Raw genomic sequence first — 72,089 nt, forward strand, 5'->3', positions numbered from 1 at the left:
TGAGAAATCTGCTAAGAAGAGCTGCATACAAGGAGGGGAACCGGTTCAAGGTATGTCGTAGAAAGCAAGGCTGGGGATGTTTTATCATGGCAACAGAAAAGTCGCTAATACAGAGTAAGAATGAAATGAAGGGGCTGGAATGATGGCTCAGTGGTTAAGATGCTGGCCGCTCTTCCAAAGGACTAAGATTTGATTCCCAGCACTCACATGGTGGCTCACCACCATCTACTCATAGGGAATCTAGTGTCCTCTTCTGCACTCCAAGGGCACCAAGAATACATGTGGTACATAGACAGAGAGACAGACAAACACTCATATATATATATATATATACATATATATATATATATATAATAAACAAGCATTGCTTTAAAGAATGAAGTTAAGTTGTTAAACGAAAGAAGTTGGAATGACGTGATCTGACCTCCATCTTTTGACAAGGAAGGGAAAGCAAGAAGTCATTTGTCATCAAAGATGAATGCTTGTGACAACAGTGTTCCCAACAGGCAAAAGGTAGAACAACCTAAAGGTCCATCAATGGATGAAGGAAGGAAGGAAGGTACACGTAGGCTCCATTATGTAATGGTTAGCAGGCTGGACCGAAAACATGGTCTGTTCATATAATGGTTTACTCTCCAGCTATAACAGGAATAAAATCCGTGCCAGCAGGAGTGAACCTTGAAAGCATTATTCTCAATGAAAGACGCTGAACACAAAGGTTAGAGAGCGCATGACCCATTGATAAGAAACATGCGGAAGAAGGAAACTGAAGGATGATGGGCAGCTTCAATGGATGGAGGAAAGGCGGGCAGGGAGTAGCTCACATCACGAGCAGTTATAGGGTTTATTTTAGTTCTACTCTATAGAACTGGCTACACAAAACTGTGAATGAACTCACACCACTGAATTATTCACTTAAAGTTCGAACATTATGACTGACCGCAGACAAATGTGTATGCTAGGAAAATTACAGTAAATGTGATTCCTGGTCCTGACATATTGAAAGCTAGCGTTCCTTAAAATGACACCAACTTGGCAACATAGACTGAGTGACCACTTACAAAAAAAGCAGAAAATGAAGTCCAACAAAGAACTTTTTATGACTTGTAATTTTTTCTTATGAGACATAAAAGCATAATTATATGTATTTATACATAGAAGTGGGGGTTTTATTGCAAATGAAAACGGACATGAAATAGGAATTATTCAGGAAGTTCTGGGTACTATGCTCTCTGTGAGGTGTTCATAGCCCCCATGGCTCCCTACTTAAAGGTCTCTGCTTCCCCCACCATTGGGGTTTGAATAAGAATGACTCCCACAGGCTCATTCATTTGAATGCTCTGTTCTTAGTGGATGAACTTGTTTGGGAAAGATTAGGAGGTGTGGCCTTGTTAGAAGACATGTACCACCAAGAGTGGGCTTTGAAGTTTCGAAAACCCATACCAGGCCCGGTTTCTCTCTTTCTTGCTGCCTACAACCTGTGGATTAGATGTGAGATCTTAGCTACTGCTCCAGTGCCATGCTTGCCTACCTGCTGCCATGTTCTCATCATAATGGTCATGGACTAAGTCTGAAACTATAAGCAAGCTTCAGGTTAAATGCTTTCTTTCATAAGTTGCCTTGGTCACGGTGTCTCTTCACAGCAACAGAACAGGGACTAAAGACCTTTTCCACTCTGTAGCTCCCTTCTGCTCTCCAACCCCACCAGGTGCTTGATCATCCCTATAACTCCTGAACCAGTCTTTTCCCAGTCAGTCATGTGGGGCTTCCATTTATTGGGCGGTCAACCTCTCAGGCTCTCACCAGGTACACACTTGGATTTTTACTAACCTCGCTACACTTTCCTTACACGGTATCAATTCAGGATCCCCCTTCACTCCTCCCCAAACACACTGTGCAAGGATCTGAAATAACACACACACTTCTGGAAAAAGCATCCACTCATTTCATGAAGTCTATGGTTCTCAAATTTGGGTTGAATAAGAATCAACCAAGGAACTTAATAAAAGTTCACAGCTCGCAGCTCAGATTATCTTAGACTTCTGGAGCTCCTTGGTGATGTTGGTGCTGCTGATTGGAACCATACCACATTCTCCAGGTATCCTGGGGTCCAGCACTCTAAGGCCCTGTCTGATGGTCTGGTCCAAATTATATGGTCTCTGTATTGGTTCTGAATTATACTGTAGTTCCTTCCTAGGTTGTCAACCCTATTGCCCATCACACCACCATCAGGATTTACCTAACCCTTGGCAGATCCTTATCTTTAATAAGATACTTCTATAAGATGCAATCTTTAATAAGATTGACTTCTATGAAAAGTAATATATTTGCTTTATACACTAACTTGAAAATATTTATAGAAACTTTATACCTGCATAAGTCTTATAACTCAGTAGCTATGACACTATTCCTAGGCAGATACATCTCCCACACATTGGGCAAACCAAGATGACTTGACCACACATACTACAAACATAACCAAAGAGTAGAGTTGCCTGGTTCTTCAGACTGAGAAACCATAGCTACAGCCAATCTAAGGATGAGTTTCCCTAAGCCAATACAGTAGTGTGCATGCATGCATATGTGCGTGAGCATGTGTGTGTGTGTGTGTGTGTGTGTGTGTGTGTATGTGTGTGTGTGTATGTGTGCATGTGCATGTGTGTGTATACACATGCACTGGGGACTAAACCCTGGAGCCTTGCTTACAGTAGGCAAGTTCTTTGCCACTGAGCTACAAACCAGCCCCAGTTATCCTCAACTTTCTCCCCCTTTCTAAGTTCCAAATTGCACATTATAATTCATTAGTCAAGTGCATCAGTGAACTGCAACCAGCACTTATTTTTTAATGAAACAGTGCAGAGAACAGAATCAGAAAGATCCCAAGTCCCTGTGTGCATGACTGTGTGTACATGGTTAAGCAGCATAGTACAAAGTTCAAGTCGTTTTGTGCATCTCCACAAAGAACATTCTACCTGCTTATTAGTCTTCAGAGACAGAGCAGCCTGCTTCAACACCATTTCCCATTAGGTAAGATCATTTGCCTGAAGAATCTAAAATAGTCAACTGAAGCCTGGAGACATCAGCCAGCATATTTGGGGGCTTCTCAGCTTATCAGTACATATGGCTAATAGCTTACTTTGCTTCTCATTCCAAATTGCCATTCGCTCATAGATTACAGACTGCCCTTCCAGCCTGAAAGCAGGCCAAGTCTTAACTAATTGTAAAAGGGAATATAAAATATAAAAATTGACAGCTATAGCTGACCTAAAATCTTCTTGTGCTGGTGGTTTTCTATGTCTGTCAAAAAACTTAAGTTTGAGCAAACACATAGCATGGCCATAATATCTGTTTGCATCGTCTCTCCTGTGTACTCCACTTTGTTCTGCAGGGAACCCCACTGAAGGAGAACATGGCAGACAATCTTCATCATGTCAGATCTGCTAAATGCTAAGGGCTAAGCAATCGAGCTGTCTCGCTCTGCTGTGGTCTGCTCCACCTTTAGTGAACCACTCTTTAGCAAGGACAGGTTAAATTTGACCCCAGGCCACCCTGAGTCTGATCCAGTAGTCTGGGAAGTGAGGTAGTTGTGATTGTTAACCCTGTTGTTGCCATTTGTAACTGCTGTGTAATTTTCTATGCAATAAACTGGTTTCTAGAGGAAGGCCTCAAGAGAGCTTCAGATCCTAATTCATGAGTACTATGTTCCATTGAATAGTCACTGGTTTGGATGATGTGTGTGTGCTAAGCAAGGCAGTCTGATCATGGCACTAGAAACCACGGAAGAAAGCTTCGAGGATAGGAAAATTCATGGCACATCCCGAGTCACCTCAGAATCTAAAGCTGCACTCAGATCGGGTCAGGATGAGCTTCCCTAACGGACCAGAAAACCTGTGCAGAAAGGTGTGTGTACAAAAAGAAGAGCTGTGTGGACATAACAAAACTCTTACCTGAAAATTCATGCAAATGATATTTCTACATCTGCTGGCATTTTCCCATATTCTCTTGCCTGAGAATGAAAGACCCCTGGGGGAGACCCCCACTCAAATCTCGGGAGGACGTGCACCCAAGGAATCACGAGAAAACGTCTTGATGTAATTACAAGAGGTATTTTTAATTTCGGGGCGCTCCGGTTCGGCACCACACCTATCTCTCTCAGGAGATAGTGGAGCCGACCACGAGGCTCAAAAATTAGGGGTTTATATAGGGAAAAGGTCTGGGTGAACAAAGAAATCAATGTGGCCATACATGATTGGCTAGTTCAAATATTAACTATTACGTGCAGAACAGAGTGGAAAATTCCTAAAGTTGGTGCTAATCTGAGTCAACAGAGCATCTTGACCTTCTTCTATATCTTTTTGGCCTGTTAGTACCCATAATGTCTTAACAGCTTACTTATTTTTGCCCAGGCTTATTTGGACATATTTGACCTTGGTCCACTGTGTTTTTCTCAAACCTGCAATTTTCTTATTAGACAGCACAAGTTTTAAATTTAACTCTTTCAAGAACATCATGAAGTAGAAATAATAATAATTTTGTATAATAGCACACACATTTCTTTTCAAAATTAAACTGTTTCTTGTCTCTTAATTCTACTTCTTCCTAGAGCAAGTAAGAATATCCTATTATAATCTGAACTGTTAGTGGTTCTTATTATATGTCGTGGGATTCCTCTTCTTAACCGCACTTGAGAGAGAGGAGCAGAGGAAGAACCACATACGTCAACCATGCCAGTAGGCACAGCTGAGGTATCCAGTAAGCCCTGCTTATTACCAGGCAACACATTTTTCTCAGCTTTCTTATGCTTCAGAGACAGAGAGAGATCAAAAATTCTGGAACTATTTTCAACCTATAGGCACCTTTTGAAAAAAATTAATCTAATTAAAAAATTTTAATTTAAAATAGATTTTTAAATACAATATATTCTAACACAAATCCACACCCTGTCTTTCTCTTTCTTGTTAGGCTACCAACAGGTATCTAAAAATGTTATAATAATCATAAAATAAAATAAGATAAAATAAAAATGAACAAACTAGAATAGGACAGAACAAACAAACAGAGGAACAAAAAGAGGCGAAGAAAAAGCTCAAGAAACACATGTAAGTCACAGGGGCACACACATTCACACACACAGAAATCCCATTAAAAACACAAAACCAGAAAACCATCCGGGTAAATGCAAAGATCCTGTATGTAAAACAAAACAAAAAAACAACCACAAAAACATGACAAAGCATTAAGAGACTTTTAATGGCTGTTACCAGAGCTGGAATTCCTATCCAGCAAGGAGAATAACTGGAAGTGTGGTTAGGAGAGTGTAGGTCATTACTCATCAAGAAGAGGAGGTGTCTGAGTCTTAGGCCCTCCCCACCCCCACCGCCAGCTGCGCACAGCTTCACAGCTGGAAAGAGCAGTTAGCGGATCCTGCTCCTCTGAGAACTGGCTGCTGGACCTTCCCTTTGTACAGACTGCTGGAGTCCTTCCAACGTTTACTAGATGGTCTAACAGTCTACCACCACAAATAGCCCACAATCACTCTACAATGTATATCTGAAAACCAGCCACACATTTTTACTGAAAGTTTCACATTGCTGCAAACAGTCAAAACCAACTGTCTTACTAATAGAGTGACGTGACAGTGGCCGAGTTCCAGTGAAGGTGGACAGGTCCTAAGGAGGCAGTCTATAAGCAAAGTGGCATTTGCATGCAAGGCTGAGGTCGGAGAAGGAAAGGAAGAAGTCTCTAGGGGAATAACTTCCAAGTCAGAATAAAAAAAAATACTTTCCTGATTCGTGAATTTATTTACATGAAATAATTTGAAAGGCATGAGTTGCTTCCCACCTCACTGAAATTACGGTTGTCACAGAAACACTACACTCTTAGATCACTGTACTAAGTAACACTGGAACATTTTGTTTTGAATACGTTTTTCTAGGGGAGAGGAAGTTCAGTTTAACACATGTATTCTCTGCTTTAGACAGAGGAAAAATATTTGACATTCATTCTCTGATTAAGCCACTTGCTTTTGTTTGAAATCACAAACACATACATAATAATAATAAAAAACCACTCAGGCCTGGCAGTGGTGGCGCACACCTTTAATCCCAGCACTTGGGAGGCAGAGGCAGGCGGATTTCTGAGTTTAAGGCCAGCCTGGTCTACAGAGTGAGTTCTAGGACAGCCAGGGCTATACAGAGAAATCCTGTCTCGAAAAACCAAAAAAAAAAAAAAAAGAAAGAAAAAAAGATTACACACTAAGAAGCTGTTGACTTTCGGCTCAATTCTGACCCCTTACCAGCACATCCTTTGTAAGGAGACACTGGCACTCCGTGGAAACCAAAGCACCATCCCCTCTTGATGTTTTAGGGGCAGGATTGTTGACACACAGTCAGTGGGTGGGTCAGTCTTAGTTGTGTGAGCCCTGGGGGGCCTCTCGGGAAGGGGCGGGGCTAAGGAAACAGCTGCCCTGTGTTAATGAGACCTCAGAGTGGCCGAGTTACCAGGTAACGTAGAATTCTTATGGTCAATATTTTTAGATGGGCGTAGGTAATATCCAGAGTACAAATTCAGGCAAAGGAGTAAGTAACCTAAAGCAAACTCAGACTCGGTGGAGCAGGAGACAGAACGGTGAAGGTAATGGAGAAAGTCCAAGTAGGGGATAGACTTAAAACGGGAAACCAGGAAATTTCTGAAGGGCAATGTAGCCGCTAAGCTAAATAAATCTATTTTTATCTAAATGGCTATTTTTTGTGCTACTCTAAGTTAAACCTATAGTATCTATACGTGTAAATTTATTCCTCTAGGTAAGTTTGGACAACCCAAGGTAATGTTAGGTTTTATAATGACCTTTAAACACAGCATCTCAAGTAGAGTGTAAGAAAAACCCTGATAAACTGGATTTATTAATTGGATGGGTGGTGGTGGTGGTGGTGTATGTCTGTGTGTGTGACAAAACACATGTGTGGAAGTCAGATAACAACTCTTGGAATTTGGTTCTCGCCTTCCATCTTCTCTAAGCGAGGTCTGTTGGTACTGCTGCATGTTTTCCAGGCTAGTGTCCCTGCTGCCCATCTGGAGTGCTGGAACTGCAGAGATGTGTCACTGACTTGTCTGTTGTTGCTGTTGTTACTACTGTTGTTGTTATTTTAATGTGTATGTATTCGTGTGTGTGTGTGTGTGTGTGTGTGTGTGTGTGTGTGTGTGTGTCCCCTCACCCACATGTGGATGGATGTCAGAGACAACTTATGGAAATCAGTTCAGTTCTTTCCTTCCTTCTACCACGAGGGTTCCTGTGATCAAACTCAGTTTAGTGGGTTTGCTTAGAAATCGAGCCATTCTGCCAGCCCAATAAACTAGACTTAACTTTTTAAAAAGCTCTACAAGGCTCTGACATGTTCGAGTGCAAACACACACACACACACACACACACACACTCTAACAATTTTTTTTCATCTTCAAAAAAAAATCCAGTGTTCTACATGGCTGGCAGGTGGTGGGGTCACTACATAAACACTTGCTCACAGTGAGGTCTGGCGTTTGGATTCCCAGCATGCATATTGAAACCAGGCTGATATGATAGCTACCAGGATTCCAGAGCTCTGAAGGCAGAGACAGGATGTCCTGGGCCAGCTTGCCAACGACACCAGCCAAACACATAGCTCTTGGTTCACTATGAAGCCCTCACTCTACAAAGTCAAGTGAAGAACAGTTAAGGAAGACATCCACCCCTGGCCTTCAATGCCTATGTCCTCACATGTGGTCACACACACCCACACACCCCACACTTGCCATGTACACATACTAGAGGAAAAAAAAAAGTACTCTACAAGTAATACTGAAGGACCAGAGGCAGATCATGCTGGGAAAATGGGTCCCTAATGAAGAGTGTATACAACATCATACAAACTGTGCGATTCAACGTTGAAAGAAAATAATTCAACTAGGCCCTGGTTGGCACAAGCAGATGGATCTCTGTGACTTTGAGGCCAATCTGGTCTACAGAGCAAGTTCTGGGCCAGCCAAGGCTACATAAAGAAATGTTGTCTTGAAAACAATAATAATAATTCAATTAAAAAGTGGGTAGAAGCCGGGCAGTGGTGGCACGCCTTTAATCCCAGCAACTTGAGAGGCAGAGGCAGGCAGATTTCTGAGTTTGAGGCCAGCCTGGTCTACAGTGAGTTCCAGGGCACCCAGGGCTATACAGAGAAACTCTGTCTCGAAAAACTAAAAACAAAACAAAACAAAACAAATTGGCAGAAGATTGAACAGAGCCGCACCGACTGAAGGCCATTGGGCATCTTAGTCACTAGAGATTCACTCATTGGAATAGCAAGGAGACACCACTCACCCGTCAGAGCAGTGAAGAACCAAAACACTGACAACAAGCAGCACTGACAACAATGGAAAGCAAGAAGAACTCTGACTCACTGTTGTGGGTAGGCACAAAACCATACAGACTCTCTGGAAGGCGTCTCTTGGAAGTTTCTTACAAAGCTAAATATGATCTTCCCATATGACTCAACAACCACACTTCTTGGTATTTACTCAAACAAACTGAAAACTTATCTCTACCCCTAAAAACTGTACTAGAGTATTTACAGCAGTTTTACTGACAAAACTTGGCAACCACGGAGCTGTCCTTCAGCCTGGGAAAGGACAGACAGTACTACGATCCAAACAACTGACAACTGAGCATCATCTGGTGCTGAAAGAGGACAGAAGGTCAAGCCTCGAAAAGATGGGAAGGGACTTGAATGTGCTTGTAAAAGACGGCAATCTGACAACCACTGCTGGCGAGCAAGGGGGGGGCATCTGACGACCACTGTGGGCAAGCATGGGGGGGCAGGGGGGCGATCTGACGACCACTGCTGGGGAAAAAGAGGAAACACATTCAGGGCTGGAGGGAACACAAAGTAGTGAGACGCTATGCAAATCAGTGTGAAGGTGCCTCGTAGAACTGAAAATAGAGTTACCACATGGCCCAACTATAGGAACGTACTATATTAGGACATTGCACAACATTACAGAAACCATTACAACTCGATGTTAAAATAATTACAGAATGATCACATGACCCGGCTACACTGCTCACTCTTTTGAGTCACCATGCCACAGAAATGCTTGCTCAACCATGTTCATGGCTGTGGTGTTCACAAGAGACTGGAAATGAAACCAGCCTAGATGTCCTTCTGCAGATGAATAGAAAATGTGGTCCATACGCACAGTGGAATTTTATGCAGCCACAAATTAAAATAAAATAATGACATTTGCAAGAAAATGGAGGCAGCTGGAAATCATCACATTAATTGAAATAAGCCGAGCTCGGAAAGACAGACGCTGGATTTATTCTCTCGTGCGGAACCTGGTTTTAAAACATGTGCGCGTCATCTATATGGGGGACATGAAACTGCTTCAAGGAGGTAGGCCACAGGGAGAGTCGTGGAATCTATCTGACAAGCTGGAACCGTGAGTTAACTGTAAAGGAAGGGAGCCAGCCGGAGCAAGGAAGGGGTGGTTGAAGACAGGGCGGGAAGGCGGAGAGAGAATGAAAAGAAAAGGTGTATCATTTCATGTGTATGAGGGCACATTGACGAAATGCATCATTTCATCTTCTAAACCAAAAAGTTAACAGGAGAAGAGAGAGAAAGAAAATGAGGGTGTGGGGATGTTGGGGGTGGAGATCTAATAGGTCCAAAGAAAAAGGGATGCTAAGATTGGTGCCTGTCAAGAGCTACAGGATGGGAGGGACAAATGGGAGGAAGGCATATATCAACAATGTTATCTGTATTGTATTTTGAAGTGTGTGTGTGTGTGTGTGTGTGTGTGTGTGTGTGTGTGTGTGTATCTGTATGGTTGTACACTCACACATCAAGGGCATTGCCATAAGTGGCCAGAAGAGGGTGTCAGAACTAGAGTTAACTGGCAGTTTTGAACTGCCCCCATGTAGGTGCTGGGAACTGAATTCTGATCCTCTGCAAGATCAGGAAACTTTCTTTCTTTCTTTCTTTTTCTTTTTCTTTTTGGTTTTTCCAGACAGAGTTTTTTCTGTGTTGTCCTGGCTGTCCTGGAACTCACTCTGTAGACCAGACTGGCCTTGAACTCAGAAATCTGCCTGCCTCTGCCTCCTAAGTGCTGGGATTAAAGGCGTGCACCACCACTGCCCTGCATCAGTAAACTTTCTAACTGCTGCTATTAGGACAGTGAGACTCCAGGATAAAGTAATGATAGACATTGGACATTGTGTATTCGTGAAAACCCACAGAACTGTACAGCACAAAAATATAAACCCTGACATAAACAATTAATTTTTAATCAGTAATAAATTCTCAATATTGCCTCAGAGGTTGTAAAAATAGCTACCATGCTATTTACAAGATGTTAATAGTGGAGGAGATTATAAAGGAGTGGGGAGGATGCGTATCTCTGTGAATTTATCAACTTTATCTGTACATATAAAACTGCTGTAGAAAAATTAAGTCAACTAAAAAAAAAGAAATGGCAAGGCTTCATTCGGGACATAGGAGCATACAGCAGATGCCCTAAATCTGGCCCTCTTCAATCAGGGAAGGCTTCCTGGAGAAGGTGAACTCTACTTCAGGCTGGAGGGGGAAGAGAAAGGGAAAGAAGATGAAGAAGAGGTGGGCAGAGAAGGGGAAGAAACATAAAGTAGAGGGGAGGAGAAAAAGGTGAGGAGAGGAGAAGGGAAATGGGGGAGGGGGAGAGAGGAAAAAAAAACCAGGTACTACAGGAAAACAGGGTAATGTAAGGCTGAGTAATGCTTCCCACGAATGGCAAGTTTTAATTCCCAGACCTGCAAAAGTCTTCAGAGAAAAATAACAAAATAAAAATATAAAAGGAGATCCTTGCAGATGTAATAAAGCTTGGGCTCTTGACATGAGTAGAGTACCCTGGACCATGCAGGTGAGCCCTAACCCCAATCACAGGCGTCTTACAAACGAGAAGCAGAGGGAGTTAGACATACCACACCATGTAACAAAACACTTGCATCAGGTTAAGCTTATAAAGAAAAGAAGTTCATTTGGACTTACAGACTCAAAAGTGTAGGTCTGAGAACTCGAAATTGGAGATGGATTTCTTGCTGGCAGAATCCAGAGATGGCAGAGGATGTTGCAGGGCAAGAGACTGGGTGCTCACCAGTCTGTGTGTCTGATCTCTTTCTCTTTCCCTGGAAACCCACCAAGGCTCAACCATAGGGCTCTGTCTTGATGACTTCTTCCTGATCAAAGGCCCCCACTAGCAGGCACTGGAGTTGGCGTGTGCTTTTTGGGTTTGCTTGTTTGTTTGTTTTGGTCAATTTGACACAAGATATAGTCACCCAGGACAGAGGAACCTCATCTGAGAAAATGCCTCCATCAGACTGGCCTGTAAGCAAGTTTGAGGGAACATTTTCTTAATTCATGATTGACATGGGGTGGGCCAGCCTACTGTGAGTGCTACTACCCTGAATAGGTAGTCCTGAGTTGTAAAAAAAATAAAATAAAAGTGAACAGAAGCCAGGCACAGTGGCACATCCCTTTAATCCCAACACTTGGAGACAGAGGCAGGTGGACCTTTATGACTTCAAGACCAGTCTGGTCTATGTAGAGGTCCAGGCCAATAATTTAAGGCTACATAGTGAGATCATGTCTCAAAATCAAAACACAACAAGAAGAACAAAACCAAAACCACCACCAACAACAACGAAGCAAACTGAGCTAACCATGGATAACAGGTCAGGAAACAGTGTTCCTCCATGGCCTCTGCTTAGTTCCTGCTTCCAGATCCCTACCTAAAATTCCTACATCGTGGACTGAACCTGTAAGCTACAATACAATAAACCTTTTCCTCCCCAAGTTGCTTTTGGTCATGGGTTTTATTGCAAAATAGACAAACCTAATTTAGACACGGCCTAAGTTGCCCTTATTTTAGCTCTACTATATAACACTTAGGAATTAAACTTCTGTGTGAGTACAAGAGAGCAAATCATATTGAAATTGTATCACACACAGAGAAGATAAAGGTAAGTGTGAAAATGGAGACATACTAGCATGATACCACCCCAAACCAAGGAGTGTTGGCTACCACCAAAAGCTGCCAGAGTGGGTGTTGCCCTGCTCACACCCCTGCTCACACCCCTGTCCACACCCCTGTCCATACCCTGCTCACACCCCTTTCCATACCCCTGTCCACACCCCTGTCCACACCTGCTCACACACCTGTTTACACCCCTGCTCACACCCCTGCTCACACACCTGTTCATACCCCTGTTCACACCCCTGTCCACACCTGCTTACACTCCTGCTCACACCCCTGCTCACACTCCCACTTACACCCCCACTCACACATACCCCCTGTTCACACCCCTGCTCACATACCTGCTCACAACCCTGCTCACATACCTGCTCACACCCCTTTCCACACCCCTGTCCACACCCCTGTCCACACCTGCTCACACACCTGTTTACACTCCTGCTCACACCCCTGCTCACACACCTGTTCATACCCCTGTTCACACCCCTGTCCACACCCCTGTCTACACATGCTCACACACCTGTTCACACTCCTGCTCACACCCCTGCTCACACTCCCACTTACACCCCCACTCACACCCCTGTTCACACCCCTGCTCACACACTTGCTCACACACCTGCTCACACCCCTGCTCACACCCCTGCTCACCTGTTCACACACCTATTCACATGCCTGCTCACACCCCTGCTCACATGCCTGCTCACATCTTCATTTCTTTTGACTTAATGACACTGAAAGTGACATTCTAGCTTCCAGGATGACACCTGCTAAATCCTTATTATTCCATCAAGTCTGTGGCAATTTATTATGGAAATTAGTAGGAACTCATAGAAAAACCAAAGATAAATAATGCACTGCCAAAGTACCTCCTAGTGCGTGCCTCATGCATTGATTCATGTAATCCTTACAAACCCTTATACTGCTTACACTCTTCGTATTGTCCCAATATACATTACATTTGTTTATTTAATCCTCACAACTACAAATTAAGTCAAATTTACCTTCATTCTGAACTGAGGTCACAATCGATAAATGACAGAAGCAGTATTGAAGGCTGGCAGTTTGACCCCAGAACTTTTGTCTTTGGACAGAAGTGGCTTGGTCTACACTGGACATCCACACAGGGGTCGATGAGCAGAGCTGTGAGCAGCAGCAGCAAAGGACTCTGGGTAAGCAGGAGTCAGACATTGGGTCTCGAGGTCATCTGATGTCTAGTGTGCAGCATTAGGACAACTCTCCACGCCTGTGTTGTTTCATTTTAAAATTAGAAATAGAATTCTGAGCAGAGAATAAGTTAGATCATAACACTTGCTGTGTATTAACCACCAAACACGAGGAACATGCTTCATATGCAGTGTAATCAGGAGGGGTAGTGAGAGCTGTATCCCAGAAGGGCACATATTCCCAGGGCTTGCTGGTTCCCCCAATTCCTTCTTTTACTTTTAACTTATTTATTTCAATATAACTATACTTAAGTAAATATCCTTACATTGGTTAGTACAGTGAAATTTAATAGTTCAACTTATCCAAGTTAAACCAAAAAGGCTGTACGTGGTATTAATTTTAAACAGAAAAAAAATAAGACTTGAAATGCATATTATTTTTGGTTTGTGTTGAAAATGAATATGTGGTATAGTATAATAGCTTAAATCTGAGGGCAAGAAAGCTTTTTGTGATGTTTTAATGTTAGTTGAATGAATCCCATGACTGTAATACAGCCATGGAGGTGGGTAAAGGACCCACGCAACTGCTCAGTGGCTGTGCAGATCTAGTGAGGCCTGTATGATGCCTTGGTCTGCACGCTCCAGGATTCAGGCAGTTCCCTAAGTCTGCAGAAACATGATAAGGGACGCTCTGAAAAGCATGGAACTGGATCTTTTATACATTAAGTCTAAAACTCCATAGTTTTTAAGGAAGTGTTTTTCTTGAGTTAAGTGGATTACCTGATTTTACATATGGTATTGATTTTCTTTCTTCAAGGTGATAGGAACATTTCTACATAAGGCCATTAATACTTTTTAAATTTAAAAAGATGTGGTCTTTTATGTGTATTGGTGTTTTTCCTGTGTGTATGTTGGTGTACCACGTGAGTGCCTGATGATCATGGAGTCGAGAAGAGGGCATTAGATCCTGTGGAACTGGAGGTACAGACCATTGTGAGCTTCCTGTAGCTGCTAATAATTGAACCCAGTTCTATGGAAGAGCAATCAGTGCTCTTAGCCACTGAACCATTTCTCCAGTTCCTGGGCGTTAATCTTGATAGAAAAAGTTGATCTTATCATCTTTAAGTTCTACATGCATAGTATCTTAGTTGCTATTGCTGTGAAGAGACACCATGACCATGGGAACTCTTATAAAGGAAAACATTTATTGGGGCTTACAGTTCAGCAGTCTAGTCTATTATCACTGTGGTGGTGAAGCATGGTGGCATGCAGGCAGACATGATGCTGGAGAAGGAGCTGAGAGTTCTACATTGGGATTTACAGGCGGCAAGATGAGAATGAGACCCACTAGGCCTGGCTTGAGCTGAGACCTCAGAAGCCTCAGAGGCATGCTCACAGTGACACTTCCTCCAACACAACTACTCTATCTAACCAGGCCACACCTCCCAATAGCGCCAGGGTCTGTGAGCCAATGGTCCATTTTTATTCAAACTTTTGTCTATACCCAAGGTCACTGAAGAACTCTGGTTTTTCAGAGCAGCTACTAAATTCTGAGCTTCCCTCAACCTCCCTGGAGGACTTCCTTATAATTTCCACTGATGCTCTTAACTAAGATAACTCTCATGGATTTTCAAACCATCTTGTCAAACAGTGTCTTAGTTAGGGTTTTATTACTGTGAACAGACACCATGACCAAGGCAACTCTTCTAAGAACAACATTTAATTGGAGCTGGCTTACAAGTTCAGAGGTTCAGTCCATTAGCATCAAGGCAGGAGCATGGCAGCATCAGGGCAGGCATGGCATGGAAGGAGCTGAGAGGTCCACATCTTCATCTGAAGGCCATTAGAAGACTAACTTTCAGGCAGCTAAGAGGAAGGTCCCCACAATGATACCCTTCCTCCAACAAGGCCACACCTCCAAATAGTGCCACTCCCTGGGTGAAGCATATTCAAACCACCGCATTCCACTCCCTGGCCCCCGAAGGGTTATTCAAACACAGGAGTCCATGAGGGCCATACCTAGACATAACATAATGCAAAATACATTTAGTCTGACTTCAAAGTTCCATAGTCTATAAATGTCTCTACAATATTAAAAATCCAAAGCTCAAAGTCTCTTCTGAGATTTATACAATCTCTTAACTAAATCCCCCTAATAAATCAAAATCAAAAAGCAGATCACATACCTCCAACATCACAGGATATACATTACCATTCAAAAACATCGAGGTAAGGAAATACTGGACTAAAGAAAGACAGAAAATCAGCTGGGCAAACTCAAAACTGCATCTCCATATCTGAGGTCAAAGCGCTCTTCAGACCTCCAAATTCTTTCAGTTCTGTTGACTGCAACAAACTTCTTTCTCCTGGTCTGGTCCCACTCCCTGTTAGCAGCTTTTTTTGTCTGGTATCCGTCAGCTCTGGAGTCTTGAACATCTCAACTTCAGCTTCACAGCTTCTCTTTCCAATGTCTGGGATCCACACATGATCTGGGCTTCTCAAAAGGGCACTTCTCCAGCTCTGCCCTCTGTGACACTCTAGGCTCTGGTTGACTCAACTCCACTGTTGCTGCTGTTCTTGGTGGTCATCCCATGGGACTGGCATTTCTAATACACTGAGGTCATCTGCTGCAACTAGAGGTCACCAATAGCCTCTCATAGGATCTCTTCATACTGCCAAGCCTCAATTTCTTTGCATGACCCCTTCAGTCCTGCGCCATCAACTGCAACTGAGGCTGCACCTTCACCAATGGCCTTCCCTGGCCTCTCACAGTGCCAAGTCTCAGAGGCCTTCCATGATCCCTTCCTACCTTCAAAACAGCTATTTACCTGGGTGGTTCTTACACATTACCACGTCCAGCTGCAGCATGAGGTACAAGATTGGCTATCTCTGGACCGTAGCTTCTTTGTGCTCTCAGAAAACACTTCCCAGAAGATTTCACCTCAGTGATGCTGGTCTCTATAATTACCACTAATTTCATAGTTCCAGCTAACCAGCATCAATTGTCTCAGCAGTCACTTCTATTCTTAACTCTAAAGCCAGAACCACAGTGCCAAAGCTGTGGAGCTCTGCTGCTTGCTGGGCTAGAGCATGCCCCGCTTTTCCATTACATTATCATCAGCTTTCTGTTTTCCAACTCCTTCATTGCCTAAGCTTGGCTGTCCCAGAACCTGCTCTTTAGATTGTCCTTGAACTCAGAGATCTGCATGGCTCTGTCTCTTGAATGCTGGGATTAAAGGCATGTACCGCTATGCCTGGACTTAAGCTTTTCTCTTTCTAGAACTTGCTCTGTCCTAGGCTGGCCTTGAACTCAGAGATCTGTTTGCCTTTGTATCCTAGGATCCCAGGCCATGCCTGGGCCTAAGCTTTTCATGGTCACTATGCCTCAAGATCTCTGGATCATCAAAAGCCCGTGTTCTCCTTTTCTGGATTGTAGTTAATTCTAAATTGAAAGTCCAAGTGAAACAATAACCAAGTAATAATACCTAATATGATATAACTATCCCTTGTTCAACTATAAACACACAAACAATAAGGTTAGCTGGGTGGGATCTTGCCCTGAGATCACCACCTCCTTAATCTGTTTATCTCCTTGAACACAGGATTCAGCTCCATTTCACTTCCTGGTGCTCCTTTATTACTTGAACCAAACATTTTGTACTTTTCCTTTCTAAACTTGCTATGCTCGATCAAAACACTCCTCATAGAACTGAACCACAGGAAAAAGGTCTAAACTAGGCTTTTTTTTTTTTTTTTTTTTTGAGACTTCTTTTGTCAATGCACTTAACCTGACTCTCTTCACCTTAACCTCAGGCAGACGCTTCAGACCAGGGGAAAGAGCAGCCACAGTCTTCACCAAAATATCACAAATACAATCTCTAGGAAACATAGTAACACTTTTTTCCCACGGAAACCTCTTGGGCCAGGTCTGCCCAGTTCCAATCCCCCTCAGCACCACTGTCTTCCATATTCCTACTAGGATCGTCCATTAAGTTCTACTTAAAGCATTTCATGGCTTTTCAAACCCGACATCCCCAAATCCACATTCTTCCAGACCAAAACATGGTCAGGCCCTATCACAGCAATGCTCTAATCCCTAATCCCAATCCCCAGTCGTTAGCTCTTCTATTGCTTTAAAGACACACCACGACCAAGGCAACATTTCATTGGGGCTGGCTTTTAAGTTCAGAGGTTCAGTCCTTTATCACCATGGCAGGAGCATGGCAGCATCCAGGCAGACATGGTATAGGAGGGACTGAGAGCTCAACATCTCCGTCTGAAGACCAGTAGGAGAAGACTGACTTGCAGGCAGCTCGGAAGAAGGTCTGTCAAAGTCTACCCCCACAGAGACACACTTCCTCCAACAAGGCCACACCTTCCAATAGTGCCCCTCTCTGGGCCAAGTATCTTCAAACCACCACACAGAGTATTGAATTATTTCAGCAAAGAGCACAGCCTTTTGTTGTTGGTCAAGATTCTTAGCGGCTAAGCCGTGTCTCCAGCCTCTCAATCCTTTCAACACTTATTCTGCTTGGTAGTTCTGTTCTTGCTTTGTCCACATCCTTTGCACTGCTCTAATGCAAATGGAGCCTCGAGGAATAGAGTGAACATTTGTACTTAATTCAATAAGAGAAACTCATTTTTATCTCTTAACTCCCTAGACCTGTGGGTCTGCTGAAAGTGTACGTTTGCTTTCTGGCACTAAACAGAGTTATCTATAAATGATGGACCAATAAAGATAGAGGAAGAGGTAGTTCCCCCCCTCTGTGGAGAATGACGTGTCTCTGACTGCATCTCAATTTTTCTGTTTGTTTTCAATTGGGTCTCATTCTATAAACTTCTTGAACTCCCAGCAAGACTCCTACCTTAGCCGCCTAATTATCTCCATGCAATCTACCCAACATTTCCACGGATATGTCTTAGAGAATGTTAGCACGCAGTATGTCTTTTCAGTAGTAGCAATTTCAAGAGCTGAGCTGTAGAAGACATTGGGAACCTCTGACTGCCCTGAGAATCACTCAGCCTGCAGGGTGTCCCTTCCTGGGGGTTGGGGGGCCATCAGGGAGGCAACTGCCCACAGGAAACGGCACACCCCTCAGAACTGACTTCCTTGTCCAAGTAACATCTGAAGGTCAGAATCTCATCTTCCAGATGCTTCTGTGACCTAAAAGCCCGAGACCACACAATGGGAGTCCTTTCCTTGCCAGTGTCAAACATCTCTTGCCCTGCATCAAGTCTTCCTTCCTGAAGCCGATGTTGAACCAGGCTCCCTCTAAACTGGTAGTAACTCTACTCCATGCACTTAATTCTAGGAAAAATACTTCTATTTCTAAAATGAGGGTAAAAATAGATTCCATTTTAAAAACAAGAGTGGAAATAAACTAGGGCCAATGTATTTGAAAAGCAGTCTTGGGCTGGTGAGATGGCTCAGAGGGTAAGAGCACAGTCTGCTCTTCCGAAGGTCATGAGTTCAAATCCCAGCAACCACATGGTGGCTCACAACCACCCATAATAAAATCTGATGCCCTCTTCTGGTGTCTGAAGACAGCTACAGTGTACTCATTTATAATAATAAATAAATCTTAAAAAAAAAAGCAATCTTTCTGTTTCCCATCTTTCTTGAAAAATATAGAGCAACTGTGTAAAGCGCTTATCAGCAGCAAATACATTTTCCTCACCTTAGATCACTGTGATTATTTATGCTCCTGTATACGTGGATTCATCCTTTTCAAATGAAATCCTCACAGCAATCCTGTAAGCTTGAGTCTATCCTGCATATCGCATAGATAGGACAACTGAAGGTCAGATCTGCTCACTGAGTTATAAGCTCTAAGACTCCGGCTTCCACCTGATACAAAGCGCTTTTCCTCACAGCAGGCTCCCAAGCTGTTATCAAATGAAGGCAGAAAATTAGGAGCACTGTTTTCATAAACCTTTATGGCACGGTTACTTTAAGCACCTATTTCACTGAATCCTTATAACAATCCTGTGCAGAAGATAGTACTGTTACTTTTGTGGGGGAAGAACTTTAGGCAGCTAACCTGTGGGACTCTGGGGCTCACTGGTACAGTGGCAAGATTGCCTTCATCACTCTATAGCTATCTTATTTTGAAATGGACTGGCAAAAACTAACATGTGTTGTTGTTAAATAAAATGTAAAAATCACTCTCATTGTATAAGAACAGCTAAAATATCCAAATAAAGTTTTCAAGTCATTAGTTAACAAGATAGGAAAAAAAAAGATTGCTACGGTAGAAGTAAAGATTAGAAAGATTTGGCAAAGGAGAGAGAGAGAGAGACAGATGGAGAGAGAGAGAGAGAGAGACACAGAGATGACAGAGAGACGGAGAGACAGAGAAACAGAGAGACAGAGAAAAACATAACTTAGGAAACTGATTGAGGCCATTACCAGCAATGGCATACCAAAAGATTACATACCAGAAGAAGAATCTAGAAACAGACCAAAGCCCATTGTTCTACCAAGTCAGTCCCAACCAAACAGGAAGAGGAAATAGAGGAAGTTCTCTGGGTGGGTCTGAAGTGACAGTGAGACAGAGGCCTGTCAACAGAGAAGAAACTGACTCTGAAGGAAGCCATGGCTCCCCGGGAAGACTATTAGTCAATTCCTTCCCTATTGCTTTTCAAATATTTGCTGGGTTTTTATTTTTGTTTTTCCTACTGAAGAAATTAGTACATACTCATTGTCAATTAATTTAACAACAGAGATGAATACAAGAAGCAAAATTAGTGCTTTCATGGAGATTCCCTGAGCACCTAGGAAAGTGGACATTCTTGACATCATCAATACCTTTTGCCTGGGAAAAGATGCTCTGTGTCTGGAAAGACACAGCTGAGAGTGTGGCATTGCAGGGAGGCCATTTCTACTGGACTCAGAGAGTCCACTGTCCTGGGCACGTTCACAGGGCAACACCCAGATGGCTCTCACATCTTTGTAATAACAGAGTTGCCTCATGTTCTCCAGAAGCAAGAGGGGAAAGTTATAGACCGAAATCCTTTTTTCTCTTAACTCAAAGTGAAAATGTCAGGTGTTGGGCACTCACTTGTGAGTTCTAAGCTATCCTCATGTGATGAGGCCGAGTACACTTAGCGGACTGTTCATGAGCATGCTGTTGGACAGACTGGAAGACCTTAGCTCAGAGAGAACAAAACGTCACTGTTTCCAATAACTATTTCTATATGGTAAGGTGTGGGATATATTTCTTTCATCTTTTAGCATATATATATATATATATTCAGTATTGCCCTTTCATCAACAAGCATCATAATTATAATATCTTTTGCTTGTCTTTTTTTAAATTTGCATATCATGTAATGGGTGTAATTACTGTACTTGCATACATACTTTGTATTTACTATCTCTTCCCAATTCTCTACCTCCAGCCCCTCTTCTCGTCCCAGGAGGGCCCACCACCACCTCATCTCTCCTTTGCTTTTAACATAATGGTTTTTAAGAACATAAATAATTTTGCATTGAAATATTTCTCTTTTTTCAACATGATACAATTTATTCTAGCCAGTAAGTATTAATAAGTATGTTATTGATGCTTTGTCAACATGTAAATCATTATTTCTCGGGTGAATAAATCCATACATAATCTATGTAAATATCTATATGCCATTTTTGAGTAGAACTTTTATCAAATAAGTTAACTTTGTATTGGGCCATTGACAAGCTGCTTTCTTCAGCTGAAACCGAGGAAGCACCAACTGATAATTGCCTATTCACAAAGAACAACAGTTCTTTATAGACGGCTTTGTGTTTGCAGCCTTGTGGGCAGAGTTCACTGCGCTATTCATAGCTGTCTGTACAAACTGGTCATGAAAGAATGGGATTGGGGTTTGTTTAGTCAGTTCCCTGCAGAATTCAGTAGTAAACTTGAAGCTGAACTTTAAAGTGCTACTTTATTATTTATGTAGAATGGTCTTTTTTTCTATTTAAGGTATATCTATTGATTCAAATAAATTTTTTTTGTTCAAGAGTACAACCTAAGTGAAAAAAAAAAGACATAGAATCAAAACACACTGATAAAGTTTCTACCAAGTTCTGAATCCCAAGGAATTAAGAAATAGATCTGTCGGGGGCTGGAGAGATAGACGGCTCAGAGGGGAAGAGTACTGGGTTAGACTCCCAGCCCCCATACAGTGCACCCTCACTGCCACCTGTAACTCCTGTTCCAGGGGATCTGATACCCTCTTCTGACCTCTTTAGCATCATGCATACACATATCAAACAGACATATATGCAGGCAAAACATTCATACAGTAACACATGAATAAATAAACATTTTAAAAAAGAAATAGACCTGTCAAAACTCATGCTGGATGTGGAATTGCTGAAGGAGTCTGCTGGCAATAGTCAGTTATTACTACAGTTGTAATCAACCCTCAAAGGCTTGGTGGAGAAGAGGGCACGCAGAGCCATCGGTATCATAACCAAGTCAAAAGACATCGCCTGCTCCCACGAGTCTCCACACCTGATGAGGCAATAATCAGACAGCATATGAATGTAGCACCACAGCGATGAGGCAAGACAGATGAAGCAAATAGTTACGACTAAAGTTGTACGAGAGAAGTCACCAGAACATTTGCAGGATCTCAAGTTCTCTGAAGCCCCAAGGCATTACGTGTTCCGTGTCGCTCCTCGCGGCCCCCTCCCCCCTCATGCCACTCCTCGCGGCCCCCCTCCCCTACCCCCTCCCCTGCTGTCCAACAGGGGCAATACTAAGAAAATGCCCTCACTGCTCCATGCCTCCCCTCAGCCCTCTCTCCTGAGGACAACAGTCAAACTTCCTGATGACTTCCTGGTATGTTCCTCTCTCGTCTTCAATGGAGTCAGTGTAGTCACAACTAAGAATTTCTACCACCTCCTCAGAAAAGGAAGAAAAAAAAGTCCACAAGCATTTCAACGCCTCCAGGTAGAGCTTGATTCAGTCCTGCCTGCGTGGGTCTGCCGTGGGAGCCACTACGGTGCCAAGTTCTTAAATGTTGAGCAAGCCTAGAAAGCGATCCCAGTAGGGCCTCCTCAAACTCCAGCAAGAAGAATGGAGAGATGATTTAAAACAAAGGCAAACAAACAAAACAGCAGAAATCCCCCCGAGACAAAAACAGTGGTAAACAGTGTGTGTGAAAGATTGAAAATCAAATATATAAAATGAGGATACTCATTAATCTCAGCCAAAATGGAGGCTGTGTTCCAGGGAAGACAAAGTCAATAGGGAAAAGAAAGAAGAAAGAATATTCCAGACAAAAGGAAAGACTGAGAGACTGGAGACTCGAGAGAACCAAATAACCCTATCAAAAAATGGGTAAGAGAATTAAACAGAGATTTCTTAACTGAAGAAACTCAAATGGCTGAGGAACACCTAAAGAAATGTTTAACATCCTTAGTCATCAGGGAAATTCAAATCAAAACAGCCTTGAGATTCCACCTCACACCAGTTAGAATGGCTAAGATCAAAAGCTCAGGTGACAGCAGATGCTGGTGAGGATGTGGAGAAAGAGGAACACTTCTCCACTGCTGGTGGGATTGCAAGCTGGTACAATCACTCTGGAAATCAGTTTAGCGGAAATTGGACATAGTACTACCTGAGGACCCAGCTATTCCACTCCTGGGCATATACCCAGAAGATGCTTCAACATGAAGTAAGGATACATGCTCCACTGTGTTCATAGCAGCCTTATTTATAACAGTCAGAAGCTGGAAACAACCCAGATGTCCCTCAACAGAGGAATGGATACAGAAAATGTGGTACATTTATACAAGGGACTACTACTCAGCTATTAAAAACAATGACTTCACGAAATTCGCAGGAAAATGGATTGATCAGAGAAAATATAATTCTGAGTGAGGTAACCCCGTCACAAAAGGACACATGTGGTATGTCCTCACTGATAAGTGAATATTAGGCAAAGAGCGTGGAATACCCACAATACAACTCACAGACCACATGAAGCTCAAGAGGAAGGAAGACCAAAGAGTGGATGCTTCAGTCCTACTTAGAAGGGAGTACAATATAATCAAGGGAAGTAGAGGGTGGGAGGGACTTGGAAGGAAGAGAGGAGGGGAGGGGAAAAAGAGGGGCAGAATCAGGTATGGGAGGAGATGGAGGAGATGTGCAGAGGGTCAGGAAATTGAAAAGAAGTGTGTAGCAATGGGAGATGGGGAACTGGGGGTAGCAACCAGAAAGTCCCAGATGCAAGGAAAGCAAGAGCCTCCCAGGACCCCACGGGGATGACATTAGCTGAACTACTCTACAAGGGGGAGGGAGAACCTGTTGAGACCGTATCTGGAGGTTAGGCATGCCCCACCCACACAGCCATTGAGGGCCACCTACCCATCTCCAAAATTTTAACCCAGAATTGCTCCTGTCTAAAGGAAATATGGGGACAAAGAGCGGAACAGAGACTGAAAGAAAGGGCATCCAGGGACTATTCCACCTGGGGATCCATCCCCCATGCAGACACCAAACCCTGACACTATTGCTGATGCCAAGAAGTGCTTGCTGACAGGAGCCTGATACAGCTGTCCCCTAAGAGACTTGGCCAGATCCTGAACAATACAGATGCAGATGCTCAGCACAGGGACCCCAATAGAGGAGTTAGGAAAAGGACTGAAGGAGCTGAAGGGGACTTATCTGACACCAATGGGAGGGGAGGGCCTTGGTCCTGTGAAGGCTTATGCTCCAGTGTAGAGGAATGCTAGGGCAGTGAGATGGGAGTGGGTAGGTGGGGGAGCACCCTCATAGAAGCAGGGTAAGGGGGGATGGGATAGGGGAAACCAGGAAAGGGGATAACATTTGAAATGTAAGCAAATAAAATATACGATTTAAAAAAAAAAGGAAGAGTATACGCGAGTTTTATGGCATATTCAGTGAATGGAAAGGGAAGTTAAATCAGTTTGGTTGGGTATTAAGAAACATCTAAAGACTCTGGCTAAGAAGTCCAGGGCCAGCAGCTCAGCACCCTGCCCTATTCCCAGGTGGCTCACGCAGGCCTGGAGCAAACAGCTAATAATATGTTCCAGCTTTTTCTTTTCCAAGAATCTTGGGAAGCTTTACTGCAGAAGGTGTAGGACCAAAGCCAGCCAGGACTATGAGTACACAGTGTTCCTTGTACTGACCCAGCATGTATGTCGTATACAGCTTCAGAGACTGCAATGTGGGAGCAGCAAGGGTCCTAGCAGCAGGCTGTGGTGAACTAGTCCAGGCAGGCCGGAGAGAGGGAGGGAAGGAGAGAGAGAGAGAGAGAGAGAGAGAGAGAGAGAGAGAGAGAGAGAGAGAGAGAGAGAGAGAGAGAGAGAGAGGGAGAAGGGGAGAGAGGAGAGGGGAGAGGGGAGGGGGGAAAGATGGGGAGAGGGAAACACTGTGATAGGTCACCTGTCTGAAGGTGACACCAGATGAGAAGCATCTCCCTTGCTAAAGGCATGAGCTCTGACCTGATTCCTCAGGGAATGGTCGTTCATTATGTAAACGTACCACATTTACATTATCAGCTGATGCTCATCAGCTGTTTCTATTTCCTGGTTACTGTGAGTAGAGCAACAATAGATAAATAAGTATCTCTGTAGAAAGATACAGAGCCCTTTTGATATATCCTTAGGAGTGCCTTGGCTGGATCTTAGGTCGATCTGTTTTCAGCTCCAGTGGTTGCACAACTTTGCGCTCCCAGTAGTAGAGGAGAAGAGTGTCCCTTTCCCCACATCTCCACCAGCATCTGTTGTCATTTGTTTCATTTTGTTTTGTTTGTTGTTCTGGGTTTTTTTTTTTTTTTTTTTTTTTTTTTTGGTCTTGGTTGTCCTGATTGCTCAACATTTTCCCAAGTGCTTCTTCTGTCATTTGTGTTTTGCCTTTGAGAACTGTTTGGTCCCATGCCCCATATCTTTGTAAATTGGGATATGTATTTTTTGCTTAGTTCTTTGAGTTCTTTGTATGGTCTAGACATTAACCCTCTGTCAGATGTACAACTGGTAAAGTTGGGGTGTTCCCCCATTCTGCAGGCTGCCTCTGTTTCAGTGATGGCATCCTTCGCAGTTCAGGTTTTGTGTTCCCATCCATCAGTTTTTGGTCTTAATGTTTGTGCTACCAGAGTCCTGTTCAGAGATTCTTTGCTGTCCCTAAGTTCAAGCCTATTCCCTACTTCCTCTACTATTGGATTTAGGGTATTTGGCCTTATGCTGATGTCCATGATCCATTTGTAGTTGAGTTTTGGGCAATGTGATAAAAATGAGTCTTTTCTCATTCTTCTGTTCACAGGTACTCAGTTTGACCAGCACCATTTTTTTTTTTTTTGAAGATACCTGTCCTTTTTTTTTTTTTTTCAGTGTGAATTTTTGGGTTCTTCATGAAAAACCAGGTCTCTTCAAGTGTGTGGACTTACATCTGGGTTCTTAGTTCCACTCCATTGACCAGTGCCAGTTTTTATGCCAATATCATGCTATTATTTATTACTATAGCTCCACAGCATAGGTAGAATAGGGAACGGTCGTACCTCCAGAGCTCTTTATCGTTTAGGATCGTCTTAGGCATCTTGAATTTTCAGTGTTTCAATATGAAGCTTAAGCTTATTATTTCTGAGGCAAATTATATTGGAATGTTGGTGAGGATTGTGCTGAATCTTCAGATTGCTTTTGGTGGGATGGCCATTTTCACAATATTAATCTATCAATCCATGAGAAGGGGAATTCTTCCCATCTTCGGCTATCTTCTTAAATTCTATCTTCAGTGTCTTAAAGCTTTTATTATACACACGTTTCACTTCCTTACACTTATTCTGAGATGCTTTTTGAAGCTACTGTGAATGGTATTGGGCTTTTTGTTGTTGCTGTTGGGGGTGGTTTTATGTTTTGGTTTTTTCCTTTCCTTGTGTGTTTGTTGACTGGCTATAGGAAGCTACTGATTTTTGTGCGATTTTGTATCCTGTTATTTTGCCGAATGTCTGTATTAGCTTTAGAAATTTCTTGGTAGGGTGTTAGGGATAAAATCATGTCATCTGCACATGGGTATTTTGACTTCCTAGTTGTATTCCCCTGTTCTCCTTCAGTTGTCTTATTACTCTAGCCAAGACTCCAAGAACTATACAGAACAGGGATAGAGAGAGTGGACATCCTTGTCTTGTTATTGATTTTAGTGGAAATGCTTTGAGTCTCCCTGGGTTTAGAATGGTGTTAGCTTCAGGCTTGTTGCAAATTGCCTTTATTATGCAGAGATATGGCCCTCATGAAGGGATGTTGGATTTCTTCAAAGGCCTTTTCTGTGTCCAATGGGATGATTTCTGCCCTTTAACCTATGTGCTGGGTTATGTTTATTGATTTATATATTTTGAACCATCATTGTTTCTCTGTGATGAAGCTGATTTTATTATGGTATGTAATCTTTTTGATGTGTTGTCAAATTCAGTTTCCAAGTTTTTTTCCCCCCAGAATATTTGCACATCTATTCCTCAGAGATTCCGGCCTGTGGCTTTGTGCTTTTGTTTAGTCCTCGTCTGGTTTTGGTGTTAGGATAATACTGGCTTTGTAAAGTGAATTTGGAAATACTCCTTCAGTGTCAATTTTTATGGAACAATTTGAGGAGTATTAGTGTTAGTTATAGTAGAAGGTCTGGTAGAATTCTGCACTGAATTCATCTGGTCCACTACTTCTATTTAATTGGGTGTTATAAACCTATATAAATTATTTACTTCATTTTGATTTTACTTCAGGAGGTCATGTATTCATCCATTTTTGTAAAATTTTCAGTTTAGTAGAATACAATTTTTTTTTAAAAAAAAAATGACCTTATGATTCTTTGAATTTCCCTGGTATCTGTTCTAACATCTTCCCCTTCATTTCTAATTTTATTAACTTGCATCGTCTTTCTTTGACATAATTTGGCTAAATGTCAATCTTGTTAATCTTTTCAAAGAACAAATTCTCCCTCTTATTGATTCTTTGTGCTGCCTTTTCATTTCTATTTATTAATTTCATCCCTGACTTTATTTATTTCAGTTGTATGTTCTTGTTCTCCCTCTGCTTTCAACTCAATGGCGTTGGGTAATGGGGAAGGGAGGGGCTGGTTCTAGAAGTCTCTAGGCTTTTGGTTTGATAGATATCTATAACTGCTTTATAGCCAGATACCCATTGTCCAAACCCAAAGATGAAATTATTTTTGTCACAGTTAGCAAAGGCTCACTAAATGATCATGGCATTTCAGTTTTAGCTCATGGATAACACCACAGCCTTACAAGGAAGGTACTACAGTTTAAAGTTTACACATGAATAAGGCTTAAATGGTTTAAATACCTAATAAATGTACAAGCAAAGATACTGGTAAAAAAGATCAACAATGGCTCAGAGGCTCATCTCTCGGGTTAAAATCTAGGATGAACAAATCGGGCTGGCAGGAACTCTGCTCCATAGGGTCCAGGACTCTCAGCATCTTCTAGTGTACCGCCCTCGTTTGCATGGTCAAAACTGACTTGTGGTGAGGAGTAAGAGCCTGCAGAAGGCAGGCTACAAGAGGTTGAAGGTTTTAGCACAGGGGAATGTCTATCTTTTACTCTAATTCCACATGCCCACTACCAAGGGATTCTGCAAAGTGGAGTACCTGAATCTAATTCCATTACTATGGGAGAGGTAGAGAAGTGACTTTGATGGCCGATCTGGTACAAGTAATATTAAAAAGCTGTCCCTGTGTTGTAATATACCATCAGCTCTTACCTTAACCATGCACCTGACCTTATGGGTCTCCAAGCTCAATCTCAGTAGTGCAAACTCCCCACAACATTCAAAGTAAGTCAGTATAATAGAAGCCAGGCTGTGTTATTCTTCTGCTCAAATTCCTGCAGTGGCCTCCCTCCTCACCAAGAACACAAGCAGAAATCTTTACCATTATCACCTGGTCCCATCTTTAACTACAGCTAAGGCCACATTTTCCTCTTCTGCCTGTTGTTCACCTTTCTCCAAACATGCTGGCCAGTTTGCTTTTTCTTAAGGAGGTGAAGCCAGCAGCTTTTGTAGTTGATGGGACCAAGAGAAGGCACTCAAAAGAGCATCATAGGCAGATGAAAGGGTCATCTCTGGACATTCCAGGGGAACTATGGGAGAGCTATGGGGTGTTGTAGATGACAGCATCAAATCACAATGTGAAACGGTTGAACATGCGTGGCTTAGCATGAAAGGGAGGCTAACGGGGGATGAACGAAACATACCATGTGGGGCAGAATAAATGAAGCACAGTGGGGAGGTGATGAGGGTACAGAGACAAGGAGGGGGCATTCTTTTAAAGCAAGGCCTTTGTAAGACACTGCCAGGACCTTGGATTTCCCCAGAGTTCAATGCCCAGAAGCCACTGGAACTCTGAGAGTTCTATCTGATCTCAGCTGTAAGGGATCTATAGACAATGAACTGTAGACCCAAACCTGGAGGCAAGAATATAAATTAAGATGTCTTGCTCTATCCCACTTCATTGTCTCTACTTGATTTGATGACTTTCAATTTGTCTTCTTGCTTGTTCTCAGATGTCACCTATTCCATGAATAAATTATTAAATGAATGATGTATATTTTAACATATTTTAGTTTGTCATTTCAATCAGCGTTAGTGAGCACTGAGCAAAGCCTTTGCAAGGTGCCACATGACATTTAACTCAAATGTTGCTGAGGCATTCTCCCTATCTTTAAAAAGTTATTAGCAGTTCACTGAAGGAGAGGTTACACCTGTACCTAAGACCCAACAGAAAGTGCCAGGCTCTATAAAGGAGTTACAATAAAGTCCTGTCTGTGAGAAGTTCAAAAGAATGAATAATAAACAACTCCCAGGTGGAAAAACTATATATGAATATTTTGGTCTGTCTTGGTTGTTGCCTCTAGATGGATTTATGAGGACATTTCCAGGAAAAATCTCCCAAGAATGGATGGTACCTTCTGTTAGTAGTCCAGATATAAAGAGGTCCAGTAATGGCTGCCAGCACATTGGAAATGCTGAGAACCATAAGTAGCCATTCATAAAAAAAGGCTCCAGCCACTTTGGAAATTCGGTCAACAAGGCTCTCTGCCTCCACAGTCCCAATCTGACATGAGGATCTGCAGGACTCTTGGACATCCACTGGTGGCCAGCAGTCTTCCCAAAGAGTCCTTTACATCATCCATGTAGCTTTAATATAAATCTTGTATAGCACTTAGCCCTTTCTTGCCAGGGTCTGGCCTAGTTCAGCTTCCTGGGATAAGTAGAATTGACCTTTTTCATCTCTCTCTCCACTATCATAAGGGTAAATCGCATCTTTGTATCAGGAAGAATAGATACTGCCAATACTGGGGTTGAGACCAGAAGATTATGAGAGAAACAGCAGATAAGACTTTACCAGATAATACGTATAAGAGGCAGGTACAAGTGAGGGTAACAGACAATTTGCTTTTTCTTCCCAGTCTCATTGTTCTGTATTTCATTTACATCTGGGCTGATCACCGTCCCGGAGGCGTGTGCAGGGATGGTGCGACTCTTTGGTGATTATGAATCTGCATCTCAAATTTAAAAGCAAAGTGTGGAGCTGAAATGAAACTTGTCCGGCTGTAAGAGAAGCTGTTTCGTCCATGGAGATTTTGAATTAAATGAGCTCTCATAGTTGCCTTTCAGCTCTAACAGTCTGAATCACGTTGTTCTCACCAGGCTAAATTCCCTTCCTGAGTATTTTTTACATTCATGCCTGTGTGAGCATCATCTGAAAGCACAGGGTGAATATTATAAATGGATGTATTAGATGGGCTTGCATGACTTACTCAGTGCTGGCATCTAATCCCCCTGATTCAAATATGCAATCCATCCTTAGGATAGTGATGACATCACCTGTAAAATAGAGAGGACAAAGCTTGAGTCCACTCACCTTAGGAAGTTGAGATAGGCCCGTGGTGAATGGATACTGTGGAACTTCAACTGTTTGAATGTTTATAACCTACCAGCAGCTTTAAAAATATCTGACTACAGAATACAAAGCAGAAATATTTGATTTTTGTTTTTGCTGTTTGTTTTTCAAGACAGGGTTTCTCGGTGTACCCCTGGCTGTCCTAGAAACTAGCTCTGTAGATCAGGCTGGCCTCAGACTCAGGTATCTACCACTCTCTGCCTCCCAAGTGCTAGGATTAAAGGTGTGTGCCACCATTGCCAGGCTGAAATATTTTATTTTAAACAAGGAGCTGAAGAACTATATAGCGTATGTTCAAAGAAAAATGTGGGGTTGGTCCAGCCACAACTCAGTAACAGACTGGAACACCTATTGATAGAGTTCACCCCTAGAATTCATGTGGAGGTGATGTCCACACACTCCAGCAGCTCCATGCTACTGCCAGGAAAAGAGTTTAAGCCAGACATGTGAGGCATGCCTGTAATCCTAGCACTGTGGGAGACTGAGGGAGGAGGACCATGAGATGTAGGCTGCCTAGGCTATGTGATGAGTTTTAGGCTAGCCTGTGCTACAGAGTTAAATGCTGTTTCAAAGGAACTAAATGATGTTTTAAGTTACTTCTCTACTTTCAACAGAATAGGCATATTTTACTCTTTTTTAAAGTTGGGTGTGCATACATTTCCATTACGCTAAGGATCAAGTAGAAAAATCCAGGCAGTGGTGGTGCACACCTTTGATCCCAGCACTTGGGAGGCAGAGACAGGTGGATTTCTGAGTTTGAGGCCAGCCTGGTCTACAGAGTGAGTTCCAGGACAGCCAGGGCTACACAGAGAAACCCTGTCTCAAAAAAAAAAAAAAAAAAAAAAAAAAAAAAAAAAAAAAAAAAAAAAGAAAGAAAGAAAGAAAGAGAGAAAGAAAGAAAGAAAGAAAGAAAAGAAAAGAAAAAAGAAGGGAGAAAAGAAAATCATTACAATCCTGTCTCCTTTGACTTGACAAGAAATCTTGCACTTTTTGTTTGAGGAAGTCAAGTTGACTAGCATGTCAAGGGCAGCGCTTTACGCCATTAGACTGTGGTGCTTAGCTGTCACTGCCATTCAGACTTGATTAGAAACTCCTAAGTTATACCCCTCTGGGCAGATCTATGAGGTATTATCAGAAAGGCTCAACTAGGGAGTGGTTGGGACCACCTCATAGATACGAGTGCCAGGCCAAATAGATAGAAAGTGGAGAAAAGCAAGATGTGGCCAGCATTCATCTCTCTCTGCTTCGTGATTCTCTTCTAGGTGGGCAACTCCATGTCCCTGCCACCACAGCTGAGCACAGCTCCTGCTACCATGACTTCTCTACCTGGTGGGCTGCATCTCTTTAAACCACGAGTCCACAGAAATCATTCTTCCCTTAAGTTACTGCTACAAAGGGTTCTGCCCCAAGGAGAAAAGTAACACACCATGAATTTGGAGGGCAAAACACGAAGCTTTTCTCACATTTAGGAAATGTGGGTCCTTGTTTGGGAACAATACATGGGCATTTCTGTTTCAATTCAGTATGCAGATGGAATTACTATATAGTATAGAGTGGAATAACGTAGACATGGAGGCGAAATAGTAGGCAGTGCATAAATCCAACTGCATAGATCGTAGAATTAGAAAGGGAACAGCTGACTCTAGGCAAGAACTAGAGACGAAGGAGGCATTTCCAAATGCCATGTGTTCTAGATGAGGAGAACCACAGTGGCAAGGGCACTGAGACATGCCTTTCATCATTCATTATTCAACAACTGTTGAATAAACAGCTCACCTGGGGCTCAAAGCCAGTTACTGCTGAGATAAACTGAAGGATACGGATCATGCTCCCCACCTTCAGGGGACTGACTTAGGCTGGAGTTCAGTCTGATAACCCAGTACCTACTGTGTAATGAGCTCATACTGAGTACATGTTAGAATAAGGTTCATGGTCCTTTCACAATGCAGTCTGTTGATTAGCATCTTCTATCTAGTTCACCTATATTCTTTTATAATTCATAAGCCTGTTTTCTCTGGCTGCTCTCAAAGATCTGTGCCATCAGCACATTTGTTTACTAGGACCAGCTATGAGAATCCTAGCCAAGACATGTGGGCTGATGAATGGTCTAACCAGAGCCACCTGAGGCAGGTTAAAGGGTGCTCTTGGCTCAGAGTAAATACTGTCATCACCTGGCAGCTGGAACACTAAGTCCTATGGGGATAAAAAAGGACAATGACCTGCTTTAGCCTTCGGCAACTGGAGGCTAGTGAAGGCAAATAGAATCACGGCTCACTCTGCCTCATTTCTGGTTTGTGTTCATACTCTGTGTTCAATATCCATTACACTTCAGTTGCTGCTGTTGCAGCTCTTCCTTGGCCTAGTTGTCTGCTTTGTGTGTTTGTTTGTTTGTTTGTTTGTTTGTTTAATGTCTGTGAGTACACTGCCACTGTCTTCAGACACACTAGAAGAGGACATTGGATCCCATTATGGATGACTGTGATCCACTATGTGGTTGCTGGAAATTGAACTCAGGACCTCTGGAAGAGCAGCCAGTGCCCTTAACCCCTGAGCCGTCTCTCCAGCCCGATTTCTTGATCGATATCAGAGCATTACATATGGAGCAGTATTGGGAACAGACAGATCTGCTTCAAGGTTCTGGAAGCTGGAAGATCAAGATCAAGATCCAGGAAACTAGTGAGGACTGCTTTCTTTCCAAGATGGTGCTTTGGACTGTATCCTTCTGAGGGGAGCATCAGACCTCCCTTGGCAGAAGACGGAGGAGCCAAAGGACCACACTTTCTCTGTCAGACCATTTCACACTCCATTCATGAACCTGAGCCCCTTAGCTTTACGACCTTCCCCAAGTTTCTACCTTCCAGCACTGTTGCACTGAGGACCTATTCTCTGTGCGTGGATTTGAACATGCATTTACATCACATCAGGCACCAAGTATTTCTGATCAATCTGACAAACTATAATTAAGAGTGTGACCTTAGATTCCCAGCATGACTTTGAGCAAGGCATACATGGGTCTCAGTTTCAAGACTAAAATGAGAGTAAGTTTAGAACTTAAGTCACCAAGTTGTCGTGAGAAGATAAAAGGAAGCCAGTGACCTTTATAGTGATCAATAAAGGAAGCTGAGGGCAGGGAGGAAAGGCTACTGAAGTTCTATGCATAGTAAAGAGGTGTGGGGTAGGTCTCTGTGTACATGCTAATGAAGGATAAAGGTTTAGGGGGAAGAAAGTAGGTCCTCAGATATGTCCCACTAGACAGGCAAGACTGTTCATGTAATTCAGTGTGTGTGTCCAATTTCCACATCAGGCACCATCAGTCAGTTTCTGCTTCAACTGGTTAGAACCAGTTAGCTGAAGCACCACCTGACCTTTTATTATTTCTGGTACAAGTGCTGTCTTAAGCAGGAAGTACCCCTGTCATGGGAGGAAATTATTTATTTCCTGCCTGGCATTAGAACACTGGTGCCTGATATAACTGTAGCAGATATTTGCTTTTAATACTTGCTATTAAATATTCCTGAAGCTGTGCTTTCATATCACCCCAGGAATTTCACTCCTGAATCCCCAGCCTCCCACTCTGCCTCTCTTCTTTCCTCCCTCCCTCCTAAATGATTCCTTATAGCATTCTAGAACTTTCACAATACAAAGTCTTCTCCTTGGTTTAGTAAAGGCAAAGATGGAACATAGATTTATGATTATTTTGAAAGATCAGCCAGCCATCTAAAATATGAAGTTAAAGCTCTATCAACATCCTCCACTGCACTGCAACAAAATCTCAAGTTGATTTTTAAAAGTGTCAGTATAAAGAGTGAAATTATAAGCATGTTTCTGTGGCTTGGATGTGACTTGAATATTAGTATTAAAAGTGTCCACATACTGCAAGTGTGGCCCCTCAGTGTGACAGTGTAGTCCCTCGGTGTGACAGTGTGGCAGGATCTTTAACAGGTAGGGCTTATTAATGCAGGTGCTAACTCTCAGAGTTGGGTGGCACATATATATATATATATATTGGTTTTTCGAGGCAGGGTTTCTCTGTATAGCTCTGGCTGTCCTGGAACTCACTCTGTAGACCAGGCTGGCCTCGAACTCAGAAATCTGCCTGCCTATGCCTCTCAAGTGCTGAGACTAAAGGCATGCATCACCACCCAGTTGGATGGCACATATCTTTAATCTCAGCACTTTGGAGGCAGAGGAGGTAAATCTCAAGTTCAAGTTTAAGGCTAGCCTGGTCTACAGCCTGGTCTACAGAACGAGTTCCAGGACAGCCAGGACTACATAATGAAACCCTGTCTTGAACAAATAAATAAATAAATAAATAAATAACGAATGTCAAAATTTGAAATTTTGGCAGTCCCCAATAAGGATATAGAACTGACTCTTAAATAATAAAACATCGCCGGGCGGTGATCCTAGCACTTGGGAGGCAGAGGCAGACGGATTTCTGAGTTCAAGGCCAGCCTGGTCTACAGAGTGAGTTCCAGGACAGCCAAGACTACACAGAAAAACCCTGTCTCAAAAAAAAACCAAATAAATAAATAAATAAATAAATAAAGCATCGCCAATCTCACTAAAAAGAAGGTATATTTAATGATACTGGGCCCATTTCCAACTTATCAGAATAGTAAAGTCAAAACACTGATGATCCTGAATTGATGAGGTAGTTCCATATTGCTAATAGAATATAATAGACATAATTTTGGTGAAGAATTATTACCAAAGTCCTAACTTCCCATACACTTTCATTTAGCAAAATTCTACATCTAGAAATTTATTCTGTATATTATACTGATATAGTTCCAAAATAATACTGACATAAGTTTGTTCATTGCTTATAAATGAAAAAAAAAAAACTAACAACAACCTAATAGGTATAAACATGACCTCCATCAGTAGAGTTAAATCAACATGACACATCTATGATTCGTGTGACTTTGTGTCTCAGTCATCTTTTGACAGTTTCCAAATTAGCTCATGTTTTCATCATGACTGTATCTATTACAGTGTGTTTGGAGCACTACATACTGTGTGTATATTAGGTGCCAACTTAGTTGATAACTGTGTTTCTGAGGTACCCACCCACAAGTCATTCCTTTTGTCTATTTTCTGTGAGCCTGCCTATTTCTTGAGGCAGCAAAAACACTAAAATTAAGCTGTACTGGATGGTTTTTGTCAACCTGATACAAATTAAAGACACCAGGGATGAGAGAACCTCAAATGAGTAATTACTTCTTTCAGACTGGCCTGTGGGTGTGTCTATGGCACATTTTCCTGATTTCTGGTGGATGGAGGAGGGTCTAGCTCTCTGTGGGTAGTAACACCCCTGGACAGATGGTCCTGGGTTATATAAGAATGCACATTGAACATGAGCCTGGAACAAGCCAGTAAACAGTGTTCTTCTATGGCGTGCTTCAGTTTCTGACCCCAGGTACCTGGCTTAAGTTATTGTCTTGGCTTCTGGATGTTGGACTGTGACGTGGAAGTGTAAGTCAAATAAACCCTTTTCTTTCCAAGTTGCTTTCGGTCATAATATTTATCATAGGAATAGAAAGCAAAGTAGGGCACAGGCCAATCAATAAACCTACAGTGGCCCTGTGAGTGTTCAAGTAAAAGACAGAGTTGCATGTCTCTTACTGTACAAACAACCAGCCCTAGAAATTAGAGTCAATGAAGCAAGTATGTCAAAAGCTAGATGTGCTTATCAGTTAGCCAAGGAATGAATGCACAATGAAGCTACTGAAGGAAGTTAAAACTGCTCCTGTAGTAGACACACAAATGAAATAAACCATATAGGTTCTACATAATATGTAGAAAGTTCTAGTATTCAAGCTAGCCACAAGAGTCCTGAAAGCCAATGCCCAGACTAGCATAAGACCTTAACTCTTGTCACCTCTATGAAACTAAGAGAAGTGAGGATACTACTGAAGAGAAGTTACTGGTTCAGGCTCTGTGAGCCCCCTTGGGCCCAGGTTAGTTGGCTCTGTAGGTATTCTTGTGGTGTCCAGAGAGGTTGCAACATAAAGTTGAAGAATGAAGCCATCTCTGTAAAGTGAAGGTACATGGTGAAACATTACCTACCCATTCATGTGTAAGCTGCAGTGCGCTACTTAAGGTGACTGCACTAAATCAGCAGGTCCTTTGTGTGGATGAAACAGTGTCATATGGAAGATGTCTTAGTCAGGGTTTCTTTTCCTGCACAAACATCATGACCAAGAAGCAAGTTGGGGAGGAAAGGGTTTATTTGGCTTACTTCCACATTGCTGTTATCACAAGGGAAGTCAGGACTGGAACTCAAGCAGGTCAGGAAGCAGGAGCTGATGCAGAGGCCACGGAGAGATGTTCTTTACTGGCTTGCTTCTCCTGGCTTGCTCAGCCTGCTCTCTTATAGAACCCAAGACTTCTAGCCCAGGGATGGCACCACCCACAAGGGGCCCTACCCCCTTGATCACTAATTGAGAAAATGCTCCATAGCTGGACCTCCTGGAGGCACTTTCCCAACTAAGCTCCCTTCTCTATGATAACTCCAGCCTATGTCAAGTTGACACACAAAACCAGCCAGTACAGAAGAGGATGCCTTCTGGGACTTTCCTAACTGCTGAGAAGTCAGTGCCTAACTTCAAAGGGCTAAAGGCTAGACTGGCTTTCTTGTCAATGGCTAATGCTGTTGGTAGCTTTAAGTTAATGCCAAAGCTCATTCAGAAAATCCTAGGGCTATGTAAAATACTCTAAATCTACTCCACCTACACCCTGTTAGCAGAACAACAAAGTGTGGATGGCAATTGCATCTGTTCACAACATGACTCACAGGATATTTTAAGTGTCCTGCTAAGTCATCTTCTTAAACAAAATAAAAAGGTAATTGCCGCTCATCAGTACGACACATGCTCAGCCATGATCTGGGATACAGCTGTACCATGAGGTCAGGGCTCTTTTCATGCCTGCTAAGAAACATCCATTTACTAGTAAGATTATTACTGACCAACTGCCTTAAGACTACTCCTGCCATAGATGTTGATCCACCAAATAGCTCTGGAGGAAGTAAACTGAAACACTCTGGGAAGGGTTGCCAATTCTGGACACCAGTGAGAATATGAGTTAGGACAGGAGTGAACACTGATTACAACATAAATGACAGTTTGGAAGAGGATGGTTTCAACCTTTGAGCAGTTGAAGGCGTAAGTGGAGGAAGAAACAGCAGAAATAGATTGAGAATGGGAATTAGACATGGAGCATGATGACACAACTGAAATGGAGATGACCTCACATTAAAAGCTTAAGAAGGATGACATTGCTGTTGCAGACAAGCAAATTCTAGATAGGAAATTGACTCATCATAGTGATGCATGTTTGAAACTGTTGAAATGACATCCATATCAACTTAAAATATTACATAATTTTAGTAGACAAAGCAAAGATGGGGGACAGGATATTGTTAAATAATAGTGTAAATGTGGCCAAGCATAGAGACATGGAGTCTTTTGTGAAAGAAAGGAATAGCTGGTGTTACATACTTGGTTGTTACAATGAACTTGCCATAGCCCTTGAAACCTGCAGCTACCACACTGCTCAGTCAGTAACCACAGGCATATGGGCAAGACCCTCCCCCTCAGCAAAGATAGTTTGCCGAGATCTCAGATGACCACTAACATTATTATCAATATATCAAATGCTATCTAGGAAAAGCTATGGCAAGCAAGTGAGTTTTCTAGAGATGGCCCACCATTTTGCATGGCTGAGATGGGTGCACTCTGAGATGTAGAGTTCCCAGAGACTTCATCCCAGGATTGCTTCCCAATGCTGCTGTGCCTTTCCTGTCATTATTACAGAGCCTAATGATTCCTAGGCATTAGCTCAACCTATAAGGGCAGATTTCCTGCAGAATCAATATGAACATGTACTTTCTTGTAGTAATGCTGTGTAGACAAATTGATGATTTCATAATTCATGATAATGATTTTATAGAACTCCTAAATTGATACAAATAATCTCAAGCACCCTATAGAACAAAGGCTGCATATAGAGCTCTGTAAACCTTTGTGTGTCATGGGCTAATTGCACTAGAAAAAGAAAACAGGCTTGGGACGAATTTACAATCTAAGGAAATATTCCTTCTAGGTTAGGAGTGAAGTTATTAGCTAGTAACTAAAGGTCCTAAACCAGGAATGGACAATTTATTGGAGGTATAAGGACAGAAAATAAAATATTAACTAGTTTATTTATACAAGAATTCAAAATAATAAGACACCAAGCAGATGATTTGTTTCTTGACAAAACCATGCTAACTTGTGACATAAAAACGTTGCTTTAAACTTATAATGAACTTATGAAGTCATAAACTATACATAATGAATGTTTAGTCAGTTACTAGTCTTGTTTGTTTGTTTGTTTGTTTGTTTTGTTTTGTTTTTTTGTGACAGGCTAGCCCTGTATAGCCCTGGCTGTCCTGGAACTCACTTTGTAGACCAGGCTGGCCTTGAACTCAGAAATCCACCTGCCTCTGCCTCTGCCTCCCAAGTGCTGGGATCGAAGGCGTGTGCCACCACCGCCCAGCCAGTTACTAGTCTTAATGGAAATACATGTAAACAATTCTGCTGTAACTCCTTAAACCTTATCAATCTATGAACTATTGCCTTAAACTTACTATGAACTCATAGAATATAAAAGTGCTTAGAAAACCATGTTATCAATTTTCCTGCTGTAACAGTTCTACCTCATAGTTAAATGAGGTAATTTTTTAGAGAATGTATAAAAACTAGGAACAACAATAAGGTGGCAGTTTAGCCCTTCTTGACTTGATACAGCATGCATGTATCTATGTGTGCCTGTTTTCATTTCTTTTCTTTTCTCTCTAGCTCATTGTTAAAGAACTCCAAGCCTCTCACCTGGCCAAGGCCAGAGTTAAAGAGAAAAAGAACCGAAGTAACTGTTCTTTTCCCTGCTGCTATCAGCTGGAGTTAATCAACAGAAACTAACAGCTTTTGGCCTTGAATAGCAAGAAAGAGTTAAAGTGGCAAAAGTAAGCAGCTTTTGGCCCCAGTCACTACCAACTTTACACGTCCCTTCTGTTGTCCTCCTGTGAGAACACGATAGCCGCCTGCTACCCACCCCCGGCAGCAATAAAATACTTTAAATAAAATATGAACATTGTTAGGCATAATATTATCACATATTTAATATGGAAGAGTGTTGTGTAAACATGACTGAGAAACTAAATAAGTCTCATCTTATTGGGAAATTTGTATTTTTGCCATAGTCTGGAACTGAATTCACAGCATCTTTAAGATATGCATGTACTTTTAAATTCAAGCCCCTGACTTCTGAGCAATTGTATTGTAAGATGTGGCTTAAAAGAAGAAATTGGTTAGAATTCCTTTGATCAAGGGTTCATACATATAAAGAATCCAAAGTAAGATTTTTCAATATTCTCTATTAATAAATATACATATCCTTTATCTTTAATCTAGGATTAAACTCTTAAAATGCAAATAACTTCTTTTGAAAACTCCTGTCTGAAGAAACAAGACTCGCTTGTTCTTCTGCACTCTGATACACTATTCTGAATTAAGAAACACTGGTGTTGGCCAGTGAGATGGCTCAGTGGGTCAAGGTGCTTGTAACTGAGCCTGAAGACCTGAATTCAATCCGCTCCTACAAGATGTCCTCTGACCTTTACAAGTACAGTGTGGCAAAGACTTGTCACCACCCCGATGTATACACACAAATAAATAAAGATTTTTAAAAATGTTTAAAAGAAAACGAGGCTAGAGTGATGGCCCTGTGGTTAAGAGCAAATTGCTACTCTTCCAAAGGACCCGGATGCAAGTCCCCAAACATACATCAGGCAGCTCAAAAGTTCCTGTAACTTCAGTTCTAGGAGATCCAGCACCCTCTCCTGAATCCTGTGGACACACACAGAGACACACACAGACACACTCAAAGATAAATCATGTTTTTAAGAAAAGAAAGATTGACTTAACACTGCCAAAGGCCAGTTTTGGCAGGCTAGGTACTGAGGGGGATGTGTAGAATCAGTGTGGAATCACTCAGCAGAGCTTTTCTCTGAGAGAGCAAAACTTACTCTCTGGGGCCAGCAAAAAGAGAGAAATCACACACACACACACACACACACACACACACACACACACACACACGGTAGATGAAGCAAGACTCCAACAGCTTTGTTTTTTTCTCCCATAGCTTATATCCCCCAGCAAAATCTCTCAAACAGTATAAAACAAATATTTTTAAAGATTTATTTATTTATAAGTACACTGTAGCTGTCTTCAAACACACCAGAAAAGGGCGTCAGATCCCATTATAGATGGTTGTGAGCCACCATGTGGTTGCTGGGATTTGAACTCAGGACCTTCGGAAGAACAGTCAGTGCTCTTAACCACTGAGCCATCTCTCCAGCCCCAGTATAAAACTTACAATGTGATTACATTCTATTTTTCTTTAAGTGAATGATTACAATAAGTACAAATAAAAAATAGCATCTTCCCCTAAATCATTATACAATTAAACATTTTATGTGTTACAGGTAAAAAAACCAAATTAGTCCCAAGAACCCAAGTACATTCTGTTTAAGTAACTTGTTATAGATTAACAAAATGTGAGAGCAGCACCTTGGAGGGCCGGTGGATCTGTGTCTTGCTTCAACAGTGTTTGGACTGAACAGATCCAGGGACTCCCACTTGATTCGCTTCCAGACGCCTTACAAGTCTCTCCAGTCGCAGCCTCCGGGACCATCTCTCAAGATGAATGGGGTAAAACCCAAGAGGCCATGGAAGCTGCCTTGGCCCTGGAGAAGAACCTGAACCAGGCCCTCTTGGATCTGCATGCCCTGGGTTCTGCCCGCTCAGACCCTCATCTTTGTGACTTCTTGGAAAGCCACTTCCTGGATAAGGAGGTGAAGCTCATCAAGAAGATGGGCAACCACCTGACCAACCTCCGTAAGGTGGCAGGGCCACAACCAGCGCAGACCAGTGTGCCCCAGGGATCTCTGGGCGAGTATCTCTTTGAGTGCCTCACTCTCAAGCTCGACTAGGAGGCCTCTGTGCCTTCCAAGGGGCTCCCCCTCTGCTCTGCACCAGCCTGCCTCCGAACCTCCACCTGAATGAACCTCTCAAGCCACTAGGCAGCTTTGTAACCGCTCTGGAGCCTCTCTCAAATCTTGGACCAAGTAAAAATAAAGCTTTTTGAGACAGGGAAAAAAAAATGTAAGCAAGCAAGCTATTTTTCTCAGCCAGTTCTTTAACTGGCAGGCTGCAATTTGCAATTACAAAGAAAGCATTAATTGTTTTATTAGTTATCTTAAAAAGTAATCATAAGAAATTTTAAAGAAGCACAAATCTAATTTTTTATATATTGAAAAAGCAGTCATTTCTACTTTAAACCCTCAGAGTGTACATCTACTCATTAACAATTTTTTATTAAATCATATCAGGAAGCCAAGGGCAAAAATGGGTACAAGACATTAATCATTGTCTTGATCAACAGCCCAGCTCTAGCAAGAAAGGCAGGTCGGCTAGATTTAGCCAGGCTACCATTGTTCTTGTCCCCTGACCTAAAACCAAACCAAACCAAAACAAAACAAGACAATCCCTCATGCAGTTACCAAGAGTATACCTTTCTGAACTATAAATTTCCTCCAAATTTTTTTATGTCAAAGCCACTGACAAAAACATCTTAACCTAACTTTACCAACAATCTACATCTCTGAATTCTTTCAAAGGTGGTAGTTGAGTGATTAACCTGCTCCGGCAGTAATACTTGGAAAAGACCAATTACTACTATTGTAAATGCCAATGATACTAGCCAGTGAGGGGTGGGACTCCCCTTAGAGCTTTCATCCAACTCATAGCTTATGAGGGACATGATGACCATGAGGGCAACAAGCAGAGAGACTCCACAACAGCATGAAGTGCTCAGAACACATAGTCCTCGGGCTCTGCCTCTCCAAGGCACACCCATCATAGTTGTGCTAAGCAGTGGGCAACCCTCCATGAGTTCTAGAGCTGCTTGCTGTTCCTCTTGCATGGACCCCTGACATAACACACTGGAAGGACATAGCACCGAGGACAGTCACCATGTATGCCAGACATCAGTAAGGAAAGTGACTTCCTATGTTAATGTTGGTTCTTTAGCTCAGCCATGATGATATCTCTATTTTTCTGGGACAGTCTCAGATTGTTCCAATTCCTCCTAACTTGGTATCTGCCAAATTTATGTGTGAATTTGGGGATCATCTGTTGGTTTAGAGCAGTGGGTCTCAACCTTACTAATGCTGTGACCCTTTAATACAGTTCCTCATGTTGTGGTGACCCCCAAACATAAAATTACTTCATTGCTACCTCATAACTGTAATTTTGCCGCTGTTATGAATCATAAGGTAAATACCTGATATTCAGGATATCTGATATTCGACTCCAAAGGGGTCACAACCCACAGGTTGAAAACCACTGGTCTGGGGCTTGGATTATATCAGAGGCAGATATAATATACTTACTCATCCTAAAAATGCTCATTGAGGCCCTCTCACCGCATCAGCATCTTGCCCTGGCTTGTGATTTGATAGAGCTTTTCCAGGGCAGATGTGATGGGAAAGACCGATGAATGATAGACAGCTGCAAGAGGCCATTTAGTTGCAGAGAACCGGAAGAGATCCTTGGAAGCTAGAAGTGTGAGATGCTGTGGAGGAAGAGGATTGACGTGGAAGGAAGATTTGTCCTTTATTACTGGTGAAAGAGGGGAGAAAATAAGTACAAAGCCGAGGAGATTTAACATAAGTGTCTGCAGCAGAGAAAACCGCAAAATGGTGCCAGCAACTAGACTCAGTGATCATGTAGCTAAGTGAACACCAGCTCAGGGTGAGCATGGAGCTCTGAATCCAGTGTTAGACATCAGACAACTAAGAGTATCTGCCACTGAGTCATATCTGTTGCACAAGGATGTGTACCTGTACCCTCTTTATAGACCCTTCTGGCTGGGACCAGGTTACTGACACTCCACAAAGCCACCAACACTTTGGGTCATTGTTAAGGTCACTTTTACCCATTACATCCACCTGCAGTATTTGTTTAGTATGCAAGAGTCTTCCTTGTCATGATTGCAAACACACAAACCCATCTGAGCACATGGGGAGTCACCCAGAGGTAACACACCCTTTCCTCGACTCTTGCTCCTACCACCTACTGTGCCTTTGTTCTATTTGGATGTGGCAGCAAAGGCAACTTAGTAGGTTACTTTAGAGCAGTTTGTCATCAGCTATTGCTTAAGGCCTGCTAGCAAGCCTCCAGGAAGTGCTAAGCTATTTTGAAGGTGGTAAGTCACAAAAGACAGGTGATTGATAAGAGGCTGGGACAAGTTATTGTCCCCTGTTTAATCCTCAGTGCATTCTTGGTAGGATTCTAAACATTTCTATGAAAAAGTATTTCTCATTCTCTTTAACACTTCAATAATCTTCTGTTCCATGGGAAACAAATTTCCATTGCTTAAATACTATATTTGATTTGTTAGACATATTTTCTTTTTTTTTAATGCTATTTATTTATTTTTATTTATACAAGTACACTTGGATGTCTTCAGACACATCAGAAGAGGGCATCAGATCTCATTACAGATGGTTGTGAGCCATCATATGGTTGCTGGGAATTGAACTCCAGATCTCTGGAAGAGCAGTCAGTGCTCTTAACTGCTGAGCCATCTCTCTAGCCCCTAGACATATTTTCATATTAGGTCAATGCTTGTTTTGTTGTTTTTCCCTGGTTGGCTTACTGAACTCAGCTTCACATAATCTTCTCTGCATGATGTCCTCCAAATTGTAATGCCCAAAATTAACCTGTAAGCCTCATCTTCTCAAGGACCAGGTAGCCCCCTGGAATGCTGGGAGTTGTAGTTTTTAGGAATTAACAAAGCCTCATGGAAAAGTACAGTGGCCTGTGGGTTTGTCTTTATAAACCCCTGCAATGTATGTCTCCAGACCACTTGCCAGGGGCCAGCCCCCTCGTGGTCTTCTTTTTTGTTCTCAGTTCTCCATGAAGCAGTGAAGGGGAAGAGTATAGGTGGAGGGCAAGACTTTTTGCCTTACTAGATACTTAGGGTTGCTGTATAAGAATAAAAAGTTTACTTATCTAAGTTACTTTGCTAGTGTAGTTGACCTGCCTTCCGTGCTCCTCTGAAGCCAGAAACTGCAGTCTCTGGCATTCAGCACCTTATTCTAAAACAACAGGAGATTAAATAAAGGATTAATTGCTAGAGCCTTTCCCTTTTGTCCAGATGCCTCTTGCTTGTCAGGCTAGGGGAAAGTTTAGAGCAATAAACTTCTATTGAGCCAGGAGAAGAGAATCATGTTCAAAGAAGGAAAAACTTTTACATAAGTAAATATGCATAAACTCACATAAATTCATATACATATTCACACATGTGCATTTATACATTTCCATTCAAACCAGTTGGGCCCACCTTGCATACATTCTCATAATTACATGCTTATACATACACATCCATACTTACATATGCATTTGGATCAAAAGACCAAGCACCAGTGCAGAAAGAACTTACTCATTTTGGATGAAAAATGAGCTCCAATCTTTATTGCATACAGAGAGAAAAAGCTTCTACTCTTTTAATGCTAAATGAATTTGTAAGTTTCTAAGAAGAAAGCTTTGTTCCTTTTAATAAGACTAAGTCCACATTCTTATTAAGAAAAGGCCTGTTCTGTCCCATGGTAAGGAGAGGCCTGCCTGCTCTTTCTGCTCTCTCTGCAGCTTCTTCTTTTTTCCTCTTTCCCTCTGCATACTGTAGATTGCTCTCTTAGTCTTTTATGTTACCTTATAGTTTCCAAGCTTCCACTCTGCATTCTCCTTTTAATATTGTTCTGCTCCTGCTCTGATGTCACAATAATGTTCTAACTCTCAATGCCTTTCCTCCCAATGCTGTGCCTATACTTCTAAGTTCTTCTGGAGTTCAGTTCTGTCTAAAAAGTTCTCTTGCGTCCTGACTAAAAAAATTATCCTCATTTCTGTTCTAAAAAGTTCTCCTCAGCTCAGTTCTGTCTCTTCTCTTTGTCCTCAGCACTTATACATCTTTCAGAATACATGTTTACATGCTAAAAAAACAGTTCATCACAAGTTTACACATACATTCAAATAATAAATCAAATAAGAAGTTTACAACAGTGAATGTTTACATGCATATCCATTAGGAGTAATTATCTGGCTAAACATTCATCACTTGTTACAGCTCCACATGTTCATGGAGAGTTTAAAAACACAACTAAGTTATTAGTGATGTTTTGTATAAATAAATCCAGTCAATATTTTATCTTCTGCCCTAGTGTCTATAATAAATCATAGTTCCATATTTATGACATTTGGTTAATGGTTTTATAACCTTTGGAATGTGCTCTGAGTAGTAGAAGCAATTAACTGGTGACACTTGGATACTTGGCAAAGTTCTTATTACATTTTTGACTATCAGAAGGGACCTAATAGCAGTCCCAGTATAAAAGAACTTAATAAATACTGATATAATTTTAGGAATTCTTATAGGATCATCATTAAGAATTAAGAAGTCGCTGGACGGTGACTTTAATCCCAGCACTTGGGAGGCAGAGGTAGGCAGATTTTTGAGTTCAAGGCTAGCCTGGTCTACAGAGTGAGTTCCAGGACAGCCAGAACTATACAGAGAAACCCTGTCTCTATAAACCAAAAAAATAAATAAATAAATAAATAAAAATAAAAGAATTAAGAAGTCATCTACTTGTCTATATAGCATCACTACAAGACAATATATCTTCATTGTTCTTCAGAGATCTGTCCAAAAGGGTGGGCTAATACCTAGAGATTGTTACATATGTTTAATAATAACAGGAAAACCATATTAATAGCAAGAATCTTTCTTAAAATGATTTTCTCCTGGGCCTTGCCTATGGGAGCAAATCTATCATGGATTATTTATTAATCCAATGCAGACTCATCCCAGGATACTCACTTGCTAGCTATTAGCTTGTCCTATGCTGGCTCCTGACACCCGTTAGAGTCTGGAAGTCGGTCAGAGTCCTCAGATTAAGTCACAAAATGAGTTTGCCATGATCTGATCCTGAATGATCCATGATATTCAGCTGATCCTGAATCATTCAGTTTTCCACAGACCACAGTCCTGATTCTGCAGCAGGCTGCTCCGTCAGAAGAAGCTCGACTTCCCACAATTGTTACCAATTAGGACACTCCATTAGTGTATTTCTGTTAGGCATGAAAGGATGGATTTGAAACAAAGTAGGCTACAATTAACCACCAGGGTGTGGAGTAATGGCCTGAAAGCACTGAAGGGATTAGCATTTTGAAACTGGGTTATGTTATCAGCAACAAATCACAGAATGTTCCTGAAAAACCTAAAGCATCTTGTCTAGGAAGGTAGCATTACCTCTCCTCTGTAGTTCAGGGCCTCCCCTCGTGTCCACAGCTAGGCAGGCAAACAGCCAAGGCAGCCTCTTCAGACTTCCATCTTCAGAGGAAAATGGCTCCTCAGACTCCTTGTGCTATTTTGGGAACCTTAAGCTGAGTGAAATCTGGGGTCATCTAACAGGTTAATGATCCAAAGCCACAGTAATTTATCCCACTAGAGCTGTGTCAGTTATCCAACATCTGAAAATGAGGACACTAGGAAAGAGATGCTGAATGTGTGAGCAGTTTGCACCCCTCACTCAGAAGTCCATGCTCTGACTACATAAGGGGAAGAAAGTATAGCAGGTCTTCTATACATCTGGAACTCAGGTCTGCAACACATGTACACATGTGATAGGATTGTCTCTCTGCTTTCAGAATGCAATATGCTGTAGATTAAGCTTTAAATTCTCGGTTATTGCCTATTTCTCTCTTAGCTACATTATGCTTACTGCATTATGACTAGCTTGCCTCTGCCGACTGTGTTAATGGCTTCAATTGTGTCCATTCCCTCCCTCAAATTCCATTCACAGTCCTGGCATGCTCGCACATAACCCTTCTACACTAGTTCCTTAGGCATGAGATCATTCATGTTCAGGTTTTCTCAGGGGTATTGTTTAATCTTTGGCTGGAGAAAAAAAAAAATTGAACCAACAATAGAGTTCTCCAAAACAGGCTTTGCTAGTTATCTCAGATAGAGTTGCCATAGACAGCTTAATCTAAAATGGATTCTAAAACCCCACAAATAAAATGTCATTCCATTCTGGAAAAATGTGTGTCCACCAATAGGAGCTGTGCTCAGGCATCACTGAGTCTCATAAATGAAGGAAATCCTGTCTCATAAACATAGTAGAATCCAGACTGCCTGAGGTTAAGCAGCGACCTGAAAGTTGAGAAAAAAAAAATGTCCCTGAAAACGAAGCTTGTTCTGGTCTTATTGTGTGGGAGGCAGAATACTGAAGTGACATTCTAGTGACTATCCTTCCATCTCGAGCAAGCCTCTGACCTTGGCTCCAAGGACCCAAGCGTATGCTTGGTATTATACAAGATATAAATAATGCAATTATTATACATGCAAGACATTAATAGTGCAATTAGGTTCCTTTAGATGCTATAGCTGAGTTTGTTTTATAGCTGTGTTTGAAAATTATATGAAATTATCTCAACTGTTTCATAGCTTAGTATCTTGGGTTATGTATAGATTATTGTGCAATGCACAATGTGACAACTTTCTCATCTTGTGCTGTATTCAGCATAGCTAAAGGACCTCCCGTTTCCCTCCACAGCCTAGAGCAGCCATATCCTGCTCTCTGTCCTTGTGAATCTCAGAGTAACTCATGTAAGTGGAAGCAGTAACCATGGCTTATTGGTGTTAACTTAGCCTGAAGTTTCACATACTTGTTATAGAACAAGAATCTAACCCATTCTTAAAATTGAGCTTTGACTAGGTCATAGGTCATTCTAACTGTTAGAGCTAGTCCATGGAGCTCCATGGCTCCTCTGTTCTCACCAAACTCAAGACGAATGAGCATCTGCTTTCTTTTACTTTCTTATTTTGGGGGAAAACTCTTTATATTTATAAGTAGGTAATATGAATACATAGTTCATAATGAAATAAAGCAAGATTGTTCAAAATCTTCCTATTATCATTGTTTTCCTCTGTTCTTGTTCTTGCCTGCTTTGCCTCCCTCTTCCCCAGGGAATTTCTGCTGTCAACATCCCCATGTTCTTCCCAGTGGTTTTAAAATGCAAGTACAAAAAAAAAAAAAAAACTGTTAATGACTCTCATTACCCTGTGTTCTCATCTTAAACCATTTTAGAATGTTCAGTTGCGGAACTGGATGCTAGGAATTAAAACGATATTCCCCTGGCTCTTTTATACTGGATGCAAGTAGGTAGGGTATACATAGGTGTGTGTGTGTGTGTGTGTGTGTGTGTGTGTGTGTGTGTGTGTACGTGTGTGTGTGTGTGTGTGTGTGTGTACGTGTGTGTGTGTGTGTGTGTGTGTGTGTGTGTGTGTGTGTGTTGCTAGAGTCAGGTCCGGGAACCTCCATACCACACCCAGCTCGCCGTATGGGCTATAAACTAAGGGGTTACATGGCGGTTCGCAGGAGCTTCCTTTGATACATGCACTCCCTTTGACCCTTCTTCCCACTCTGCATCATACTGACCTCAAAACTCAAAACAGATGCTGCACCATGCTCTCAGAAAGGATGTGCTCATGCTGCACCATGCTCTCAGAAAGGATAGTGCTGTGCTCAAGCTGGAAGGACAATGGCCTACAGGGAAATGAGCTCCTTCAAGGGGTCATGGACCATAACTGCCATCTCAAGCCTGGACTCTGCCTCAAACATCTGCAGGAAAAAAAAAGACACATCCATCTTTCAAAATCACTGATTTCTTGTGGTGGAAATGTTCTTTAGCATAGGGGAAGATTTAGGGGTGGCCCCTCTGCTGAAAGGCAGGGAAGGGGCACCTTCACATAATCTTCCTGCAGCCGAGAGCATGACTGCTCCATGAAGGAGGGGGCACCTTCTGATAATCTCCCTGCAGCTGAGGACATAACTGCTCCATGAACCCAAGATGTTTTGGAAGTAATTCAAGGCTACTGAGAGCTGTGCGTGCAAGGATCAAAGAAACAGACCTCATGCACCTGGGCATGGGGGAAAAATATTTACTGTAAGATAATGAAGAAGTGGGCATGCTTTGCCATGAGAAAGTGCTAAGAGATTGTGCTACATGATAGTTGTTAAATTCTATTTTTAGTCTTACTGTGTTTTACTATAAAAGATTTCTTGCATTAAAGTTTATGGCCATTGCCAGCAGAGCGGTGGTCCTCTCGTTCTCATTCAGTTGCCCTCTGTACTTCAGCCTCACCCTTGTCGGCTGGCTCCGACAATTTCTTCTCTCAGTCTATCTCTCTTTTTCTCTGTCTTTCTGTCTGTATCTCTGTCTTTCCCCATGTCGTGTGTGTGTGTGTGTGTGTGTGTGTGTGTGTGTGTGTGTGTGTTAGAGAGAGGGGAGAGAGGGAGAGGAAGAGAGAGAGAGAGAGACTTAGATATCTATCTATCATGAAGACTGTGTCCGGCCTTTGGGACAAATTCTTTGTCCACTGCCGTGTACACAGTATAGTTGGTCTGTGAACTTCTGGGTTTCTCCTGTCTTCCTCTTCAATCTGGTCATGAGAACACTGGGGTACAGGTACTCACTGCTTTGCCAGGCTTCAGAAGGGACCAGGAGATCAGAAGTCAGGTCCACAGTCTTGTGGTGACTTGTATAGTAGGTATTTTAGCTGCCAACCCACCTCCTCAGCGCAAATCGCTGTCCCCTTACATTCTTTTTGTATATCACCACTTAACTCGAAACCCTCATTTTGAGTTACCTCATACAAAATTTAAGAACATAAAATATATTTTTTCAAAAAAAATATTAAAAGGCCAGGCAGTGGTGGTGCACACCTTTAATCCCAGCACTTGGGAGGCAGAGGCAGGTGGATTTGTAAGTTCAAGACCAGCCTGGTCTACTGAGTGAGTTCCAGGACAGCCAGGGCTACACAGAGAAACCCTGTCTCAAAAAAATTTTTTTTCATAATTTTTTTTTTGCAAATAATAAAACATTGCACGTTCTGCAATTACACAGCTTCGTGTTGGTTGCTGGCTTCATATGCGTCTGTTCATCTTGGGGCTGTCCAGGAGAACAGGAGCAGAAAGCACACCAGAAACAGGATTGTTTACAAAGATTTAGGCAGGATTTGGAGAGACTGGCAAGAAAAATGATAGTGAACTCCAGGGCTAGCAACTAGGGGAGCCACCCACACCCTCAGAGCTAAATAGGTAAGTAGATGGACTCCTTACCAGAACCCAGATGTCTGCTTGTGCAAATCATAGTGACAAACACCAGCAGGGTCACTGTACAGTAAAACCAGGGCTGCCACTTCTTTGCCTCCCTCTGGTTTCCCAGTGATGCCTCATACTGGCTCAGAATAGTCAGAAGCCAGACAGTGAGGGAGCTTCAGTGCTGGAATCCACCAAGTTGGCCTCTTGCAGCCCAGGAACAGGATGGAAAAAAAGTGCAGGGTGAAGTGGAAAGCAGACACCTTCTTTCTATACTAACATCACTTTTGCCTTTAGTCAGAATAAGAACCTGTAGTGGTTTGAGCAGGAATGGTCACCATAGATTCATGTGTTTGAATGCTTGGCCCATGAGGAGTGGCATTATTAGGGGGTGTAGTCTTATTGGAATGGGTGTGGCCTTGTTGGAGGAAGTGTGTCATTGTGGAGGCAGGCTTTCAAGCTCTGTCCAGTATGGCACACAGTCTTCTTCTGCTGCCTGTGGATCAAGATGTAGAACTGCCGGCTCCTCCAGCACCACATCTGCCTGGATGCTGCCATGCTTCTTGCCATGATAATAATGGACTAAACCTCTGAAACCATAGCCAGCTGAAATTGAATATTTTCTTTTCTAAGAGTTGCTGTGGTCATGTCTCTTCTGAGCAATAGAACCCTAACTAAGACAGGACCTATGTTCCCAGTTCAGAGAGCATACGGTCCCAATGGTTACTTTCACACTATAATACATTCGATGTTATTTCAAAGCATTATATCACTGTTCATTTAACATAAAGTGGAGACCTAAGAATGTGATGAACATTTATCAAACTCAATTGCTTTTTTTCAAATAGACATTTGTAGTCTTAAATTCATATGGAAATACAGAAGACTCCAAATAGCATCCCTCTGAAAATCAAAAGCCCTGAGAAAAAGGGCAAAAATTGAGTACTCAGATTTTCTGGTTTTAAATGTTCTGCAAAAGAGTAGTGATTGTGGTTCTGGCATAGGATGGGAATATAATACAATAGAATTGAGAGACCAGGGGGGACTTCATTTATCTTCCTTTGATTTTTGACAAGGGTGCCAAGACCACCATGTGGAAAAAAGAATTATTCTTTCAGCATATGGTTTTCTGAACAGGGGGAAAAGGATGAATATACTTTTTTTTTGAAAAATTTTTATTAGATATTTCTTTATTTACATTTCAAATGTTATCCCCTTTCCAACCCCCCCTGAGACCCCCATCCCATCCCCCCTCCTCCTGCTTCCATGAGGGTATTCCCCTGCCACCCACCCACTCCTGCTTCCCCGTCCTGGCATTCCCCTACACTGGGGTATCTATCAAGCCTTCACAGGACCAAGGGCCTCTCTTCCCATTGATGGCTAACAAGGCCATCCTCTGCTACTTATGTAGCTGGAGCCATGGGTTGGTCCCATGTGTACTCTTTGGTTGGTAGTCCAGTTCCCAGGAGCTCTGGGAAGTCTGGTTGGTTGATATTGTTGCCCTTCCTATAGGGCTGCAAACCCCTTCAGCTCCTTCAGTTCTTTCTTAACTACTCCATTGAGGACCCTGTGATCAGTACAATGGATGGCTACAAGCATCCATGTCTGTATTTATCAGACTCTGGCAGAGCCTCTCAGAAGACAGCTATATCAGGCTCCTGTCATCAAGCACTTCTTGACTCTGTATATCCTCCCATGGGTGTTTTGTTCCCCCTTCTAAGAAGGACTGAAGCACCCACACTTTGGTCTAAGAGTGAATATACTTAATTCATACCATATGCAAAAATTAATTCAGAAAGAATTAAAAGCCAAATAAAGAGCAAATGATATGAAATCCATAGATGGAGTAAGGTTGTAAGACTTTTTTGTGTGCTGTTATTAGGCAAAAGTTTCTTACCTATAAAACAAACAAAAAAAAACAAAAACAACAACAACAAAAAAAAAACAAAACAAAAGGCACAATGACCAAAGAGAACATGCATAAATTGCTTGGATCTTCTAAAAGTAATACTTCTGTGTGACAAGGGACTATTAAGAAAATGACCTCTGTAGGTGGCTATTCCTGGTTGTCAACTTGACTCTATCTGGAATGAACTACAATCCAGAATTGGAAGGCTCATCTGTGGCCCTAATCTGGAGGCTGAGAGATACAAATTTCCAACCTGAATCTTGGCATGGAGATCTTGAGGCATAGTGGCTATGAATCCTCGAAGATTAAGACAGGAAAATCTCTGAGTTCAACGTCATCTGGGATTAAAGGTGTGGTGGCACCCACCTTTAATATGAGCTACACCTTTTGCTGGAGACCTATATAAGGACACTGGAAGAAGGAAGGCTTTCTCTCTGTTTTGCCTGCTTGTCTTATGGGACTGAGCAACTGCAAGATCCTTGGACTTCCATTCACAGCTGCTGCTGACCATTGTTGGGAGTTGAACTACAGACTGTAAGTCATCAATAAATTCCTTTACTACATAGAGACTATCATAAGTTTTGTGACTCTAGAGAACCCTGACTAATACAAAATTGCTACCAAAAGTGGGGTATTCTTGTGACAACCTGACCATGTTTTGGGGAGGACTGTGGAAGGACTTTGGAACTTTGAGCTAGAAGAGCCATTGGTTGTTAAGAGCTCTATGGGATGTTGTGTAGGAGCATGGAAGATAATGTTGAGAACAGTGCAGAAGATGGAGGCCTGGCTTGTGAAATTTCAGAGGGAAGATTAAAGACTCTTTCAGGGCCGTTGCTATTTTGATTGTGAAGATTCTGTGGTTTTGGTTAGCTGGGACTGAAGAATCAGCTGTGATTAACAAGATACCAGAACTACTAAAGCGAAAACTTTGCATTGCTGGTACTATTGATGCTGGTTAACTGGAGCTAATAAATTAGCGGTGATTAAGAAGAGACCAGCATCATTGAGGTGACATCTTCTGGGAAGTGTTTTCTAAGAGCAAAGAGGCTGTGTTCCAGAGATAGCCAAGGTTGTACCTTGTGCTGCAGCAGGACTTGGTAATGTGTAAGAGTCACTCAGGTGGTACTGGTTTTGAAGGCATAAAAGGATCCTGAAGAGCAGTTGAGGCTTGGCACTGTGAGAGGCTATGGAAGGCCATTGGTGAAGGTGCATCCTCAGTTGCAATTGATGGCCCAGGACTGAAGGGGTCATGCAAAAGAGTTGAGGCTTGGCACATGAAGAGAGCCTATGAGAAAGTACTGGTGAAGCCTAGTTACAATGAAAGACAGCAGTGTTTTGGAGATGCCAGGACCATGAATGACCACCAAGAACAGCAGCAGCAGTGGAGTACAGGCAGCTGGAGCCTAGAAGACAAGGTGTGTGCTACAAAGGGCAGAGCTGGAGAAGTGACCCAAACTCTTGGAGGAATCCGGAAGATTGTGAGTAGATCCCAGACATTGGACAGTTGGAGTTTGATTTTTGCTTTTGATTGTGACTGTGCCCTGATATTTTTCCCTCTTGAAGGAAGAAAGTATTTTAGTGGAGCCCACAGTTAAGAGACTTTGAATTTTAAAAGATATTAGACATTTTAAGTGGATTGAACTTTTAATATGTAAAGACTGTGGGACTTCTAAAACTATTTAGATCTTGGGGATGAATAAGAAAGTAAGGGTTGAGGCTTAATACTGATGTGTTTGTGTGTCAAGTTGACAAGGGTCAATTGTACTGGTTGGTTTTGTGTGTCAACTTAACACAGGCTGGAGTTATCACAGAGAAGGGAGCTTCAGTTGGGGAAGTGCCTCCATGAGATCCAGCTATGGGACATTTTCTCAATTAGTGATCAAGGGGGTAGGGCCCCTTGTGGATGGTGCCATCCCTGTGGCTGGAAGTCTTGGGTCCTATAAGAAAGCAGGCTGAGCAAGCCAGGGGAAGCAAGCCAGTAAGGAACATCCTTCCATGGCCTCTGTGTCAGCTCCTGCTTCCTGACCTGCTTGAGCTCCAGTCCTGACTTCCTCTGGTGATCCACAGCAATGTGGAAGTATAAGCTGAATAGACCCTTTCCTCCCCAACTTGCTTCTTGATCATGATGTTTTGTGCTGGAATCGAAACCCTGACTGAGACAACCTCCTATCCGCACCAAGAAGGCAATACAGGACAATCACATCTCTAATAATTATGCAATGCCAATAAAGATGTCTCATAATGCAACAATAAAAAGTTAAACTACAATGCAGGAAAATGGTTTGAGCAGACGCATCTCCAAAAAGAGTTAAGGGAATGGCCAAAAACACATGAAAAGATGCTCTGTAACCATCAGATGAATGAAAAGCAAGACAACAGAGACCTGGTGCTTATTAACTTCTAGAATAGTTCTAACAAACACAACCAGTGTGGACGAGGATGTGAGGACACTGGCGCCATCCTATGTATGCTAGAAATGTAAAATCGATCCTGTGGTAGAGAAGAGGTTTGGAGCATCCTCAAGACACTAAACACAGAATACTATATAAGCCAGCAGTTCTATTTCTAGACATACAGGTTTGTTTTTTTTTTTAAGAAAGAAACTAGCACTCACTCAAAAATATGTACATGGGTGTGCATAGTAACATTAATCATTATTCATAACAGCTAAAAGGAGAGATAATCCAGTGAAAAAACTTAAGAATTAACCAACAAAGCATGCTGTATTTGAAATAGAATATTAGTTAGCCAAAATAAGGAATGGAATATAGACAACCTGCTTGTGTCACAGACCAACCTTGAAAACATTATTCCACAGAAGATACATAAGGCCACTCGTTGCAGGATTTTATCTATATGAAATGTCTAGAGAGAGAAAATAGTGATTTCAAGTGGGTGAGAGAGTAATTGGAAACAACTGCTAACAGAAAATATTCTGAAATAGATTGTAGAGGTGATTGCATAATATGCAAGTGTAAAAAAAAAGCCCAATGTAAACATTATAAGAGTGAATTTTGTATTGTGTGAGTGCGGTGTTTTGAATGAGAATACAAGGCTCCTCTGTAGACTCAGACGTATATTTAAATACTTAGTCATGAGGGAGTAGAATTGTTTGAAGATTAGAAGGACTAGGAGGTGTGGTCTTATTGGAGTGGGTGTGGCCTTGTTAGAGGAAATGTGTCTCTAGGAGTGGACTTTGAGATTTCAAAAGCCCATGTCGGGTCCAGCTCTCCCCCCTCTCAGCCTGCAGCCCACAGATTAGAATGCAGAAGCTCTCAGGTCCTTCTTTAGCACCATGCCTGCCTCCCTGCCACGAGGCTTCCTGCCATGATGATGAAATGTAAGCAAGCCCCCAATTAAATGCTTTAAATGGGTTACCTCTGTCATGGTGACAAAAGCAGTGAGTTATAATTTACTAAAATATTTGGGGAAAATCATCAGAGAAGGGAATGTGGAGACACCCAAAATAACTGCTGTATCTCTCAGCTCCACCTGTCTCTGCGTCTCTCAGCTCCATCTGTCTCTGTATCTCTCAGCTCCACCTGTCTCTGCATCTCTCAGCTCCACCCTGTCTCTACATCTCTCAGCTCCACCCTGTCTCTACATCTCTCAGCTCCATCTGTCTCTGTATCTCTCAGCTCCACCTGTCTCTGCATCTCTCAGCTCCACCTGTCTCTGCATCTCTCAGCTTTACCTGTCTCTGCATCTCTCAGCTCTACCTGCCTCTGCATCTCTCAGCTCCACCTGTCTTTGTATCTCTCAGCTCCACCCTGTCTCTACATCTCTCAGCTCCACCTGTCTCTGCATCTCTCAGGTCCACCTGTCTCTGCATCTTTCAGCCACCTGTCTATGCATCCCTCAGCTCCACCTGTCTCTGTATATCTCAGTTCCCCAGTCTCTGCATCTCTGAGCTCCACCTGCCTCTGCATCTCTCAGCTCCACTTGTCTCTGCATCTCTCAGCTCCACCTGTCTCTGTATATCTCAGTTCCCCAGTCTCTGCATCTCTGAGCTCCACCTGCCTCTGCATCTCTCAGCACCACTTGTCTCTGCATATCTCAGCTCCACCTGCCTCTGCATCTCTCAGCTCCACCTGCCTCTGCATCTCTCAGCTCCACTTGTCTCTGCATCTCTCAGCTCCACCTGTCTCTGTATATCTCAGTTCCCCAGTCTCTGCATCTCTGAGCTCCACCTGCCTCTGCATCTCTCAGCTCCACTTGTCTCTGCATATCTCAGCTCCATCTGTCTCTGCATCTCTCAGCTCCACCTGTCTTTGTATCTCTCAGTTCTCTAAACTTAATTTTAGATCACTATTCTTTTGGCTGTTTTCCATTCCACACTCCTCTGACATGCCAGTGCCTCAGATGAATGACTACCTTCCCTCCTTGACAGGGTGGCTCATATTTTACTCCAGTGGAAGATCAGCCTTTGAATCTGTATTGATTGATCAGTGTAGTGAATCATCCGTGATTTACAACTTGTCTGTGTTGTGTTGTAGAACTGACTTTCTCTAATACTGACAAATACAAATTCCAATTACAGAATGGCTTTCAATTCTTCGTGCTTTGTCTGGTAGAACCTATTTTCTTGACACTGGCATCCATTGTTTGTACGGCTCTGTAGTCCGTCCTTTATCAGCCTCTAGTTTTAGTTTTATAAGAAGTAAAAAAAAAATGAACAGGAGAGATGTTTGATTTTCAAATTAACAAGATGGGCAGACTATATTAAGTCCACTTCTGGACCTCTAAACCCTCTACATCTACGGCTGTGGGAGTAGAAAGGGAAACATTCTGGAAGTGAGAGTAGGGAAGGATAATGATGCAAGGTGCGATCCCTCCTCTCTCTGTCTCTGGTTCTCCGGTCCTCAGGTCATGTAAAGAACAGTCACTGCTGATGGTCCCTATCACAGTGCACACACTGTGTCCTCTGGAGCAACACCTCCTCTTGTTGCAGTTCTTTACAGTGTCTTTTCATGTGGCTTCTGGGTGATGGGCCCATTGCTCTACATCTTTGTTGAGTGCACTCCATCTGTGCAGAGACAAAGTGGGATGCTGGAATAAAATATCACCATCAAAGAGAGGCCTGCTCTGCACTGGGATACGGGGGAAGGCGTCCTTGTCCCAAGACTGCATCTGGTTAAACTTCCAGTTTGTGAAAGGAAATAGCTTCAAGAGTTTTCCTCCTAGAAAGTAACCAACAAAAATTGCTATTGTTGTGGTTCACAGAGGCTGGCTCCCACCCAAGCTGGCAGCCACCTTTGATAATGATATCTACATGGTGCTGGCTTTAGAGCAGTGGTTCTCAACCTGTGGATAGTAAACCCCTTGGGAGGTCACACATCAGATGTCCTGTATATCATATGTTCACATTATGATTCATAACAGCAGCAAAATTACAGTTATGAAGCAATGAAATACTTTTCTGATTGGGGGTCATAACAACAAGAGGAACTGTATTAAAGGTCTCAGCATTAGGAAGGCTGAGAGTCACTGCTTTAGAGGCATACAGGATGTAAGAGGGAAAGGATTGTGAACACATTGTGGTTTTAGGGAGCCACTGAAACTAGGCTTCATGTGTGACAGGGGAGTCCCTGCATGAAGGCCCTAAGAGGATAAGAAGCTATGAGAGATTATTGTGGGAAGCTATGAAGGTAAATCCTGAGTTGCAGTGGAAATCCTAATATTTGGACATGCCAGAGCCATAAGACATCTGACAAGGAGAGTTACATCCAGGGAATGGAGCCAGCCCCAATAGACATGTCTGTAATAGGCAACACTGAAGGGACAGATCCATCTGAACTCTTTGATGTTGGACTTGGATCTACAGGATTTGGTATGGTAGACTTGATTGGTTTTGATCTTATTTGGTCTGGGATCTCCTCACTCTGGCTTCATTCCTTCCTTTGGAATGGGAATGTATATTATGTGCCATTTGATGTTTGATATATGTAATTTACTATTTGATTTAACAGAGGAGTACATCTAAGAGAGTACTTTAAGTCTCAAAAGAGAATTGGGCCTTGGAACCTCTAAACAATATTGAGATTTGAAAGACTAGAGGTTTCTGAAGTTGATATAAATTCATTTTATGTTGTGATATGACCAAAAACATATAGGGGTCAGAGAGTGGAACGTGGTGGTTTGAGTGAGGAATATCCCTCATAGTCTCAGGCATTGAACAGTTGGTCCTAGTTAGTGACCAACTGATTATTATTGGGGAGGTTTAGTTAGTATGGCCCTGCTGGAGGAAGTATGTCATCAGTGTGGAAGGAGGAGGCTTTGAGAATATATACCATCCCCCCACTTCCAGTTTGCTCATCTGTTTTTGCTTACATTTGAAGATGTGAGCTCTCAACTTTCCACTCCTTCCTCTAAGCCTATGGCCTGTGGCCATGCCTTCCTGCCATGACAGGCTCTTACTCCTCTAAAACTGTAAGCCCAAATAAACTCTTTCTTCTGTAAGTTTGCCTCAGTCATGGTGTTCTATCACAGCAGCAAAACAGTAACTAATACACCCTATCTCTCTCCCTCTCCCTCTCCCTCTCCCTCTCCCTCTCCCTCTCCCTCTCCCTCTCCCTCTCTCTCTCCCTCTCTCTCTCTCTCTCTCTCTCTCTCTTCCTCTGAACCCACCATGAGATAGGTTTACTTTGGTCTACCAACAATCTCCCTGCCCTAATAGTCTGTCACCTAGTGGCTCAGAAATAATGGATCCAAGAGACCATGAATTGAACCCAAAATAAATCTTCTTTTAGATTGTTTTATCAGAAATTCTAACACACTAGTAAAGATGTGAGATCCAGAGCCTCCTCTGTGACACTGTCACCTCCTGTATTAAACACTCCTAAGGGATTTTATTTTTGTTTTCCTGTTCTTACTTTTGGGTTCAGCATAAATTTGGTTTTAGGATAGAGACAAGCCTAGAGGTCTTCCTTCAGTCCCTGACTTTCTTCTTGAAATCCTATCAACAAGAGGCCAGTGATCTCTCAGGGGTCACCATTGGAATCCCTCTCTCAGAAGACCTGTTGGGAGCATAGCATAGAAGTTGGTCCTGTGCCCACAAATATCCAGAGAAGCCCATGAGATTGCCTTTCCAAAACCCACTATTTCATCCAGAAAACTGATATTTGGAAAAGATGAACAACCTGGTAATCTGTGTTACATGTTGGGACAGGCCATTACAAGCTCCTACAACCAGGACTTGAGGTGGGTGACTCATCTAAATGGCACTTAGAGCTAGAGGTTCTCCCAAGCTCCCACAACTAGGACCAGAGGTGGCTAATAGTGCAAATGATCTCTATGCTGTGTGTATGATTGGGCCCTTAAGCTAATACAAGTAGCATATCTCTAGAGCCCATCTTCTTGGATGAAATGACATTATCTTGAGTTGAGTTTCAATGTAATCACACTTTCTATGCAACAGGGATTGTATCACACCAGAAAACATTTTTTTTCCAAATTATTCTTCTAAATAATTTCCAAATATTCTTAAATACACTGGGAATAAACCGCCTATTATTAGACAACCCCAAGTCTGATCCAGCTTGACAAAGTCAGTCTGCACTGGGTTTTCATTCTTATCAATTCACATGGTTCATGTCTGTGTCTGACATGTGTAAGGATTCCCCTCAAACACCAACCTCTCTAAGGGAGACTCTATACTCATCTTAGCTACTGCTATATATCAGGACTTCAGTTTCTCACCTAAGGAATACAGGGCCTAAGTACTTGATGTTGACATTGGCATAACCTTCAGGGGAGAAGAGAATAATCTGGCAAAAGCTTTTACCACCCACTGGCTATGCTTGGCACTACCAATCTGGCTGAGAGTTGTTATCATCTTTCCTATCCCTGCTGAGTGATCTTTTCAGAGTGGTGTGATTTATAAGAAAAGGTGTTGACTACCGTGTAATGAAGGATAACCACAGCTTGACAACTATAGATAATGTGGGCAGAGCTGCAATTGCTTATTCCATGTTGTCAAGCCAGCTTAATAAAAGAAATCACTGCTGGGGTTTCTGTTTTTCTTTTCCCCATAACCCTAACTTGAACCCTAACCTTCTAACCCTAACTCTCTAACCCTAACCTTAAACTTAACCTTAACCTTAACTCTAACCTGAACCCTTAACCCTAACCCATAAACCATAACACTAACCTGAACCCTAACCTGAACTTGAACCCTAACCTTAAGCTGAACCCAAATTGCACTTCTGGAATTTCTTAAACTCTGTTTTACTGCCCTTCTGCTACAACAAGTCACAGAAAATAAGCAATCTTCTTGAGATATGCACTTGGTAAGTGCAGAGCCAGGATCCCAAGGACTCCCAAATCTTGCACTGAACACCACTATGGAACAACATACATTTGAGCAAACCTTTGAGCAATCATAACTGCTGTCTGCAAAAGGTTTTACAGTTTAAAAGATAATTTTCTTTGATGAGTTTGAAGTGTACCTTCCTGTCTCTTTTGATTAATTTTGGTTTGAAGTCTATTTTGTTAGATATTAGAATTGCTACACCAGCTTGCTTCTTAGGTCCGTTGTTTGGGAAATTACCATTACTCTGAGGTAATTTCAGTCTTTGATGTTGAGGTGTGTTGGTTGTATGGGAAAGAAGACTAGGTCCTGTTTTGTATCAATTAGGTCCTGTTAGCCTGTATCTTTTTATTGGGGAATTGAGTCCACTGATATTGAAAGATATCAATAAGCAATGTTCATTAATTCCTGTCATTTTGATGTTGTTAGTGGTGGTGGTGGTCTGTGTGTGTATGTATGTGTGTGTGTATACATGCACATGCTTGTGTATTTGCATGTGCATGCAAGCATTGTGCATATGTGCACACATGAAAGTGCATACTTCTCCTCTTAGTTTTGCTGGTGTGGGATTATTTCCTGTGTTTTCATGGGTGTACTTAACCTCCTTAAGTTAGATTTTTTCCCCTAGCACCTTGTATAGTGTAGGATTTGTAGATAGATATGGAATATCTTGTTTTTTCCATCTATGGTGATTGAAAGTTTTGTTGGGTATAGTAGTCTAAGATGGCATCTGTGGTCTCTTAGAGGCCTTAGGACATCTATCCAGGTCCTTCCAGCTTGTACAGTCTCCATTGAGAAGGCAGGAGTAATTCTAATAGGTCTGCCTTTATATATTACTTGCTCTCTTATTGCAGCTTTTAATATTCTTTCTTTGTTCTGCACGCTTAGTGTTTTGATTATTATGTGCTGAGGGAACTTTATTTTCTGGCCCAATCTATTTGTGGTTCTGTATGTTTCTTGTATTCTTATAGGCATTGCTTTGTTTAGATTAGGAAATTTTGTCTTCTATGATAACGGGAATAGAAAAAGGAGAAGAATCCTATCTCAAAGTCCCATAAAGTATTTTTAACATTATCATAGAAGTGCCCAATTGTTTTTCTAGCCAAACATTTAAGTCTTCTACATTCCTTCCAAAACAGCACAGTTATGGTCTTGACAGCATCTTCCCACCCCTGGAACTAACATCTAAGTCCATTTCCTTTCAGTTGCTGCGATAAAAACACCCAATTACCCAGGCAACTTATAGAAAAAAGAGTTTACTTTAGATTATGATTCCAGAGAGATAAGAGGCCATCATATTGGGGAGGCCTGACAGCAAGCACCAGCATGAGACTGAGAGCTCACATCTTCAAATGGAAGCACAAAGAACGGTGAGCTACGAGTATCCCAAGGCTTTTAATATAAAAGCCCAACCTAAACAACTTACTTCTCACAAGTCTGTCCCACCTAAGTATCCCTGTATCATACCACCAGCTGGGAATCAAATTGAGCAAGCCTTAGCGAGTGAGAAAGTCAGTAAGCATTCCTCTTTGATCTCTGCTTTAGGTCTTGCTTCCAGATTCCTGTCCATCTTAGGTTTTAGCCTAGGCTTCTGCGACAATTGCTGTTACCAGGACATATAAGCCAAATAGTCCCTTTTATTTTAAAGTTTCTTTTGATTATGGTCTTTATCACAACAATAGAAAGCAAATTGTTGACACCAAGTATTTAAGTGCTGGAGCCTAGGGTAGGTATATTTCTCATTTAAACCATCACAACAGAAAATTATAACAAGGAATGATGCATGACTATCCATTACCACACTATTTCCAACAGCATAAGCCCACTACCATCCTGAAAGTCCAGTGTTAAAAAAATAATTTTGTTGATACTGACATCTCTGAGGTTATTCCCCGCCCCCAGAAAAGGGGTGGGGCTTTTGTGAAACCCCCTGGGAAACAATATAGCCTTGTGCTGAACGCAGCGTTAATAGAGGGCAGAGAGCAACTTCTTCAGTGATAAGCACTGACACAGAAACCCTGCCATGACACCTCACTGCCCTAAACCAGAGGCTTGGATCTCAGCCCACTGATCTCACCGTGAGAGGGGCTGGCGGTACTCCCAACCTGGAAACTGACCTAGCAATCGAATACAAGGGATTAGAGATCGCACACATCAACACTGGGATATCCAGTCTCCTCCGATCACAAGATCAAGCTTCTGCTTCCTCTATTTAGCTTAAATGTCCTCATTGCATGTAGAGGAGGGAGTTGTGTGTTTAGTGCCAATTCGGATGAACAATGACAGGCTAATCCCATGCTGCGGGTTTTCTAACAGACTCCATACCAACAGGCTGCATATGCCCTTTAGCCCACATTTACACCTGACTAGTGCAGTGAGGTGTGCATCTGGACAGACAGACACCATTACCTTTTTAGAAGGTAATCAACACATCAAGGGGTGCCATTAAAGATAAGACAAATGTCAGCTGTAAGGACAGCTAATTACTAATTGCTCCTGGGAGCCCCAAGGCATTGTTACCCGTTAAGCAGGCGCTCTACCACGGAGCTGTAGTCCTAGCCTTCGGGTAGCACTCTTGAACTTTTTTATACAGCTCCTGAAGAGTAAGGGGGAAATTAGTAGAAAAATGTGATCTCCAAATGAAGACAGATTTGAAAAAAAGAATAAAAGCTTGTCTGACAGTTCCTCTGCACAGACTTCCTCGAACTCCTCTGTTCCAAGGGAAAGTTCTCATTTTAGGTTCACTCCATTCATCTTCCAGACAGGCTGGCTAACTATAATAAACAAATCTACAGGGAAGAAACAGCATCAGAAATAGGATGGCTAGATAAAAGAAGATTTTAAAATTACTAGCTCATTATCTCCTTATGATCAAAGATACTCAAACCATCAATGAAAAATAACTCTTTTATAAGATTTATTTACTCTTAGCCAGGCATAGTGGCACATGCCTTTAATCTCAGCACTTCGGTGGCAGAGGCAGGTGGATCTCTGTGAATTCAAAGCCAATCTGGTCTACCTAACAAGTTACAGGACAACCAGAGCTACATAGTGAGACACTGTTTCAAAACAAACAGATTTATTTATTCTTATTCTATGCATGTGTGGGTTTTATGTATAGCTTCTATTGCTGTGAAGAGACGCTATGACTATGGAAATTCTTATAAAGGAGGGCATTTAACTGGAGCTTGCTTTCAGATTTAGAGATTTAGTCCATTGCTATCATAGCAGGAAGCATGATGGCACACAGACAGACATGGTACTGGAGAGGTAGCTGAGAGTTCTCCATCTGGATCAGCGGGCAGCAGGAAGAAACAGTGAAAGGTAACACCTCCTAATTGTGCCACTCTTTATGAACCTATGGAGGCCATTTTCATTCAAACCACCATAATTAGGGTCTCTTCAACCTTCACAGGCCTGCAGAGAGCCACAGGGGGGTGGGCCAAGAAGGCAGTTCAGTTTAACATGGCTCAGTAGCCAGTGTTGGTTCAAACTTCAGGAGTCTGACCCTGAATGGTTTATTTTTGGTGTGTTTTAGCACAGCACCACTTGGTGAAACTTTCCTGGTGATAATTAACTCAATCCCATATGCACAATAAAGAATACACAAATGTCCTTGAGGAATTAAGTAAGCTAAATAAGATCGGACATGATTATATTGTAACTTTTTGTAAAGTGCAGGTGGCACCTTCCATAGAGCTGGGTTTTAGATTGACAGGGAAGAACAAGTTTAAGATAGGGTCTTGGGGAGGGGTCGGGGTGGTCCTGTCACATAGATAGCACAAAGGCCAGCATGCTAGAAAGCATGACCACTCCCATTCTTCTGGATGGCTAACATTAAGTCACTTCCTTTGAAGGAACAACCGTATATACTTAGCCTTCCAGGTTCCCCCTGTGCTTACCTGTGAGCACAAAGACCTCAATGTATCTGTATAACTATTTTGCCTGCATGTGTACCCGTGTGCCATGCGCATGCAGTGCCTATGGAAACTAGAAGAGGTCACTGGGTCACCTTGTAGTTGAAGTTACAGACCATTATGAGCCACAACCATGAGCGTGCTGGGAACTGAACCTAGTGCTTTGTAAGGGCAATAAATGCCCTTAACCATAAGCCATCTCTCCAACCCCAAAGACTCTTTCTTAACTATCCAGCAAGCCTTCTGTCTTTGCAGAAATAGACCAAAGAGCAAGAATTATGGTGCCAGGCTTTAGCCCCACAGCCTATCAGTGATCAATTTAGGGGAGTGAATGGACATGGGCAGCTGAGTACCACTGGTAGAAACATCTGGACCCAAGTCTCTTCCTTTCCGGTGTTTATCACAGCTGCCTGTCAGAAACCCATGGCAATATCAGTCTCAGTGAAAACTGATCTCATCTTTCCCCTATCAGATCTGAGTCTCTTCTTACACTCTCAACATTATAGACCTCCACTCTCCGTCTAGAAGCCTCTAACTTAGCCTCTGTTTCAAGTAGGCTAGCTCATCATTTGTTTGTCTTGCATTTTTCTGTTTTTGTTTTTGTTTTTTAAAGACTTATTTATTTTATGTATATGAGTACACTGTAGCTATACAGATGGTTGTGAGCCTTCATGTGTTGCTGGGAATTGAATTCAGGACCTCTGCTCGTTCCAGTCGGCCCCACTTGCTCCAACCCAAAGATTTACTTATTATTATATGTAAGTACACTGTAGCTGCCTTCAGACACACCAGAAGAGGGCATGAGATCTCATTACAGACGGTTGTGAGCCACCATGTGGTTGCTGGGATTTGAACTCAGGACCTTCAGAAGAACAGTCAGTGCTCTTAACCGCTGAGCCATCTCTCTAACCCTGTTTTTGTTTTTTGAGACAGAGTTTCTCTATGTGTAGCCCTGGCTGTCCTGGAACTCACTCTGTAGACCAGGCTGGCCTCGAACTCAGAAATCCGCCTGCCTCTGCCTCCCAAGTGCGGGATTAAAGGACTGCCCCACCATTGCTTGGTTTTGTTTTGAATTTTTGATAAAGGGTCTTACTATCCAGTAATCCAGACTGTCCTCAAACTCTCCCTCTATCTTCTCATCTCTGCTTCCCGAGGGCTAAGCTCAAAGTACACACAGCCCAGTGATTTTATTGCCTAGCTATTCCCCCTGTATTGTGCTTTTATCTACTTTACTCTGATATAGCAGATATCTCCATAAACCCGGCATTTATGCTATCGGAATAACCCATCTGGAAGAATAGTCTGTCCATGTTACTGGACATTTTTGTTGTTGTTTTATGAGACAGGGTTTCTCTGTGTAGCCCTAGCTGTCCTGGAACTAGCTCTATAAACTAGACTGGCCTCAAATTCACAGAAATCTGACTGCCTCTGCCTCCTGAGTGCTGGGATGAAAGTTGTGGGCCGCCACCACCCACCTGTTACTGGACATATTATTAAGATGGCCTTCTACCATAAAACCATCCATGAGTTCCCTCATGGCCTTCTACCATAAAACCATCCATGAGTTCCCTTATGGCCTTCTACCATAAAACCATCCATGAGTTCCCTCATGGCCTTCTACCATAAAACCATCAATGAGTTCCCTTATGGCCTTCTACCATAAACCTATCAATGAGTTCCCTCCATTTGCTAGGTTTAGTCTCAACTCCTCAACTTGGTAGGTGTGGTGGTTTAAATAGCTATGGCCCCCACAGACTCATGGATTTGAAGTGCCTATAGGGAGGGACACTATTATGAGGTACGGCCTTGTTGGACTGAGTGTGGCCTTGTTGGAAGAAGGGTGTCACTGTGGGAGCAGGTTTGAAGTCTCGTATGCTCAAGATATGCCTAGTCTGGTACAGCCTCCTTTGGCTTCCTGCAGATCGAGATGCCGAACTCTCAGCTCCTCCAGCACCATGTCCGCCTGCACGCTGCCATGCTTCCCTCTATGATGATGTTGGACTAAACCTCTGAAACTGTTAAGTCAGCCCCAACTGAATGTTGTCCTTTATAAGAGGTGTCTCTGTCACAACAATGAAACCCTGTACGAGACAGTATGCAAGGCAGCCTGCACACCTGACCTCTGCCTGCTTACAGCCTTCTGTCATGTCACCAGTGGGCATATTAGGTGTCATCATGTGACAGACAGCATCCCACACGTACCGTGTTATTGGCTCCTGAACTTTACTAGCATTGTTTTCTAATCTGGAATGCCATTTTTCTTTTCTGTTTCTAGTGGTGAGACTCAGCTTCTCACAGACTCTAGACAAGTGCTCCATCACTCCCTGCATCTCAAGTCCTCCCTTTTATCCCTGCCCCTCTCCCTCCCTTCCTCATTTTCTTCTATTTTTTTAAATTCCTTGTTCCATTCAAAATTGTTTTATTTGCAAGTACATCGTGTCATAGTGTGTGTGTGTGTGTGTGTGTGTGTGTGTATCTGTGGTGTACTCCTTTGTGTAGCTATGTGTACATGTAGAGGTGAATGTACTTGGGTGTATACATGCCTGTAGAGGCCAGAGATCGATGTCCAGTATCTTTCTTCAAATATTCTTTTTTTTTTTTTTTTTGAAACAGAGTCTGTTATTGCACCTTCTATTCAGCTGAACTAGCTAGCCAAAGAGCTTTATGGATTCACCTTCCTCCACTCCTCACCCCATCTCACCCCTCCACCCACGCTCAGATATGTGCCACCTCCTCTGGCTTTTATGTGCATCTGGACATGATAACTGCAGCTCTTGCATAGCAGACACCTCACCAGCTAATCCATCTCCTGACTCCTGAACTCTAAGTCAGCATACCACAGAGACACTTGCACACCAATGCTTACCACAGCACAATTCAGGACGGCTAAGTTATGGAGGCAACCTAAGTGTCCAAAAGCAGAGGACTGGATAAAGAAAATGTGCTAGATTCACAATAGAAGATTAAAGTCATGTCACTTGAATGACTGCGACCAGGGATACTCATATTAAGCAAATCCAGCCAATCAATCTCAAAAATACAAATATTTTTCTCTCATAAATAGTTCTTAAATTTTATATAATGTATATATTATATAAATGTATAAATTTATATAATGTATATATTATATAAATGTATATATTATATAATATATAATATAATGTATTAATATATATAATTAATACATATAATACATAATTATACATATTAATACATATAATTAATACATGTAATAATTAACGTATATAATATATATAATATAATGTATTATATAGTATATAACATATATATTATATAAATGTATAAATTTATATAATGTATATATTATATAAATGTATGAATTACATTATATAAATGTAAAATATGTATATAAATACATACGGTCATATATGTACAAATGAAATGAAAGCAGAGGGAAGATTGTCTCTGTCCAACAGAGACTAAGGACAGAGGAGAGAAAAAGAAAGGTAGTAGGTGGGCGGATACACTCAACTTATATGCTTGTATGACTATGTCCTTATGTACCATGAATGCACACAATGGGAAAAAGATCTTGAGGAAGTAATCACTCATCTCTCTGTTTTCCTCCGTTTTTAAAAGTGCCTCTTTAAATTATTTATATACATAATCTTTTACTATTTTCCATCCCTCAATCACTATCATAAAACATGAAAACATGTAATCACTTTTATGAAGGGCTGTGTTAGACACTAAAGGACTAGGTTTGAATAACGTAGTCTCTGTCCCCAAGCTGGCTCAGACACAATAAAAATTTATAAGGTGTGATTTAAATTCCAAGAGATTATGTAGGGAAGAAACAGAGGTATGTCTCTGTTTACACAGAATCCATTGCTTGTCAGGCCCTTGCTGTGGCCTGGTCATGCGACCATGGCGATTTCCCTCACAAAGTATATAGTCAACTGGGGGGAAAGCAAGTAGTATGTCGGATGGACCGTGGGGGGATGAGAAAAGTCAGGGGTAGAAGGAGCGATGTTAGGAATAGTAGACGTCAAGAAGACGGGTGAGGAGCAATGAAGGACCACACTGTAACTGGAATCGGAAAAGCCACCACTGCTTTAGCAGTACAAGGCCAGGGCATCCAAGTCCCCAACATTGAGTGGCTCTCTGGGCATTCTTGAGTCCACTGTGGAGGGTGGAAGGAGCCTAAACTGATCTGATGGGATCAGGCAGAATGTTTTTATTCCTACAGGTCTAATTACTACCTGGAAATACTTTTTTCTATTTCTTTTTTTCTTGTTCTTTCTCAATTTATTTTTCAAATATTACTCTTGAAGTTCGCATTCACAATCTAGTTTTAAAATATTTATTTAGCTATGTCTTGTAAGACTATCTGCAAGAGACTTATCACATAATTGTACTATCCATATTTAGAATTAATATACACACAGAGTTATTGAAAGCATCTAAATTATTCTTTAAAATCTCTGCTGGAGGCTCCAGAGATACCTCCACAGTTAAGTGTGCTGGCTGTTTTCCTAGAAGACCCAGGTCAAGTTCCCAGTTTATAATCCCAGGGTGTCTGACACCATCTTCCGAACTCTCCAAGTACTGCGTGCATGTGGCGCACAGATACACACCCAGGCAAATACTCATATGCATAACAATAAATCATTTTTAAGATGAAATAATAAAAAAGTAAGATTTCTGCTGACTCTTCAAGGAGCTTAGCTAGCATAACATGGCCTAGCTCTTAACTGTTTTAATATGAAATATTCAGTGTCATGAGGAATTTGTGAAGGAAGTGTTCCACAAAATGTCCAGCTCTGCTTCAGTTTTAGCAAATAAAACTATGATTATAAATTTGAACAGTTTTTGTTAAATGGAATTCTTGAGATAAGAGAAACAGTTGTCCCAGATGATGGTCCTGGCGTGACCAGTAAGCATTCTGGAGGTATATGATGCGTGTCAAGGGAGCAATGCCAAGGAGAGAGAAAGGGGGAGAGGGCGAGCCTCTTTTTCGTTATTATTGTTACAGATATACAAACACATTAATATATAAACACAACCTGCTGACCATTTAATGTTGCTTCCATGTATATGTTTTCAGGGCTGACCACAGAACCCACTACGGGGCTCATCCTTAGAAAAGACTTTCTCCTTTTCTCCAAAGTCATGAATTGCCCCTAGCTCTTCATGTAGGAGTGGGGCTCAGTGGGACCTCTCCCTTCCATGGTAGCATGTCTACTGGTATTGTCATTGTCCAGCATTGTGTAGGCAGCCATAAGATTCCATAGGTGTAGCTTGTACTTCTGTGCCATGTCTAGGAAACGCATCTCACCGGGCGTTGTAGTCCTAGCTCTTACAATACCTCTGCTGCCCTCTTATGCAGTGTCCCCTGAACCTTGACATAAGGGTTGATCTATCAAGTGAAATGGGACAACTCATGGCCAGTCGTTTCCTGCATTTTGATCACTAGTAGTTCTCAGTAATGGTTTCCATCTGCTGCAAAGAGACACTTCTTTGAAGAGGGGTGAGAGCTACACTTATCTGTGCATATAGTGATAAGTAGTTAGAATGCAGTTAGAAATTATACCGGCTTAGCAAAATGACAGCATTAGTTTCTCCCCTAAGATCCATGACCCCACTAGCTCTGTGTAGTAGGCCACGTTTTCAGTACCAGGAATGATTTCCCTCCAGTTGAGTGGGCCTGAATTCCAGTTGGACAACTATTGGTTACTGCCAAGATACAAATGCCAGTGTTACAAACTTAGGAATATCTTTCCATGCTGGTCATTGTAGTGGTTCATAGGTGTCACCGATGGATAGGCTATCAGTGGCTTTCCTCCTTTGGCGGCTTGTTGTGGCACTGTCCAGCACTTATGAAAGCTAGTCCTCTGGAAAGAATCTCTCAGGTCAGATCCAGCTCAATGCTTCTAAGTCCGATGTCCAAAATACGTAGTGTCTTCAACAATAAGGGCATCAATTCAACTTCTAGGAGCCAACCAAGAGCAATAAAAATAGCCTATACAGGTTTAGGAGTCTCTTGGATTTCCCCTGACCAACAACTTGAAAGTAGCCTTCTTAAGCCTGGCACCAAGTCCATGAATCTTGGAGGAAGCATTCTCACCAAGATTAGCATAACTTCATTTAAAATATATACATGTGGGTACACATATATGCATCATATAGTTTTAGGTAAATAGAAAATGATCCCCTGTGGACTTTTCAAACATCCTTAGTGTTATTTATTCCCCTTGACCTCTCCTCACCGTTGACCGCCCTCCCCCTCTCAAGTCAAGACCCTCCCCTGGTGTTCCCCCATTTCTGTCTTCACATCACCCCATCCCTCTATTTCCTGTCTAGTGCCCCGCCTCAATAATAACCTTTCTATGTTCCTGATCTCTTTGGTTACTTTAAACTATGTACTTCCACCTGAAGATTTGGGACTAGGAATCAGAGATAGAGAGAACACATTTGTCTTTCTGGGTCTGGGTTACCTTTGGAAGTGTAATCCTTTCTAGTTCCAGCCATTTCCCCGCAACTTTCATGACTTCCGTTTTCGATAGCTGAAGGCTATCCCGTTGTCTATATGGAGTACACTTTCATTCTCCATTAGTCTGTGGGAGAACCTTTAGCTAGCTAGTTACTGAGACTACAACAGCAATGAACGTGGCTGAGCCATAGGTGTTGTGGTGTGGGATGTCAAGTCCTTTAGAGATGGTACAGCTGGGTCATATGGGAGATTTAGTTTTAGCATTTTGAGAACTTTCCACACAGATTTCCAGAATGGCTGCCCTAGCGTGCATTCCCAACAGCCGTGAATGAGGGTCCCCTTTCCCCTTGTCTTCATGCGCATTTGGTGTCAAGGTTGCTTCACCTCCACTTCCCTAGTTGCTAAGGATGATGGACATTTTTGAAGTAATTCTTAGCCATTTGTATTTTGTCGTTGGAGAACTCTGTGTTCAGATTTATAGCCAATATTTAATTCAGACCATTTATTTCTTAATTCTTTTTTTTTTTATTGAGTTCTTTATATATTGTGGATGTTAATCTCCTGTCAGGTGTACAGCTAGCAAAGATTCCCCACCACTCTGTGGCTGTCCCCATATTCAACTGATTCTTTCCTTAGCTATACTGAAGCTCTTTAGTTTTATGAGGTCCCCTTTGTCAACTTTTTAAAATAAGAGGTAAACAGAAACTTCACAAGAAATTACATAACTAAACACATTTGAATACAGAATTTCATTTCTGGAAAAATGAAAATTACTGGAAATTCATTCATATGGTTAAAGTTTAAATAACTGATACCCACCTATGATGGTTTGAATATGCTTGTCCCAGGGAGGGACACTATTAGGAGGTGTGGCCTTGTTGGAGTGGGTGTGGCTTTGTTAGAGGAAGTGTGTCATTGTGGGCATAGGCTTTAAGACCCTCATCCTAGCTCCCTGGAAGTCAATCTTCTCCTGTTTGCCTTTGGAATAAGATGTAGAACTCTCAGCTCTTCCTTCATTATGCTGTCATGCTCCTGCCTTGATGATAGTGGACTGAACCTCTGAACCTGTAAGCTCCAGTTAAATTTTGTCCTTATAAGAGTTGCCTTAGGGCTGGCAAGA

General features: G+C 42.1%; 1 long non-coding RNA gene across 1 annotated transcript; it reads left to right on the forward strand.

Annotated features, from left to right (window-relative positions):
- Nucleotides 1–6,442: 6,442 nt before the first annotated feature.
- LOC116072795 lies at nt 6,443–39,270 on the forward strand. The gene is made up of 2 exons (XR_004111554.1): nt 6,443–6,503; nt 38,956–39,270. It is a non-coding gene; the product is annotated as an uncharacterized LOC116072795 (long non-coding RNA).
- Nucleotides 39,271–72,089: the final 32,819 nt, after the last annotated feature.

Source organism: Mastomys coucha, unplaced genomic scaffold, assembly GCF_008632895.1.
Source record: "Mastomys coucha isolate ucsf_1 unplaced genomic scaffold, UCSF_Mcou_1 pScaffold23, whole genome shotgun sequence".
Lineage (NCBI taxonomy): Eukaryota > Metazoa > Chordata > Mammalia > Rodentia > Muridae > Mastomys > Mastomys coucha.